Here is a 72,089-nt window from a genome sequence, read left to right on the forward strand (position 1 = left end):
TATTGAGTAAAGATTCAGCCCCCCCCGAATTTTTTTCTTAGCCCCCCCGAAATTTGGCTCTAGTTGCGCTTCTGCTAAGCCTGTTCTTTTTGTGTTACTTGAGCATGCTTGGTACCATCTTGGCAGCCACCCTCCTTTTTCCTCCCCTTCTAAGATTTTTTTAACACTGCGTAACATTTGCCCACTTCGACAGGTGGTGTACACAAGCCTCCAGGGTAACGACATACTGCAAAGGTAAGCAATATGGAAAGCATGTACTAGGCCCAAAACGTCAGGAAGCAGAGGCGGGAAGGCGACGCAAAGCCACAGGATGACTTGGCTGACATTTTTATGTTTCATCTAGATTGTTCTTGTCCCTCTTTTGACCTCAAACAAACGCAGTTACCTCTTCATTTTTTAAATATTTGGGCAATGAATATAGGCGTTGAACTACCTCTCTCCTCTGATATTTCCACTCTTAACCCCCTAGGCCCCGACAGAGCTGAAGGTTGCTTGCACGTGTTTCTGTTCCAGTCTGTGCAGAAGCCAGCAGGGGGCGCTTCTCTGGAGTGTCATTGGCAAGATCTCGCTCAGACTGAGAGACCCACAGGAGACATGGATCAGGGTGTACAGCAGAAAATGACTCTCTCCCCGTGTACCCAGTGAGTGTAGAAAGTGTATTTTACACTGACTATGAGAAATACCATTTAATAAAAAATGCACACTGGCTACACTATAAGCTGTGCTTGTCCTAGAGTATATTTCTACCCTTGCTTGGTTTCATTATATTCATTAGGCCTAGTCAATGAGAAATAGAAGCTCTTAGCCACGGACAGGTATGACACATATGCAGCCCTGCCAAGTGCCACGCATCAGGCGTTAGACTAACGTATTTTAGTGTGGTGGTCCGCATCACCCTACTAAAATGCAAAATCACGCATTATAGTGCCACCCGAGCACTGGGCTATACTAAGTTGATTAGCAGTCATATTTGAGCAAGCAACGAGAGTGTGACCTTACACACTGGTTGCTGCTGCTCTGGCCAAGACAAGGTGACTGACAGTGCAGTACTTTGCAAACTCGCTGTGCCATGCTGACTTGCTGCTGAGAATGAAAACAAGCATTGGCATAGCCAATAGGTCTCGCCTTTGGGACCTTATAAGTGTTTAGTTATGCAGCACAATATCCTTGGTGCAACAACATCAATTGTTGCATGGCTAAGCACGTATAAGGTCCCAAAGGCGAGACCTATTGGCTATCCCAATGCTTGTTCTAATTTGAGTTTTTTTTTTTGCATTTCAACTTTATTCCTGTTTTGGGACTGTGTATATACTTTGGCGGTTGCATCAAAGTGAAGCCTGTCTGCTGTGTGCCGGGGCTAACTTGGGATTGAGTTTCACCTTGACATGAGTCATGATTGCCCCTTGGAGGGGGTAGTCTCCCAACCCAAATAATAATCCAATTTCCTATAATCAGAGGCTCCACTTTCCAAATACCTGTCCTGGCTGCCACCAATTTGATCGGTGACAATACACAACTTAACCATTCATCATACTTCGGGAAGACAAAAGTAAAGAGGAAGTGACTACACATACCCTACAATTGACACCATTTTGTGTAATGGCATTTACGAATTTCAACAAAGGCAATTTCATGAAGGCCGAAAAGCATGTCCTCCATACCCTATCTATGGCTCATTACTTTTGATCTACATTCAGCCTTTGCCAGTATGATTTATGTGGGGAAAACTGAAACCAATTATTCACGTTTAGCCCCTGAACTCATACAAACAGGAGGCAGGGAAGCTAGCAAATAAAACAGGCCCCTGAGATACTTTCATCTACATGCAAGCGGCGCCACATTGTAGTCACTATTATAATCTACTTCTAGCAGCTTCACATAGCTGTCTGTCGATTACAACCACCCAGTAAAACTGCACTGCTCTCTGAGACCATTTACCAGATAAACATATTTCAGAAACCTGATATAGAAAATAAACCCAACACGGACTTCAGAAATATGGAAAGCCGCGCGATATGGTTTCAATTGTGGACGAGACCTTCTATATTTTAAAGCGGCGAACAGATAGCAGATTTATGTGGGCGCTTTGAACCGAGGTCATTTCACAAGTGAAGGAATCAACATTATGGTACATTGGCTTTAAAGCAATGTTCCTTATTACCCAACCGTACCGTGTTTTTTCGAAGCACCGAGCACTATTTTGATTTAATGGACGAGCAGCCCTGCATTTCTGCATCAGCCACTGTGAGATTAATGCTTTATGATGTGAGACTCCACCACACTGCAGAGGTGTGAGTGACAAACGCATTAACGCATGTTTATAACATGGCGCTGAGGCAATCATCCGCAGGCTTCATATGCTCCAAAGCAAGGATCGTTGACGAATGAACAATGACATATATCATTTTCGCTTAGTGTCTTCCAAGCTGACTGTATTATCAGTTCGCTGTTTTTATTTCTGTATGCGCGAGTGTGAAGGTGTCCATCACAAAATAAAACGTGTGATCTATTCCCGATTTCAAACTGAAGCTCCGTGCTGTGAAAATCAGTAAGCGCAGAAGTTATACTTCAATGAAACATTCTCCTTTTCAAAGTTGGGTTGGTTTTCAAGGTTCTGAGTCGTCATTTTAATTGCAGAACAACTGGTGGCTTTCGGGACCCTTGTTAGGTCTAACAAGCGTGCGCGCCTCGCGCTAAAAGTTAAAAAAAAAAGATCGACAAAAGTGAAAGTGTTTCCCGTGCGGAAGCGAGCAGCGCCAGGATGGATAATTGCTAACACCTGGCGCCAAAATTCGCTCCCGCAAGGGAATCGCCAAACGTGCACGAGTGGGCATTGAAAGCAATGCAACGCGTGCACGTTTTTAGAACGAAAAGTGAATCGATTCCAAAAGGTCTTTTTCCTATGTAGCGCATGCATGCTGCGTAGGCGAGACCTAAAAATTACATGCAGGCATGTGCCAGCCAGGTCACCTGGGGGCTCAACTGCCACACATTAGTAGCTTTTCCGTTACATTCACGATGACGGCTGCATTCACTTGAGCGTCACGTGACTGAAAAAGCAGTGTGTCTATTGCGGATGGGTGCCGGGCGGTAGATACAGATTTTGTTTCAGTTTGGGTGGCAGCCAGAGCTTGCACTTCTGCCTACCTCATCATGCCGCTGCTGGTGCAAACGGACCAGGGTCAGTGACGAGAGGTGGCACAGACTGCCTTTGCAGAGAGGCTACTGCTTGGCTCACTTAGGTACTAACAGTTCATGACAGACACTGAGCCTGTCGCTGTGCTCCCTGCTCTCTTAGTTCTTAGGCTGGTCCTACGGCAGGCTGGGCTGCGCTCAGCTGATTATTGATTTAAAGCACTGCCTGATAGACGGAAAATATTATTTCATTTACAGCTGAGCCTTGTAGCTCGCTGCTGTGCTCTCCTCAGGCTCTGCTGCGACAGCGGGTGGCTGGCTGGAGCTCGTACCACTCAGTTGCTGATCAGTATTTATCTGATTATTAGCTGAGGTAGCGCTTGGGCTGCATATCTCAGCCTGGTTGGTCAGGCAGAGCCTGGACAGACTCTGTGTATCAAGTATTCATGCATTTGAGATTGATTGCCAGGGACTAGTTCCGGACATTACTTTAAAAGTGACCATGAATGGTTCAGAGGTGCTGCAAACCCCTCATCTATATACAACGCACAATAAGCAATTACAGAGAAACATGATTTTTTTAATATATTCAATCTCTGGCTTGTGTCTTTTGAGTACAAAAAGTTTTTTTTAATGTTCTTTTTTTATAAACAGTTGATATACAAATACAGATGTACACAAAATCATTGTCTGTACATGTTTATCCTTTGAATAGACATGTACACAATCCCCACAATGATCCTTCAACAAGTCATTCTACCCAGTCATACCTACTCACTCAAACTACATAAAAGAAAAGAGATTCAGCCAAATGAGGGATCCAATGTAGGTCTGTCGAGGACAGATCCTACACTTTTATAGCTTATGTTGATCACAACCATCAGCAGCTTCTGGTGGAGCTATCTCTCAGGGACCACTCCTCATAGGTAATGGGACCAACATTACCTGGGTAGAATGACTTGTTGAAGGATCATTGTGGGCATTGTGGGGATTGTGTACATGTCTAAGGATTATTGTATGTAATACAATGTTCAAGTATAAACATGTATAGACAATTATGTTTTGTACATTTGTATTTGTATATCAACTGTTTATAAAGAAAGAAGAAAATAAAAAAAAGTTTTGTACTCAAAAGACACAAGCCAGAGATTGAATATAATAAAAAATAATATTTCTCTGTAATTGCTTATTGTGTGTTGTATTTAGATGTGGGGTTTGCGGCATCTCTGAACCTTTCATGGTCACATTTAAAGTAATACAGGTCAGTTTGGAGGATTGTAGCTAGCTATTTTGATTTTCCCCCTCCTCTAGGACCTAAGAGCAATTAGGGGGTGCCTTTTTCTTACAGGCTATTTTTAGGTTAGCTTGCTCCATACACAAAGAGGGAATGAATCACATGCAATAATTTCAGATGAACTGTGTGTGTGTCAATTTCCAGCTCCTTTCAGCTGTAAAATCCAAGCTGTCAGGATCCCATGACCTGTGGCACTGCTCTGATGCCCCTCACTAAAGTCAGTCTTCCAATAGATATCTGGTATAATTTGTGGAGGTCATAAGGCAATAAATGGGCTTTAGCTCTGACAGCTCAAGAAGCCAATGCAGCCTAGTTCTCACAGCAGAACAGAAACAAGGAAAGAATAGGGGAAATGCGCTCTTTTACATTAAAAAAATCTCAATTCAGTAATGCAATCACTGCAGATGTAATGTGTGTAATCAGGGAGAACACAATTTCAGTCCTGGCACAGGGGGAATAGTGACTACTGTATTACAGTGCCATGACGTCCCAGCCTGTCACTGAAACACCTGTGAATATGCAGGTTATTGTTTTAAAATTGTAATGCACACAGTATACCTGTGGAGTTGCACTGTACTGTCATACATCTCAGGGGGTTTGTAGCATGAAACATATATTTAGAGCTTCTCATGGCTCAAAAGTGTGTAATTTCTGGTATTTATCTCTTTCCATCCACTCTTTGCTTGATTTTACTCGGAAAAAAATCAGAGTCTTTGAATGTCACTCATAATTACACTGAAATTATGAAAATGTCCCACATAAGCAATCTGAAACCTTAGTAGCTATGCGTATGTATGTATGTAAAGGTACTTGTAAAAAGCAAGCATAGTTGAGGCGCAAAAGAATACTGAACCAAAGGGAAGAGTCCAAAAAAAGGCTGAGAAGAAACCTTGTATCCCATCCTTCAGCTTTAGCAGCACTGTTATACTTGACACCTTCACCTGGGTCTGTCCTCCATCTCTTATTTTGTTCTGTCAAATACTAATTTATATAACAATTTCTCCATCTTGCTCGTTTGTAGGATTCCGTGCAACTGACCCCATTATTTTTTTTTTTTAATCTTTAATTTTGGTATTTTGTAAGATCAAGAATAAGCAAAAAGAAAACATTACAGGCAATACGAGGGCCATCCCATGTATAAGAAAACATCAGTAATTGAGTCATTTGCGTTATAACAGCACATAGCGTAAATATACACCATCATTTTCCTGAAACACTTCAAAGCAACAGCAGAAAGGTTTCTGCACACAAGACATAAACATGGCATTTAGAAGCATGAGGGGAAAATACAATATAGCGTTGTAGGCAAGAGAGGCACACATTCACTCTTGATTAGACAGTTTACTAGAACAAAGTAGTGGTCCGGCAGATATTCAGCAATGGTAAACACCTACATCCTCCCTTCCTCAGTCCAGGCAATAGATTGAGACCCCTCCTTGTTATTGTCGTCATCTGTGCGCAATAGATAATCATTTAAAGGCCCCCAAACATCTTTGGGCCTGGACGCTAGTGGCAGTGTCTCTGCATATATACCAGTCTGTTCCTGACAATATACAATGTCCTGCATCCATTCCTTAAATTTCGGGGCTCTCCCTCTCCCCCATCGACACGCTAGTCTTCGCTTGGCCAATAGCATAGCAATGTCTAACAATTTTCGACACCCTCTGGGTATGTGTGCAGTGTAGCCCAGTAACATGACTAGGGGGTCCTTATCAAATGCTATTCCGAGCATACTCTCAAGGGCCTCGTGTACCTGTGTCCAGTACTGGCTTATAGCCTGGCATTCCCATGCCAGATGTAGAAAGCCAGTGTCAGGGCGTTTACATCGCTCACAACAATCATTATCTGCAAGTTGAAACCTATATTTCCGTGCAGGGGTATAGTACATTCGTTGCAGAAATTTATAGTGAATAACTTTAAATCTACAACTAGCCGATATGTTTCCTGTAAGTCTACAGCAATATCCCCACTGCTCAACATCTATTTCTTTCCCCAAATCCGTGCTCCAGAGTACTCGAGCTGAGCCTTCTATCCCTTGTCGTTGTGCCCTAAAACTACTATATATACCGGACACTAGGTGTGTCTCATCAGTGGAGTGCAATATAATGTTCAATGGAGCAAAACTGTTCGGTTCCTTAGGGAAGTCCGGTAAGACATTTCTCATGCCTTGCCTTAAACGCACGTAATAAAAAACCTCCAGTGGTGTGGGCGTGAGATCCTTAAAAAACAGCGCCATAGAGCGAAACATTCCCCCCAGAAACAGATCACCCCACGTGGCAATATTAACACGCCTGCACATGACCTGGAACCCAGTTTCTTGTAGGAGTACTAGCTGTGGGTGATAAGTGAGGGGCATACGCGGTGCATACAGCAGTGGAACTTGTAAGATCTGTGCCATGCGCCACCAAGCATCAATCGTGCACGACACCGTCGTGGGTGGTGTCTCCAAAATGCTAACAGGGCCATGTATAATACCACTTAGGGGGTACGGCCAAGCTATCCATTCTTCCGCCGCAAGTTGGGGCATGAACGAAGTGGATGCCATCCAATGAAAGGCGTAATGTGCCTGCGCACTGATATAATAGGACTCGAAATCAGGAATATCAAATCCCCCTTTGTCATAAGGTTGTGCCATGACAGCCCATTTGAGCCGCGGCTGTCGTCCACCCCATACCAAACGAATCAGCTCGGTTCGTAGCGTTTTAAAGAAATATGCACCTGGGTAGTACAGAATATTAAGAAAAAGATACAAAAAACGAGGCAATACCACCATTTTAATGAGCTAGACTCTACCAGCCATCGACAGGGGTAAGGATATCCAGCGTGTAATACTCGTAGCCAGTTTCGTGATGGCAGTACCATAGTTAACCTGTAGTGTTTCTTCCCTATCTCTGATACCTGAACACCCAAATATCGCAAATGGGAATCACACCACTCCAATGGGAAATCTAACATAAACCTTGTGACTGCCGGCATAAGCGGAAAGAATTGGGATTTTCCCCAGTTTATAGTAACCCCTGATAGCCTACCGAAGACCAAAAACTCCAGCAACAGAGCATTTAAGTTTTGTTGAGGGTCTGTAACAAACAGCGTTACATCATCATTGTATAGAGATATAGAGAGTTGACGCTGGAAGCATTTAAACACGCTGTCTTGATGAATCTGTCGTATTCTGCACGCTAACGGCTCTATCGCAATAGCGAAAAGGAGTGGGGATAGAGGACACCCCTGACGAGTGCCACGTGTTATTGACAATGATGAAGAGAGATAGCCATTTATAAGCACTTTAGCTGTAGGTTTGTTATATAGTAGTTGCACCCAAGAAAGAAAAACCGGAGGGAACCCCATTCTCTGTAGCACAGCAAATAAATATCCCCATTCTACGGAGTCGAACGCCTTTGAGGTATCGAGAAACACAGCAGCGACCGGGAACTCCGGCGCCACGGTTTGAATTAAGGAGAAAAGGGTTCTCAAGTTGTGGGTAGTGGCCCTACCCGGAACGAATCCTGATTGGTCCGGGAGTATTATTTTCATCATCAGCAGAGACAGTCTATTTGCCAATATTTTAGCTAACATTTTCGTGTCACAGTTAATCAATGATAATGGGCGGTATGAGTCACAAACCCCAGGGTCTTTACCTGGCTTCAGCAGAGATGTGACCACTACTTCGCGCATGGACTGAGTAAGTATCCCTACCTCTAAAGATTCTTCAAATACCTCCCTTAGCACCGGGGCCATAACGTCTATATAGCATTTATAAAACTCTGCAGGTATTCCGTCACTTCCCGGCGCTTTACCATTTTTAAGGGACATTATCGCTACCCTTATCTCATCGAGCTCCAACGGAGCACTCAAAAAAGATCTATGAACATCATTCAGCCAGCAGAGAGCAATCTCCCCCATGAACCCTTCTAGGTCTAGCCCACCGGTGTGTTGCGTGGTATATAGGTGTGTGTAATATGAGGTGAAAATGAATACTATGAAGTAGATAAGGTGTGCAACCCATCCACAAATGTTGTTTACAAGTTACTGGCCCTACCGGGTTAGCACCCACACCAAATGGAATATAAGGGATTAACGTTGAGGAGGCCACTACCGCATGCAAGGTGGAACATCTGATTTCGTGCAGCAAGTTTATTTTTAAGGGGAGCCAGAAGTAATTTGGAACTGTATCATTTAACATGGGACAATGCTTTAAATTGTGAATCCCACTTCGGTGAACTGAAACTGGATTGTTGTTTTTTTTAAAAACATGTATTCCGACATTTTCAATGTGGTGACCTTTTTTCAGTATTAGGAAGCATTTTGGGTATCGTAGTGCGACAGTGATCCTGGAATCATTAAAGCACCACAGGTGGTGATTACGTAGTGTGAATGGGAGGGCTAATTTGGGAGGAGGGGCAGTTGTTGTGTTTAAAAACAGGTGTGGGAGAAATGCCGAGGGAAACTTTTCTGTGGAGACGGAGAGAGACGTTTGCATATTTGTTAGCAGGTACGTGATGAGGAATCGGGAGGATATTCAGTAAGATAGGTTGAGAGTACACGTGCGTTTTAATTTTGTTAAATCATGTATTACAGCTATGTGAAACGCTTTTAGTAGGTGGATGTCAAGTTAATGAAACACTGCATAGCATGTAAACAACGTTATGCGCACGATATAATATGGAAGGATGTAGGGCGGGTAGCTAGTTTCGAATTGTTTTGAAGTACCGAATGTTTAGAGATGAGTGTCTCACAAAGAGGGTTGCACAGAATTTAGCACAAGGGCCCAAAACTCAAAAAAGCGGGGTGAAAACACAGTACACGTACAGTCAAGGGTTAAGAGGTGAATTGGGGAATGCATATGTAAATTGATAAGACCCGACCAGAATCACATTCATTAATGCAAGCTAATTATGATATGAACAGTTTATATGTCCAGTTACAGCACCGCGCGTCATTGAATTGCCTGATCATTGCATTTAATAAGTAAATAACTGATGAACATGTAAAATTTATATGCACATTGGCGCAGTGTATTTGAATACCTGCTTAATTGTTTTTCCAGTTTCCCCTGACGAAGGGCCCATTGAGGCCCGAAATGCATTGGGTTGTCAATAAACTGCTACTTGATGAAATCTGCTTCAGCACGTATATTTGACAGAAGAGGCTCGGATGGCCCATCAGGAATATGAGAAACAATGGAAATTGGCATTTCCTTGCATGTGGACTTAAAAAGGTTTAACAAGAAAAGGGATGAAACAGTGAAAACATGGAATGAAAATGTTCAAAATGACGATCTATGAATGATAATAACTGCACAAGCAGTAGCTATTGTGCCATGGTTTTGGGCACTATGCAGTGTCCCGGAGTTGTGACGTATTGTATTACGTGCCACTGGGGCTGGGCACGTTACCATTGAGCACGCATTGTGATATTTTGATGACAAAAATGAATACTATGAAGTAGATAAGGTGTGCAACCCATCCACAAATGCTGTTTACAAGTTACTGGCCCTACCGGGTTAGCACCCACACCGCATGGAATATAAGGGATTAACGTTGAGGAGGCCACTACCGCATGCAAGGTGGAACATCTGATTTCGTGCAGCAAGTTTATTTTTAAGGAGAGCCAGAAGTAATTTGGAACTGTATCATTTAACATGGGACAATGCTTTAAATTGTGAATCCCACTTCGGTGAACTGAAACTGGGTTGTTGTTTTTAAAAAAAACATGTACTCCGACATTTTGAATGTGGTGAAGTTTTTTCAGTATTAGGAAGCATTTTGGGTATCATAGTGCGACAGTGATCCTGGAATCATTAAAGCACCACAGGTGGTGATTACGTAGTGTGAATGGGAGGGCTAATTTGGGAGGAGGGGCAGTTGTTGTGTTTAAAAACAGGTGTGGGAGAAATGCCGAGGGAAACTTTTCTGTGGAGACGGAGAGAGACGTTTGCATATTTGTTAGCAGGTACGTGATGAGGAATCGGGAGGATATTCAGTAAGATAGGTTGAGAGTACACGTGCGTTTTAATTTTGTTAAATCATGTATTACAGCTATGTGAAACGCTTTTAGTAGGTGGATGTCAAGTTAATGAAACACTGCATAGCATGTAAACAACGTTATGCGCACGATATAATATGGAAGGATGTAGGGCGGGTAGCTAGTTTCGAATTGTTTTGAAGTACCGAATGTTTAGAGATGAGTGTCTCACAAAGAGGGTTGCACAGAATTTAGCACAAGGGCCCAAAACTCAAAAAAGCGGGGTGAAAACACAGTACACGTACAGTCAAGGGTTAAGAGGTGAATTGGGGAATGCATATGTAAATTGATAAGACCCGACCAGAATCACATTCATTAATGCAAGCTAATTATGATATGAACAGTTTATATGTCCAGTTACAGCACCGCGCGTCATTGAATTGCCTGATCATTGCATTTAATACGTAAATAACTGATGAACATGTAAAATGTATATGCACATTGGCGCAGTGTATTTGAATACCTGTTTAATTGTTTTTCCAGTTACACCTGACGAAGGGTCCATTGAGGCCCGAAATGCATTGGGATGTCAATAAACTGCTTCTTGATGAAATCTGCTTCAGCACGTATTTTTGACAGAAGAGGCTCGGATGGCCCATCAGGAATATGAGAAACAATGGAAATTGGCATTTCCTTGCATGTGGACTTAAAAAGGTTTAACAAGAAAAGGGATGAAACAGTGAAAACATGGAATGAAAATGTTCAAAATGACGTTCTATGAATGATAATAACTGCACAAGCAGTAGCTGTTGTGCCACGGTTTGGGGCACTATGCAGTGTCCCGGAGTTGTGACGTATTGTATTACGTGCCACTGGGGCTGGGCACGTTACCATTGAGCACGCATTGTGATATTTTGACGATGAAAATGAATACTATGAAGTAGATATGGTGTGCAACCCATCCACAAATAATGTGAGATGAAGACATCTAGGATGCCAGTGCTATCCTGACAAAACCCTCCCTCCGGACTGGTAATTTCCAATATGTTAGTGCTACCTCGGGTATTTCGTATAATCTCAGAAAAAGCCTTCCCGGGTCTCTCACCTTCGCCATATTTCCGCGCCACCCAGTCCCGGTCCCTGGAATTTGGTTTCTCGAGCAGCTTCCTCCTCATACTCAGATAGTTTAATCCTGAAGTCTTTCTGTGGTGCCCCATGTTCCAGCTTTGCATTTTTCGCTCCAGCCCCTTCAAATCCCTTTCCAGTGTGCGTAGCGTATGAGGTATATCCCTTAACACCCCGGAACTCTTGGCTATACAACACCCTCGAATCGTGACCTTAAAGGCCTCCCACACAACTTCAACACTGTCCACTGTCCCTTTATTGCGCTGGAAAAATTCCTTGATTTTCTCCCCGAGTTCTTCCCTAAAAACTGTGTCTAGTAGGGCCCTGGGCTGAAGGCGCCAAATCGGTCTAGGCCTATCATACCCAGGGATTTGCAATTTGACACGGACAGGACAATGATCAGAATACGTCCTGGCCAAATGTGTTGCCTCAGTCAGCCCAGTAGTCAGCCCAGTAGTCAACAAGCAGTAATCCAATCGCGCCCAAGTACCCGTGTAGGAAGTGAAATGAGTGCCTTCCTTACGCTTAGGATACATGTGCCTCCAGCTATCCACAAGTCCCCCCTCCTCCACAATACCCTGTAACACCTCCCTCGCCTTGCTATTGTAATGTGCCACGCCGTCCGCTCTATCCTGAGCCAGTATCATTGCCACGTTGAAATCCCTTCCCCATATGTTGTGCGAGGAACCAATATTTACTATTTTGACCCATATCGTTGTAAAGAATTCTGGCGTGTCTACATTCGGGGCATAGTAATTGGCAATGGTAACAGTTACATTACACAGACTCCCCCACAAAATGACATATCTCACGGAAGGATCTAGTATCTGACCAAGGAGAGTAAAGGGAATATTCTTTTTAATCAATATAGCAGTCCCCCTAGCATATGACGAATAGGAGGAAAACAATCTGACATTCGCCCACCTACTACCAAATGTATTGCAGGAGTGAGGATGTATATGCGTCTCCTGTAGAAGTGCCACCTGTACCTGGTGTCCATCCAAATATGCTAATATTTGCCCATGTTTCCTCGCATCATTAAGCCCTCTGATATTCCAAGATAGTATTGTTAGAACCGAATCATTCCCTTCCACAGCCATGTAAAGTTAGAAGACCTATATAACAAGTCTACATCATAGGAAATTGTCACACCTTGCTTCGCAATTTGTCTCTCAGTGCCATCACACCTTCTGCACCCCCGCATTGCCTGCCATAACCGTCCCTTACTCCCCCCACCCCCACCCACTGAAGCATCCCACCATGCCAGTAAGTCCCCATCCCCATCCCCCCCTCCCCCTCACAAAACCCAAACATTGCATAATGCAGTAGGGGTATGCCCATTGGGGTTGTCTACCAGGTGGTACCCTCAAACCTTGTCCCTATGCAGGAAACCGACTGCAATCGTCAGTGCCCAGCACACGACAAGGGTGTCTGGTGAAAATAGATAGTGTGTTATATCAGTCCATAATATAGCTGGGGAGCTATCAGCCAATGTCCTGCACCTCAATCTGGAACACCATAAGCAAAACCGTTCATGCAGGTATCCAGCATAGCAACAGACACAACATGACCCTGTCAATCAGGCGAGCTCTCACACTTGAATGGATCCTGCTTCTCCACACACCATAAACTCACTCCACATCAGAGAGTAGCATCTCTTCTATGTCCTCCAGTGCCGCATCCTGCGTCTTCCGTCGCCGCAATGTCTTCAGGAATTTTTCCACAGATTGAGGCGTTGTGTGTATGGTCTGCTTCCCTTGGTGTGTCACTCTAAGCCGCGCGGGATATAGCAATGCGTAATCCCCCTGTTCCTGTCGTAACTTCTGTTTCACACTGTTGAATTTCTTCCTCTCCTCTTGTACCCGCACAGTGTGTGTAGAGTATTTATATGTAGAGTATTTATATAGCGCACTTCTACCCGGAGGCCTCGTAGCGCTGTATTCATACCGCTGTGGAACCCAACCTGCCTTTCCAGTGAAATGTCCACTCCTGGGCACCCCCAAGGTGAAGCCAGGCATCCAAGCGCTGCTGGGGCCTTTGTGGAGATTAAGCAAGCTATTGCCCAGAGTCACAGAGTGGGACCCATGATTAGACTAGGCACCGAGGCGAGAATTATCAGGTCCGGGGAAATTGAGTCCAAGAGCCGCCGAGGCGGGAATTGAACCCTGGTCCCGGGCCAGACCTCTGCATCAGGGTCTGCCGTTCTAACTATTGAGCCACGCTTCTCCACGAAGTCACGGAAAATGGTGAATGTGACTCCTTCGTACGTAAGTTGTTTCTTCTCTCTTGCCACTTTCAAGACCACATCCGTATCCCGGTAGTTAAGTAACCGAACTATAATGGGCCTAGGAGTGGCCCCAGGGGCGGCCTCGGGCCAAGCAATCTGTGCGCCCTTTCAACAATGAACTGGGAAGAGAGCAGTCCCTCACCAGTAACCGCAGTCAGCATCCGCTCGGCATATTGCTCCAGCCTGCCCGTGTTGGTACTTTCTGGTACCCCTAAAATTCGCACATTGTTCTGTCTGCTACGAGCTTCAATGTCCTCATTCTTGGCATCTATAATGTGCATGAGTTTATCCATTTGCATCTTAGCGGTTTTAAGTTGTTCTGTGATGTCCTCTGCATCAGATATCCTTTGTTCCGCTTCCTTAAGCCGAGAATCATGAGCATCTAACTTACGGGCAATAGTATCCATATGTGTGGTAAGTGTGTCCACCTTATCAACTATAGTGCCAAATCCCTGGCGCATTTCTGTCAATAGAGTTTGCATGTCAGTATCCGATCTGGGAGTATGTTCAGCCCCCGCCTCCAGCTCTCCTTTCTCCCCCTCCGCTGACGATTGTTTCGCGCCTCTCTTTGCCTCAAAAGTAAGGCGCGGCTGCCGCGCGTCCACCCTGCTTATATTGTATTGCCCTGGTCCACAGAGGAAGTACCTGAGCCACGCATTGATTCAAGTCCACCAGCGCACTGTAGTCAGTAGTACGCAAGGAAACCCAATGAGGCAATGCCCTGCAGCCCAGGATATCACATCAAGCTACTAATTTGGTAGGATTTTAGCCACAGAATGTCATAGCCAGCGATATATCACCACCAATGATATGGGTTTTGATGATGTCCCTCACTCCAGTAGGCTGGCAGCAAATCCGCGATGGTAGCAATCAAATGGTGCAGTAGCGGCAACCCACGCAATTCTCAAGGCTTGCGCCGTATTGCCATGCCCTGCTCAGCCCACCCCGCCGCTTCAACGTATGTTAGTACCGTCGATGAGGAAACTCAATTGTCCAGGAAACCTCCTGTCAGGGCCCTCTGTATTTGCCGTTCCTCTAACTGCCAAAACCTCGTCGTAGCACTGCTCCAATCCACCAAAGCGCCGACAGTCCAAACACGCACTTTCCTCACGGCATATCACTCCTCAGCAACGCAGGCGTGTATAGCCACACGGCCCGTCCACCACGTGGGATACACAGTGCTTGCGCTGCGCTTGCAGCCGTCCCCGGTCTCCACACCACAAGGCAGCTCTCCCCGCAGAAACTCGCCGACAGCCAGCAAGCTCGCGCTTCGATCGGGAAGGGATAAATCACCACTCCGCTCCTGTCACCAGCGTCCCACCAGTCAGCGGCGGTACTTTAAAGCTTAACGGTGAGCCTTCAACACAGGATAAATGCAGGATTTATCTCCGGACTGTGGGAGCCTCACGAATCAGCGGCCATTCCACAGTGCACCACCTAGCGCCCCCCAACTGACCCCATTATTTCTGCCTTAATTCTATTGGAACTTGTTGCAGGAACATTTACATTAGCTGATTGTCAACCTCCAAAAGTCCCTCAAAACGCTTTTCAAATAGCCTTACTTAATTTGTTTTGCCCTCACCTACTTGGTGGTTTACCCTACTTTCTCTGAACCTGCTGCCATTGCATGCTCTGCTGCACTGTCAGTCTTCTGATTGTCCTTTTCCACGTTCTCAGTACTACTTCCCATAAACCCCCCTCACAACTACCCCACACCTTGCACTAATAGGGGCATATTTACAAGCACACAGGAACGTCACTTTAAACGGGAAACAGTGTTTTCAACTCTGTCTGCACAACGCAATGCCATTACAACACGGTCGTTACAACGACTTGCTGTAGGGGGCGCACTGGTAGATTTAAAATCCAACACCTTCCCTGGTGTTGCGCAAAATGGAGTAGGAATAGTAAATAATACTATCCTAAGTCCAACGCGCCCCTACTGCAAGTCGTTGTAATGACTTGCGATGTAATGGTATTGCGTACTAACAATGTAGTCGTAACGACCGCGTTGTAATGGCATGTGATCAAATTGCATGCGTTGTGCTATATTCCACTCAACTACGATCCTGTAGTGATAGGGCTTTGCCTTATTACAAGCTGGCGTTAAGCCACTTAACGTGACTTAATGCCGCCTTGTAAGTAAGGCACCCTTTGATGCTATACCTAGCGTGAAATGGATGGGCAATGGGTGTTGCGGTGGCTGTTCTGCTGCAACACCTATTGATTTTGATGATGCCCCCTATTTACAATGGTGGTGTAAATAGGAGACAGCTCCAAAATAAAGACTAGGAAAATCATGGTCTCAACATGATGAAACGAGGAGAAATGCTTTATTTCTCCTCGTTTTTGCTGCTTCTATGTGTGCTGCATTGTGCATCACACAGAGAAACAGCAAACACCATGAATGATTGTTTATGTACAGGAAGGTGTCCCTTCCTGCCCATAAACAATCATCAAAAATTACGATTTGCACAATGCAGCACACATAGAAATTGTAAATCACCATTTATGATTGTTTATGAGCAGGAAGGGACACCTTTCTGCACTTAAACAATAATTCCCTCAACACAGGCACCCTTGCACTATGGTGCAAGGGTGCCTGCGTTAGCACTAGGCAGCTTAATAAATAATCAGCGCTAGAGAAAACGCAGGAATGTGCCGCATCTTTGTAAATATGGCGCATCCCTGCTTTTTCGAAATGGCGGAGTGTGGCATTTTGTGCTTACCGCCACGCTCCGCCATACCCTTGTAAAAATGCCCCATAATGTTTGTCTCTGCAGAGGCAGAACACTAAGCTTGCATGGATTCTGAGCACACCCTCTCACTAGCACAGGTGATGCACACTGCTGGACCCTATGACACCTCTGGCCAAAGAACAAAAGCAAGAGGAAATCATTGTCACCCATAACAGATCATGAACTATCCATGGGGGTAGAGGAGGGGTTTGTTTGCCCTGTGCTGCAGGAACCACAATCATATGTAGAACACACTTCAGTTTTTATTTGGGGCCAGGTCCATCCACAGTAGAACATTTGGTTTCACTGTGGGGATGGGACAGTTCTCTTGTGTCACATAATGATGGGGCCTCCCTACAGGATGTTGTGAGGGGCCCTGACGCTTTAATACTAATGCCGTATAAGCCGCAGGGACCTGCATTATGCAGCTGGTCAGAAGGTCTCAGCTGAAGGTACTGATCAATTTATATTTATAGTTGAATTTTGCAACATACTCAGACATGCCCAATGAATGACTGAACTCAGGATCAACCCTTTGCTTGCTGGGGGTCAAGGATTCTGTCGTGCACCCCTGTAGGAGGAACCTCTTCTACAAAAGACCCCTAATCTTGCTCAGTCCAGGTTCAGCTTAGTTCTTCTTTGTGTCCTTACCTCAAGACCTTCTTCGAGATGTAAAATGGAATTCAGTTCTGTAATAAAGCACAAAGACAGCAATGAGGAGAGAGTGGCGTGCTCTGCCAGCATAAGCGCTTGTCTAGGATGCACTTCAGATTACCTCCACCTCTGCCAACACCTCTTTTTGGATAACAAGTGGAGCCCTGTTTTGTCCCACAGTATACTCGGTTCCAGAGTAGAGATAGAAATGAACAATGTAAAAGTTTGACTCGGCCAATGAGGCGCTCATCATTGGTCTCAGCAGAGAGCATGGAGGAGTGTGAAGAGATAACTCAGTGATGCTCAATAAACATACATTATGCAGAGGAGTCCAAGATACTCCCAGTAGGATGGACTTTATTGTTGATTACTAACTCCTAGCATTCGTGAACAATTCTAGTTACTATTCAAGTGCCATGAAGACATTCATTTATGATATTAGAACACATCCACAAACAGATTTTACATTCAATTGAACTGACACATGAAACATGTTCTGCTGGTTGGTAGTCATTCACTGAAATACAGTCTTACTTCAACACAAGGTTCAGTCTAAAACTTATATCCTTTTTTTTTGATAAACAGATTTTTATTGATTTTACAAAGGAAATACACCAGCATTGCATCACAAACCCATGGAAGTCTTGGATTACAAATAAGTCTCTGCACAACCCCTCGGACCGATACAATTAAAATACAATTATTTGACAAATGGAAAGTCCCCCCAATGATCACCCCACCACCCCCAACCATTTCCCCCATACTCTGCGGTATTTCTTGGGGCACCCACGCACTTCATACATAACTTTCTCCTGCGTGGTGCACCAGTCCACCCCAGCTCGCCATCGTCCGACACTTGGGGGCTCAGGGCTTTTCCATGAGGCCGCGATGTCTCTCTTAGCAACCACCAGTGCTGTAGTTAGAAATGCCTTCTCATTCCTAGACCCATCTAACTCATCAGTAATGCCCAGGAGTGTGTGCTTCTGGTCATGGGGGACCTCCCACCCCAAAATTTCAGTGAGCTCTTCCTCTATTTCCCTCCAGAACCGCGCCAGGTCGGGACAGGCCCACACTATGTGAAGTAAGTCAGCCGGGTCCTGATCGCATCTAGTACAGGCTGGGGTCGGACTAAACCCCGCCCGATGGAGGTGCGCTGGGGTGAGATACGCTGTGTGTAAATAGTAGAACTGGACCAGGTGCAGCCTAGCGGATGCAGTGACTGTTCTAGGAGCCATAAGGGTATAACGCCAGTCTTCTTCCTTTAGGGGGCCAACCCAGTCCTCCCACTGAGCCCGCAGTAGATCTAAGGAGGTGGGAGTATTGTTAATCAGTATACGATAGATACGTGAGAAGCCCCCCTTCCCCAGGTCCCCAAACATTCTCTGAGCTTCAGGTGGGCTGTGGTTGGGAAGTCGTGTACCCGTTGTAAGGTGTGAGCGGAGGGCATGTCGCAGTTGCAGGTACCTATAGAACTGTGATTGGTGCAGTGAGAATCTGTTTTGGAGGTCTCCAAATGAACGCATATGATCCCCCACCCACAGGTCTCCCAGCTGTGAGATACCTATGAGGTCCCAAGCCCTGAAGCCCTGCAGCTCGTTCACTTCTTTGAGCCAGGTCCCATTCCACAACGGAGTACACTGAGTTAGCGTGTGTGTCCACTTGGTGTGCCGCAGTGTAGCCTGCCAGGCCAGCAACACTGAGCGCGACACCTCGGGAAGGTGAGTGGAAATAGGGGCCACGTACAGCATAGACTGAATCTTAGCAAGGCCTAACTCTCCCAGCTCGAGCCTGTAGACCGGGTCTGACCAATCCCCGTTGAACCAGTCATGTATGGAGAGAAGTTGCGTAGCGAGATAATAGAAGTAGAGGTGAGTCATTCCTAGGCCCCCGTCGAGCGAAGGTATCCTACAAGTATTAAGCGACAGTCGGGACCTACCTTTCCCCCACAAAAACTTGGTGGCTATACAATCTAATTCGCGAAACCAAGTTTTAGGAAAACACAAGGGACTGTTTTGAAGGACCTAAAGGAAGCGGGGGAGGACCATCATTTTTTAAAAGCTAAAACATATATCCTGAGTTGAGAAACTCATATTTTGAATGTTTGCAGCTGCAGTTATCGGTTGTTAGAAATTGTGAAAATTATCCCTTGAGGGCTGGTGCCAGGAACAGTAAAGGAACTGAGATTACTTGAAGCCATCTCCATGGTAGATATGCATTTAGTAAATTTCACAGTCAGCCATCGGTCATCCCTGGAAGGCTGGGAGGACTTGTCGACATTTCATCTTGTCAAGGAGTTTGAGATTTTACCCCAGAGGATGCTGATCTTTCTCTCCTAAGGAACCATTGAATACACAAATAATGCCTTGAAACTCTAAGCTTTCTATCATTACAGGTATTGTGATGCCTTACCGTAGCAATTGCTCCTATCACTGGCATGCGATAAAGATTGTCTGCAAAAAAAGAATAAAAAAGAGCCGTATTGGTAATCAGAATGAAATGTTATGAAACTTATCTTCAATTGCAGATCACACTAAACCCACAAACGCTCCATTGTATTGTTTAATATATATAATCTCCCGGTGTCCATACCTCTTAAATATTTTAAGAAGATTGATTCTATCCTCATTCCTTTGGAATCATAAAAAATCTTGCATGATGTCTTTACTCAAATTAACTCGACCAAAATCTGAATGAGGGGTTAAATGCCCAGACTTTCCCAATTACCATAAGGCTTTTCTATTGCATCAGTCTTCTAGATGGCTTTCTGACTCCACGATGCCGGGCCCATTATGGATGGATGTTGAGAAATCTTTTTTCCTCCCCTTCTCTTTCAAAGAATATTTATCTTTCACTCGCAAACCATTATCTCTCTCTATGCCTATTCTTAAGCACTCCTGTAAATTATTGGATTCCACTCTTCATAGCAAGCCCACATATATTCATTCTTTTCTTAGTTCTACCATTTGGCACAACAAAGTTATACCTGTTAATAATAAATCCATTTACTGCAAATCCTGGAGACACAAGGGTTTAATCTGGGTGCACCAACTTTTTGAGCATGATACTTATCATTTTCCCAAGCCTCTCATCAATTTAATTTGCCCTTAATATTTGAGAACAAATACAAAGTATTGCATGGTGCCCTTTGTACTACTTATGAACAAAGTCGACTTTCCTTATCTTCAGCATTATCTACTGATAAACCTCTGGTTCACTCTGTTGCACTCTTCCCCAGGAGCGTCTACTATTTATTCCCATTTTTCCCTTCAACTCTAACAGAGCCACAACAAAGGTGGAGCTGGCCTGGGAGTCTAACTTTAAAGTTGATTGATCAATCCCTTTCTGGGCAAAAATTTGAAATAAAATCATCTAGGGCAGCAAATACCACGCAGTCCCTTTTCTTTATATATAACAGACATTTATTGACTCCTACTCTTTGGCATGCAATACACCCAGCTACAGCGGACACTTGTTGGACATGCTCTTTGCAACAAGCGGATTTAAAACATTTACTTTTTACATGCCCTTCTCTGATGTGCTTTTGGTCACAGATCTGGGCTCAGGTTAATTACATTTTTCATACTGCCGTCGCTTTTTCTATTCCTACTATCTTTTTAGGTAGTATATCTGAAGCTTGGGCCCCAATCTCCTTTATTGTTACCTGCAGCCTTTCAACAGATCACCAAGAATTGGAAGGATTCTACTAAGTTATCATTTCAAGCTTGGTTGAATGTAGTTTGCTATAATCATGGACTGGACACAAGTTATGTCTCTCCAATGTGGTTCAGGCGGAAAAACTGTTGTCAATCTTGCCTTGAAATTTTGGAACACCCTACCTGTGGACCTGCGTAAATGCTCCAATCTTTTACGCTTTAGGAAACTCCTGAAAACGGCATTATTCAGAGTTTAATTTCTATCTGCACATGTTCCTCTGGCTTTCCTGTTATGATAGGGCGGAGATACCGCTCCGGGGGGTAATTCCTGTGCTTTATAAATCCTATACATACATACATACATGTCTTTAGCTCTGAAACGTCAGATCTTGTGGTGCCCGTTACACAGTTCTTAGACGATAGTGCACATCACTCCTCTGCATGCACACCTGCTCAACAGCCGCGGCCGGTAGTAGGTGTAACTGCAGGGCGGTGACGTGGGTAGGGGGCAGGGCAGGGTGGGGGTAGTAATCTATGGTTTACGGACTTTAACAGGTAAGTAAACATATAAATAAATAAAACGAATTTCCTTGTGTGCACTGCATCACCAAATGTGATGCAGTGCACGCAACGAAATTCGTTTTATTTATTTATATGTTTACTTACCTGTTAAAGTCCATAATCCATATATTACTACCCCCCACCCTGCCCCGCCCCCTACCCACGTCACCGCCCTGCAGTTACACCTACTACCGGCCGTGGCTGCTGCTCAACGGGAAATCCTTCAACCTCCTGACTTTCCTTCTATCTCCATTTAACAAAATTAAATATATTGCTTGATAATTCAATTTGTATGTAACTTATATATTTTGCATTTGTTTGCTTATGATTGTACTACCAACCATTTTTGGTTTTATTTGACCTTACTTAATTTTTCTCCGTTATAGATGACTTGTATTACTAAGTTATGTATAATTTATGGATTATTTATTGTAAAGTACTATTCCCTATCCCTATGCCTTATTATGTTCTAAATAAACTTATTTTAAAACTGAAACACATGAACACACAGTGTTCCAGCAACCTCAATCACCTAGAGCAAGCACCCAGGAACAACAAACACACTTCAACCAGATGCTACCTCCTTGCTGAACTATTTGCTACTGAGTCAAAGATACAACAGGGCCGGAAATAAAGAACTTTGAACTACACAGATAGAGAAAAGACACAGAGTGGGAACTACTGTTGTGTTTAAGTCAATAGAAGTTCTCATTTACTGTCCGTTATTGTGTCACAGGTTATATCTCTGTGATAACTTGCTGTTAGTTGGAACCTAAAGTCTTTTCGGTTGGGAGAGTGGAAGACAAGTAGTCAGCTGTTTTGTTCCATATAGAAGTTCTAATTTGAATAGTTTGCTCATAATTGACTGACAGAGTTAGTGGATGGATGGATGGATGGACGGACAGACCGAAAGACGGACGGAATACCTGTTCCAGTAGGCTATTGCATGGCTGGTAAGATAGATGGGTGACAGACCATGAGTGAGTGGTGAGATGGCTAGTTGATTAGAGAAGTTATAGTTAGGGTAGTTAAATGTCATGGGTGGGCTTTAGATGGTTGAATGGGTGAGTGGATAGAGAGGTGGTGGTTGTCTGAGTGGGTGACTCAACTCGTGAATCATGGATGGATGGCACATTTCTTCTGTTTACGTTAGTAAAAGGAACCGTACCATGGTGACACCAATTGCTGACTAAAGTGCTATATTATAATAACAAGATAAACTAATAAAAGAATAAAAGGGTTGAGAAAGCAAAATCTGTAGTGGATGGGTACATTAGAACTGCATTTGAGGGCAAAGGATAATATAGAGAACATCAAAGAATGCGTATTTGATGATATATTAAATGTAGGATTAGGAAATCAGCAGAAACAGGGCATCTTGACACTTGAACCGGGGGTGTCAGTAGGGCAATACAGACAGATGGTCTGCACTCGGTAACATGTCCTTGCCAAGTGATGTGGCTCATTCAGGACTTTACAAAATGGGGGTCTTTTTGATCACCCTTCCCACAGCTGAGAGAGAACCCACAGAATTTGCCTAGCAGTCTGGGATCAGGTGAACATTCACTCTCATGAAGAAACCTGTCAGTGTCTCGGCAGCCCACAAGCAGGTGGACCATTCGGTAAGAAAAGACACAGCACTGTAGGTTCACCAAGCACTCCAGGCTCAGTAACCACCCACTTGCAAGCAGCTGCCCCCTCCTTCTGACATCTTGCGCTTCTCATGACAGTGTGGGTCATAACACCCAGATCCCACGAAGTCAGTGTCCAGCAAGTAATCCACCAGTGCTTTTTGCTTCGTTATGGTTGCGCAATTGTATAAAATGAGCACAGGTGTCCAGTTGACAGCGTTAACCTGTTGACGAAGAATGTAAAGTAGGTAGCCCACCCTGCCAGAGATGACCTGAACCTTCCTGGCCACCTAAGCACACCCCAAACCACATGGCCGGCCGGTGCAGTCCGTGTTTCAAAAGTGACCTATTGTAACATACCCCCGCAGAGATTAAGGTAATTGAATTCGGGGTAAACAGACCCACTCTTCCTTCTTTGCGCAGCCACTGGGCTGTATCCCTCGCATCTGTAATATACCATTTTCTGCACAAATCCTAAAGTGCTTACCAAGATTCGAGCTGTGTTAATAGAGAGATATTTCCTGTTTGGTTTGTGTGCCAGAATGTCGGCGTGCTTCTAATGTCTTTAAGTAAACTTTGTGTGCATTCTTCAGCTTGAGTAAACAGCAAGTATTTTGCGTGGGATAGTCACAATATCTTAAATCCGAATTTATATACAGCTTGCTTCTAAGCTGTGCAGAGGGTGGGGGGAGGCTGTCTTGGAGATACAGAAGGCCTGATTCATTTGATTTGTCTGGTAGACCAAAGCTTATTGTGGGCTATACCAAAAATGTACACTTCATGAGACTGCATGTGTTTTCCGGCTCTCTCCCTTGTGCGCTGTCTCTCCCCAAATACCTGTGCTCTATGTTTCCCTCTCTCCCCCCTCCTTATCTGCTTGTTTTCCCGTTCGATTCCTTATGCCTCTCCATCCCCACTTGCTCTGTGCTTCTGCCTTCTCGGCCACCCTGTTTTATTTGAAATGTTATCCCCTCGTTTGGCTCGTTACCTAACGTTCGCTCTTTGGCCCCCACCCCTCTGCTATTGCATTCCCCCACCTGCTCCGTTGATGCTCTCCCACCCCTTGCTGTCCTAACAATACTGTTTTTAGTGGTTTTTGGAGAGCTCCCACCTGCTGCCAGGTCGCTTTACTTTCGTAGATGCATTTTCGTGCAAGTGATTTTTTTACCTACTTCTCCAAATGACTTCCACAATCTTGCATCGGTAAATAAAAAAAGAAAATACAATGGAGCCCGCATCATTCGGTAGGCACATGCATGTTCATACCTTATCAAGTGAAAGATGCAGCCGCATGACGACACGTAAGCTTCATGCGCCTGTTGCATAATCACGTCTTTTTTCTTTACTTTTTTTTGCAGATGCTCTACAGCAGCATCGACAAAAAAACACGACCACAAAAAAACATTGACCACTTGTTTCAGGATTGCTGACTTTATTCAGTAGAGAACAACACATCGTTTTTGGGGGTGCTGGAAATGCAGCCCAAAGAACAGAGTGCTGGGGGGCCACGTGCGCCAACCCTCATTTTGTTTGAAAAGGCTGCCTTGAGCTAATGAGCTGCCGAGCTCTGGATGATGCACCTGTGTGCAGTGAGTGGCACAGAGGCCCGAGAAGACGTTGGGCAGCATTTCCAGCACCCCAAGAATGGCTTGTTGCTCCCTACTGAAGAAGGACAATTATCCTGAAACACGTGTCTAGAAATACACAGCATGTACTGCACCGACAAGGGAGAAAAATTGAAGACTGTCACTGAAGTAAGTGTTATCTTGCACTGCATTTACCATGATGCATTGGGGTAAACTGAGTGCTGGGAGAGGAGGTAGAATGCCCCCAACCACTTTTTGTTCACACTGGTATGGGCTCTTCTGACTTCAATGTTATATATCTTTTATATAAAATGTGGGAACGTAGATCAAAGAAAGGTCGACTAAAATAGCTTGAGGTAACCTGAAAACGTATTTGCTCAGAATGGGTCAAAAAGTCTCAAAAAGATTGAAATAATCCCACTCTGCGAATTATCAGTCAGGATCAAAGACAACAACGGGTCAGGCATAAGCAGTGAGTTAAGCAGGGATGTAGGATATCCATCCATTCATCATTAAACTGAAGTTATGCTTGCCTAAGGTATGCTTCTCCTGTGCTACACACCGAAACAAGCAGTTAAAAAAAAAAAAAAATTTATTTGTCAAGTGGCACATGTATAACAGGGCCCTGTAACCCACAGACGTCTGCACAATCAAAGCATGAAATATTGACTTTGACATTTGTAAATCAATACCCAAACAAAACCATGATGTAGGTGTACTTATATAGCGCAAACCTGTCACCCAAAGGGCATCCTGGCGCTTGCTTAGGGAACCCGTCCTGGTATTCCCCTGTGAGAAACCCCGGCAGGGTGTCCACAAGGTGAAAGTCAGGCATCCCGCCGTGAGGGGCCGTTGTGGAGATTAAGCAAGCTATTGCCCAGAGTCGCAGAGTGTGAACCCGTGAGTCGAGGAGGCACCGGGGCGAGAATTATCGAGTCCGTGGAATTTTTAGCCCAAGACCCGCCGAGGCGGGGAATTGAACCCTGGTCCAGGACCGATCTCAGCTTCCGGGTCTGCCGCCTCTAACCCCTGAGCCACACTTCTCCACATAGGTAATACAATAAAAATCGAACCCCCTCCCCCCCCGATTGTACCGCACCGATCCATTTGAATTTTACACATAAACTACCCTCTCGGATTCCACCACCCACCCCGCTCCCGGGAGCCCCATCAACAAGCCCAGAGTCTATGGTCAAGGGTCCCGAACTACATGCGCCGGTTCTAGGAGCGGTGTGGTGCCGCAGCCAGGGCGACTGACTCCGGAATCTGGGGATCACGTTTCAATCCCCGGTGGCAGCGGCGGATTAGCAAAAGCACCATGTGACTCTGGGCAATAGCTGGCTTAATGTTCCCGACGGCCCCCAGCACCTAGAGACCCTCACGGGTGATTGTTCGCGCTTTACAAATGTGGATTATAATTATTATTATTATTAGGAGCAGTCCCCGATAGTCTGCCCACCTTTTCCATATTTTGTAATATTTCAGAGGGCACCCACTGGCAATGAAAATAGGTTTCTCCAAGCCCATACAAAAGTCCATGCCATTTTTCCACGCAGCCACCGCAGGCGGCCTTGGAGCCTTCCACGCCCTTGCTATGTCCCTTTTTGCTAATGTGAGACCCAACAATAATAAATAACGTTTGTACACGTTGCCACCTATCCCCTCTAGGACATGCAATAGAGCGAATTTCGGCAAACAGGGATGGTCCCATCCCAAAACTTCCGACAAGCAAGTGTAGACCCCCTCCAAAAATTTTCTAGGGAGAGACACTACCAGACCATGTGCATCAACGTACCATCCTTCCTGTTGCATCTGAGGTACACAGGGGAGGCAACCAAGCCCACCCTCCACAGCCACATTCGTGTGTAGTAAACCCTATGCAGGTATTTAAACTGGACCAGGTGCAGGCGCACTGCAATGGCCACCCCACGTGGAGCAGCTAGGGCCTCCACCTAGTCCTACTCCTCCAGGGGTCCCAAATCCCCCTCCCAATCCTCCCGGAGTTTCTGTAGCGTGGAGGAGCAGTGGATAACCAGTGTTTGATATATCCTGGATATCTTACGATCCTGAAGTTCTCCCATAAAAACCTTTGCCTCCAAGGAGCTGAACTCAGCTTCCGACTCCAATCCTACCAAGCTGGGTAAAAGAGCGTGCCGGAATTGGAGATACCTGAAGAACTGGGACTGTGGCATATGGAATTCCGTCGGAAGGTCCCGAAATGATTTCAGCACTGGGCCCCTCATGACATCCCCCAGGACCGATATCCATATATTATCCCACTTTCTAAATCCCTGCAAGGCAGCCTGTTGCGGCAAGCGTCCATTCTCCCAAAGGGTAGTCTCCTGTGTAAGCTTATTCCACCACCCCATTCTACGCAATGCCTGCCTCCAGATCTGGAACACGACTTTTGTTGCCAAAGATAATGATTCCCGAAGCGGAGCAGAGTATACTATTGTATGTAGTGAATGATGTCTCATAAGCCGCCATTCCACCGCATATGCCTGGTCCTCCAGATTGCCATACAACCATTCATTTAGTACAAGTGGATGAGATGCTTGATAATATGACAGGATATCCGACGTCGCCAATCCCCCACAATAAGTAGATAAAAAGCACGTCCGCAAGGCTACACCCACCTTGCCCCCCCTCCCACAGGAACTGCCCAAGGGCTGCGTTTACCTGTCGGAACCAACGGGGGGAATCGGATATGGGTGGTTCTGCAACTGATAAAGAAAACGAGGAAGCTCGATCATCCTATAATATGGCTGATCTGCCATAGATAGTCAGTGGTATACGGGACCAGGTCTTAATATCTTTGCGCATTCGCTCCCAGACCAGTACTAGATTACGGTCCCAGGCGACCGCGGGCAGATGTGTTATAAACACCCCCAGATATTTCAGTCCTCCTGTCGCCAGCTGAACCGACGATGCCCAGGCGCCCAGCACTCCCGGACCTCCAAGCACCCACAGCGCAGATTTGCAGAGGTTCATATACAATCTAGAGGTTTCCCCAAAGATCTGCATCATGTGCAGAAGCCGTGGCCCCGTTCTACCCACGTTTGTAAGGAAGAAGAGGACATCATCCGTGTACAGTGCAATCGTATTCGACAACCCCTGAGCCCATTCAAAGCCCTGAACCTGCGTGTCCATCCGCACCCACGCGGCCAGTGGCTCCATAGCGAGTGCAAAAAGATACGGGGATAGGGGGCAACCCTGTCTCGTTCCCTGACCTATAGAAAACATGAAAGAGACTGCTCCCGCCACCCGCACCGACGTAGTGATTTATGTATATAGGAGGGTCAGATAGGATATGAACCGTGGGCCAAAATTCAACCGGCGTATTAGTGCAAAGAGGTATACCCAGCTAAGGGATTTAAATGCCCTATCCATGTCTGCAAGCAGCAATGCCGCTGGTGCACCCAGTCTTTGAAAGTCTGCCACTGCAATATTTGCTCATCTGATATTGTGTCTGATCGCCCTCTGAGGCATAAAGCCCGCATGATCCGGGTGAACCAGTGTTGCAATATGAGGAACCGGATGATTTGCCAGGGCTTTTGACAAGATTTTGGCCTCTACTTCAAAAGGGAAATGGGTCTATACAATGCATGTTGATCCAGTGGCCAACCGGGCTTGTGGAACACGACCACCTCCGCATGCCTCCAATCCGGAGGAAGAGAGCCACGATCCCGTGCCTCCTCCACCCCCGCTCGATAAAGTGGACCCAACTGCAGAAAATATCGCTTGAAAAATTTGCTAGGAAACCCATTGGGCCCTGGGGCCTTCCCAGGATTGAGTTCCCCTAATGCAGCTCCCAGCTCCTCATCTGTCAGCGGGAGCTCCAGCTCTTCTCTCACTGCATCTGTTAGGGCCCTGGGCGGGAGGTTGGCCAAGAATCGATCGACCATGTCTGCTGACAGACATTCCTTAGGGGCGTATAAGTGTGCATAATATGAAGCAAAACTCTCTGCCAGGGCCAATGGATCCGTGAGAGGCTCACCCGCTGTGCCCAGGATGCCCGGGAGGGTCTGTGAATGATACACCCCCTGGCAGAGTCAGTGGAGCATCTTACCGGCTTTGTCCCCCCATTGGTACACTCTACTGCATGTCGCCAGCCATACCTGCCGGGCCTCGTCCAGCAGGAGCGCGGCGTAGTTTTGTTGGGCAAACAGCAATTGTCGCCTGGCCTGACCGCCTCCGGCAGCTAGGCCATGACGCTCAAGATCGTCGACGTCCACCTCCGCCTGACGCAGCGCCTCCCCACGTGCCCTGCTCGCCACCACGCACCAAGATATATCCGTTCCCCTCAAGGCAGGCTTCATCGCCTCCCACACCAAATCAGCCCCAGTAACTGACCCGACACTTACTCGCAGATATTCATAAAAAGCGTTGCACATATGTTCCCTAAATTCACCATTTTGCAGGTGCCACACCGACAGATTCCAACAAAACGGCTGCCTCCCCGGCCCCATCTGTATGTTCCGGGCTACTGAAGAATGGTCCGACAAGCCTCTCGGCAAACTCTCCACCGCCTCCACCCTGCCCACATGCATGCGAGGGACAAAAATGTAATAAAGTCTGGAGTATGAGTCATGAACTGCAGAGGGGTATGTAAACTCCCTATCTTCCCGATGCAGATGGCGCCAAGCATCTCTCCAGTCGAGTCCCGTCACGAAGGAACATAATTTTGTGGTACCACTACTTTCATAAACACCCTTCTCCCTCGGCGCTCCACTAGGGTTCATTGTAGGGGAGGAGGGGCGTATACACTGCCCAGTACTAGGGACTCCCCATCAACCGTGCCCTGCAGGAATATGTATCACCCCTGGGAGTCTGTCCATTGCTTAACGTGTACATAGGGAACCCTACGATGGATCAATTCAGCCACCCCACGTGACTGCCTCACAAAGCCAGAGTGAAACACCTGATGGTACCCGTATCGCTGGAAGCAAAGCGTCTTTGTCCCCATGAGGTGTGCATCTTGTAGCATGAGGACATCCGCCCCGCCCGCTTAGTGTACTGAAGAATGGCCCCACGTTTAATCTTATTGAGGGCACCCTGCACATTCTAGCTGAGAAGACGGAGGGAATCCAGGGATCCACACTCCCTACGGGGAGAGCCTGCCATGTAGCTCTGTGTCCGCCAACGCCAGAATGGGGAAGCGGGCAAGTGGGAAAATATACATCTACTGTCTGTGTGATGAAGTGCAGTCCTCAAACCTAACTACCCCCCCAACAAACCCCCCCACCCCATACTTAAAAAACGAAGAAGCATCTGTCGCGGTGGGAACAACCCGAGCCCCCTAACGGGAGGACCCGTCAAACCCCAACCAATGGATCCCCAACTCACAACCCATCTTTCGTCAGCACTCTCTCTGTTAGCCCAGGTCCACTACTTGAACCTGGCCCATAGTTAAGCTTCTCCGAACTGAACAATATGGACTGCTTCACTACCACCCCTACGCTGGCGTGTCGATCAAGGCGCAGGAGTCTGCTGGCCCGAGGGCGAACCAGTTGGAGATGGTGCGTCACAGGATCTAGAGCGGCGCCTGGAGCGTGATTGTTGGAAACTTTTCTGGTTCAGCGGAGGCGTCCACTGAGGCGCCCCCAACGATGAGGAATCAGACTGCCTTCCAAGTGGTGTATGTGCCCGCACCCTTACCTTCTCATCAATCCATTTAAATACCTCTTCCGGCGAGTCAAAAAAGTGGGTGCGGGAATGGTAGACCACTCGCAAGCGTGCAGGGTAAAATAAAGCATAAGGGAGTTTAGGATCTCGCAATCGGGCCTTGGCCGCCAAGAACAACTGCCGCTGCTGCTGAACTAGCCTTGTGTAATCAGGGAAAATGAGGATGTGAGCATTGTCATACTGTAGGGGTTCCTTGGTCCGTGCCTGCTTCAGGATAGCATCGCGGTCGTGATAGTTCAAAAGCTTCGCAATTACTGGTCTTGGGCGGGCCCCAGGCGGAGGTTTCTGCATGAGCGCTTGATGGGTGCACTCGATCATGAAGCAACGGGACAGGGAGTCCGGCGGAAGCCAACTCTCCAGCCATTGTGTGAGGAACTGTTTCATGTTGCCCCCTTCGCAGCCTTCCGGAAATCCAACAGAGCGGAGGTTATTGCGTCATGCCCTCCCCTCCGCACCCTCCACTCTCATCGCTAGGCACCGCTGAGTGGTCTCTAAGGTCGCCACCCGTTTCTTCAGTGTGGTGAGATCGTCCTCCACTCCCGAGATGCGAGTCTCGGCCTCAGTAATACGGGAGATTGAGATCCACAGATCCTGCCTCAACAGCATAACGTCAGAGCCGACCTCCCCTATCTTTGCTTTCAGCATGTCTCTGGACTGTGTGATGGCAGCCATAAGTGCTGCATTATCCGGCATACAACATGAAAATTGCCTCAACCACTCTTACTTGAATGAAAAAACGTTTTCAGGTTAGAAAAATATTTATTACATCCCAACCAGGCATGCTTATTCAATGCCAATTATTTTTAAATTTTAGAAATATGTTTTAACATCAATAGACAGAAATAAGGACTGTCCATTCAATTTATATACAAATGGTTTGATACACATAGAAACAAAACAGTGTCAAAATGATATTTAAACATCCAACATCCTACAAAAATATTAATACATAACGGAAAACAAATATCACATACATATAGAATCAATGAATGAAAAAATCAAAAGAATGGGGAATAGAGAACAACTGAATGACTCAAAATTGATAATATCTGAACTGGCCAAGCCTAATATTGTTTATTGATAATGCTCTATTCCACCAAAGCTGCCGACGCGTTTCGAGACCATGACAAGTGTCCCTGGGCTCTCATCAGGGCTTTTATTCTTTGTGTCAGGCTGACGCGTTTCGAGACCAGGACAAGTGTCCCTGGGCTCTCTTCAGGGCTTTTATTCTTTGTGTCTGAAAGATGCAAAGAAAAAAGCGTTTCACCATTTTGTTGAAATGAAAGCCTCAACTTTAAAAATGCATTCACTAGTAGTATGTACATAAGGGGAGTCTACATACCAGGCTCTTTTTCTAGGAAGGAGAAGGCTTGTGGGACTTGTATTAAAAAACACAATCTATTGCAGGGCTAGAGGGATGTTTACCGACCGAGCCTAAGTATTATCCCCTGATTTCAATAAGAAAGGGAGAGCGTATGGATCCAACTACTCAGGATCAAGTTCAGAGACAGGAAGTGATTCAGAGGGCAGCAATCAACCTGCCAATACCAGTTATAACCGGGGCAGAGGAGGAAGATCACAGAACTTCAGGGGCCAGTACAATATGCCCGGCCAATCGTGGTGGCCTCCAGGACCCTGGGGCTATCCAGGTAATTTTGCGCCACCGATGGGCCCTTTTCCAGGTTTCCAAAACTTTAATAGCCAGCCTTTTTTAGCGCGTGGCCCCAGACGGTCACGGGGCAAAAGAAGACCGGCACAGGGACAACCTCAGGTCCAATGGGAGGACACAACAGGCCCCCACGCAGGAACTCGGAGCCATACGAGAAGGACAGCTCAAGAATAATAATTGAACCCAAACAGAGCTTGGTGGTCAATCTCAGTTCTAAATCTTTAACCGACACAGAGGAAGCTGTGCTGAATAAGGGCTTAGGCTTTGTGACTACTGATGAGGGCGATCCATTTGTCTTACAAATTGAATTAGCACAGTTCTTCCGCAAACTGAGGCTCCACTATTTCTTCAAGAACAAAAACTCTGAGGAATCAGAGGAAGAGAAGGATACTAACACAGGCTTGAGGAATAAATCTACTTTTTCACCTCCCTCACATGCCATACCGTCTCAAGTCCTCACTTTCGAACTAGCCGTGAAAAATGATCTAGATCTCATACAGTACAGTTCGAGATCACGGTACAATAATCTCACCACTGGCGAGAGACAGGGTCTGAAAACATTGACTCAAGACGGCACCATAATTGTGAAGCCCGCCGATAAAGGGGGCTCCATTGTGGTCCAAGATGTAGACACCTATAGGGCAGAGTGTCTCCGTCAGTTGAGCAACACCGATGCCTATCGTCTATTGACTACTGACCCGACTCCTAGACTGACAAGTGAGATTAAAATCCTGGTTGAAGAAGCCTTAGCAGAAGGCTGGATCACCCCCGCGGAGGCATCATTCCTGCAGGCTAAGCATCCCATCATGCCTTATTTCTACACCTTGCCTAAGGTGCACAAGCCACAGAGACCACCTCCAGGGAGGCCCATAATTTCAGGCCAGGGCTCGTTATTGGAACCGCTCTCAGCGTTTGCTGACTACTTTCTTAAACCTTTGGTCAGCAAGATGCCTACTTTTCTTAAGGACACTGCGGATGTCCTACGAGTGATCCCCGAGATTGCATTTGACCGAGAGACAGACTATCTTGTCTCTCTGGACGTTGAGTCCCTGTATACCTCCATTCCCCAGGATGCGACCCTGGATACCATCAGGTCCATCCTGGGGGAATCGGAATTGGACTCGATTACTCCAGTACCGTTCATTATGGCTTTGGCTACCATAGCCATGAAAGAAAACTTCTTTATGTTTGAGGACCAGATTTACCATCAAGTCTCTGGGACCAGCATGGGCAGTATTTTTGCCCCCTCGCTGGCGAATCTATATGTCCATCAATTTGAGCAGTCCACTGTACTACATCCCACCAACCCATTTTTTCCATCCATTATTTGGTGGAAAAGATATATTGATGACATTCTGATGGTGTGGAGAGGGACGAGTGAATCAGTCGTACAGTTCCATCAATGGCTTAACAGCAAGAACAACTACCTCCGGTTCACGATAGAAATGAGCAAAGACAGACTCCCCTTCTTGGATCTCTCGATCTACAGCACCTCGAGGGGTTTGGAGAGTGAATTGTACAAAAAGCCAATGGCAAGGAATTCATTGCTCCTATATGAAAGCCAACATCCCAAATCTCTGAGGGATAATCTGCCCTTTGGACAGTTTCTTCGAGTCCATCGTAACTGTTCTACCCCAGAAACTTTTAAACGCCATGCAGAGGAGCTTTCTAAACAGTTGCGAGAGAGACACTACCCTAAGAAATTGGTCCAACGTTCATTTAAACGAGCAGCTAACAATCATCGTGATGCGCTGTTGGAACCACGTACAGACAAACCACCACTGGATCGTCTGACTTTAGTGAGCACGTTTAACACTAAATCGAACTATGTTCAAAAAGTGATTAGAAAGCACTGGAGAATTTTGAACAGTGGCAAAGAAAAGATTCCCTTTCCGCTTTTTTCCTTTAAACGCTCAACCAACCTGAGGGACCGTTTGGTACACACACGACCTAAAGCCATACCCAGGAGAGAGCTAGGCACACTATGGGATCTCCCGCCGGTGGTAGGGCACCATCCCTGCGGGGGCTGTTCCATTTGCCCTTTAACAACTAAAATCACGAGCGTGGACATTGGGACGGATAAGCCTTGGGAGCTGCGGCAGTTTACAAACTGCAACAGCACCCACTTGATCTACCTGATTACTTGCACGTGCAATGAAAGATACGTGGGCATGACCACGAGAAAGGTGCGTGTGAGGATGCAGGAACACAAAAGTACTTTCCGCTGTAAGAAAGACATCTCTAAACTTACCAAGCACTTTATCACATGTAATCATGCCGAGACAGACTTTAAATGGCATGTTCTTGAGAAACCACACATTCCACCACATGTGAGTGATGTGTCCAGATATCTTTTCATTCGGGAACAAAAATGGGTGTTCAAGTTGGGGACAGACAGACAAGGGCTGAACGATGACATTCCGTGGTTCGCCTTGTCCTGAGCACCTGTTTTTTCCACCCATGCATTTATCCAGGGTTATGGGTTGGACATACCGCTGACCAGGAACATTAGGATCTGTCTTTGTACATAACATGATTCTTCTTTTGAGCATAATCCACTATTTATCGATTCTTTCATACATATTCTGTTTGGGGGTTTGATGCTCTTCACCGGTCTTATCCTTCGCCAGCGCATGGTAGGGTAGTTTGTTGACTTACTCAGGATTTTTGGGTAGCAGTATTCTCAGGGTAGCTGTTTGTAGCGACTGTACCCCTAAAGAACCCTTAATAGGATAGGGGGCCGCTATTTTACTAATACTCTCTGTCAACCCCTTTGCAGACTGGCTTTATGCCCATATACGCGCTAATACCAATGCTTGACCCAGCGGTGCACCGTCTGACAGCGAGTGCGTTTTGCCACGCTCACATGGCACTTGTTATACTGTTATATCCAAAAACACATGTGACGATGGTTGATAGCAATTGCGTCTTGCTGTGGACTTATTATTTGTGCGTAAGTCTGTTCGGTCAGAAAATACTTATAGAACTTAAAAAACTACATTGACCAATGACATGACGTCATCCTGTAGTTCTTGACCGCCAATACCGAAGGACGGGCTTTGCAGGCGGCCATGGATGAGTGTGAAAGCTGGCACTTGCGAAAACGGCCGAGTTTGCAAGTCCCTACTCCTCGTGAGAGTGGGATTGTGATCAGGCATGTCTGTTTTGAATGTGGTTTGTGGCATGAGACCGCGCCCTGCCTCGCTCCAGCAGCAATGCGGAAGTACTTTCCGTAGATAGAACTACAATTATGAATGACGTGACGTCATTCGGTAGTTCGAGACCGGCATTACACGCGAGAATACGCGCGCGCGGCTGGGGCTGCTTGGGAGACAGGGCATTGCCAAGAGTGGGGAATTACCAGCTCCTAACACCACCAGCGAGTATTACCAAGTAGGTAAGCGGCTGGTGGAGATAAATGTGCAGATATGGTAGCGATCTGTGGGGTGATGTCGACCGGGCCAGCCACGCCCCCGCAGATAGCGATTGGCTGTGTGATGCTAAGCTTAACAGTCAAGTAGCCAGAACTCACAGGTGACTGTGCCTCCCCCTGACTCAGTCACAGCCGGAGATACCGACGGACAGGTATGATTACCTGTGTTGCTAGCCTAATATTAGAGGTGTGCATAGTGCCAGACATAGGTGGTATATAAGAAGCTGTGCATAGAGCAGGTTCTGTTTAGCCTATAGTTGACAGGGAGGTGGATAGAGGTTGTGTGTGAACCTTTTGATGGGTGTTAATTAGCTCCATGTACAGAACACCGTGGACTACGTAGATTTATACATCGCCAGAGCAGTATCTTGTCTGGGTTTCTGGTCTTTGTATTTTACGCAGTTGGTTTTGTTATTGTAGAGCGGGGTCTCATATATCCTGAGCCAGGTCCAGGAAGAGGTGAGGTCCACTCCCCGGACACTCTGGGTGAGTAAGCAAGCATTTACATTTCTTGTGAAACTATTTAATATGTTTCCTACAGACCAGTGTAGCGGATTGTGATTTTCCTGTATGTTTGTCCTCCCTAAACAGTAAATATTCAACCAGGTTCCGAAGAGGGGATGTGACACAGTCGAAGGAACATTATATCCTTTACTGGTTTTCACTTGTGTGTTTTTGTCTTATTTTTTCACACTTTATTCACAATCAATGCAGTAGTATTACTTTAGAACAGAGACCCTGACGAAAGCCGAAGGAGTTATCCCTTAGTGGCTGAAACATGTTGGTCTCCTCGCAGCTATTTGTTTGGACTGCGATGACGATATTATACTGTTCTGTTTTTTATTAAGGAAGGGGCCAACAATTATTAAAGTTTTCTGGGTTGAGTTCCCTATCCTTTTTTAAGATCACCACTTACTTTTTTTGCTTACACTGCACTTCCCATCACATCAACACTATGTGGTAGTACCAAGTGATTGTGGGTCGCTACCCCGCATCTGGTTATCGGGGTATGCCGGTCTCAATGATCTAGAGACACAATACCCGATAAGGACTTCCAAATGATAATATTGATCATTACAAGACTGTTGATGGGAATCCTACACCAGGGGTGATTCACGTTACTGGTTCTTCACATCTTGTGATCTGGTTTGGTAGTATTATTATTGTGTTCGTACCCTTGTACTATTGATAGGGCGTTAACGAACAGAGGATTACGATTGAATCCTTATCTAGACCCCTAAGTTTGTAGTTGTTTGTTGTGGGACTTGTAGTCAGGGGAAAGGGGGGACCAAGGGAATCAATCGTTTCCAATGGGCAGACAATTCAATCTGAAAAATCAGGGCATGATTTATTAATTGTTATTGTTATTGTTATTGTTAACTACAGCTTATATAACGCCAAATCACCTACAGGTCTCAAGGCGCTTTTGACAGAAGAAGCTAAGCTAACAAAGGAACAGATACATGAAGCTATACCACTAAGTAATGCTTAAAGCTTCTCTAAACAGAAGTGTTTTTAAAGATTTCCTAAACTGCAGCAAGTTGGATTCTTTGCGAAGGGATTCAGGAAGTTTGTTCCAAACTTGTGGGGCAACCGCCGAGAAAGATCTGCCACCTTTTATAGCGAGGACAGGACAGCAATTGAGTGTTAGAAGACCTTAATGATCCTGTCGGTCTATAGACTCCAATGCGTTCTTTAATGTAAGCCGGTGCTTGGCCATAAATAGCCTTATGGGCAATGCACAAACTCTTGAACTCCACCCGTTGTTTTATGGGGAGCCAATGTAGCTTACATAACAGCGGCGATGCATGAGTGCGTCTAGGTAGCCGAAAGATCAGCCTAGCTGCATCGTTCAGGACTACTTGCAGTCTATTTATCAGAGTTTTGGGGAGACCCAAATACAGGGCATTCCCGTAGTCTAGTCTCGAAATGATTGTAGCTGAGACAATTGTCCGGAGCGTAGAGGGGGCAAGCAAGGGGATTAACTTGCGTAACTGTCTGATTAAGTTAGTACAAGTCCCAACCGCTGAGGAGATCTGGCTGACCATTGACAGCTCATGGTCGATCTTAATGCCAAGACTTTTTAAGGTTGGAGCAGGGTTTGGGGGTCGGGCCAAGGTCTTGCGGCCAAAACAAATCACCCCAAGGGGATGCTTCAGATGAAACCACCAGGACCTCCGTTTTTTCAGGATTAATCTTCAGCGAATTTGCTGTCATCAAATTTACTGTACGACTAAGTATTTTTTGAGCATGGGTCTGTGCGGATGCAGTGTTCTCGATGCTAAATAACAACTGAGTATCATCCGCATAGTTAAAGGTTTTACAGCCCATGCTAACTAAAGAGTCAATTAGAGGCTGCAAGTAAAGATTAAAAAGGAGTGGGGACAGGGCAACTCCCTGGGGGACTCCACACTTCAGGGTACCCAGATTTGATATGCGGTCCTCCAATTGAATCATTTGAGATCTTCCAGAGAGAAAGGATTTAAGCCATTTGTAGGCTACATCTTGTATCCCAACCGCAGCCAATCTGTCCAAGAGCAGGGTATGGCTGACAGTATCGAATGCCGCTGACAGATCTAATAATATCAGGGCACTCGTTTTTTTACTGTCAGCCATACCTCTTAGCTCATCAAGCACCGAAAGCATCACCAATTCGGTGCTGTGATGCGCCCGAAAACCTGCTTGGCGTTCGTGGAGAAGATGGTGTGACTCCAAAAAAGATGACAGGGACATCAGAACATGTTGTTCCAAAATCCTGGACAAGAAAGGAAGCTGAGATATAGGCCTATAATTTTTTAGGTTGATGGGATCAGCCCCCGGCTTCTTTATTAAGGGCCTGACTCGAGCTTCTTTAAAACTAGATGGAAGCTGGCCGGAGTCTAATGATTTATTTAGTAGGGAGACAAAGTGACTACCAAAGGCAGGAAGCGCCATACGAAAAATACTGGGAGGACAAGGATCTGCAGGAGAACCGGATTTTGTTCTATTCATGAGCTGTCCTAAGACCGTGGAGTCGGGGGAAACTTAGAGATGGTATGTATTGGCGGAGGAGGTCGGGGATGTGGAAGAGAGGGGTGATTACTGGAGGTGTTCTTAATATCAGTCAAAATAGTTTGTACTTTGTCGAGGAAGTAGTTGTGAAAGGTGTTACAATCAATAGGAGATTCTGATCTTTCTACTATCTTACTCAACTCTGATAAGATCTTAAAGATTTCTTTTTGAACATTGTCCGCGTCTGTAATTCGGGCTTCATAGTACTCCGCTTTAGTTGACTGAATCTAGCTTTTATATAGCTTAAGAAACGCTTTATAATGATCTTTATCAACGGAATCGTTTGATTTCCTCCAACGTCTCTCTAACAGACGTAATTTAATTTTGTGTTCCCTCAGGGAGGAATTGAACCATGGAGCTCCCTTTACCGTTCTATTTATCTTTTGATTTCTTTCAGGTACTATTTGATCGATGGCCTGACTAAGATTTTGCATAAGATAGGTATATCATGGAACTGTAAGTTATTAAGAAGAGTGTCCGACAAAGTTTCAGAATCAATTTTCTTCCATTGTCTAACTTTTTTGGATTTAAGTGGTGGAGGTTGAGGCGGAAGGCCATCTACAGGAATGTCACAATTTATCATGTAGTGATCTGACCATATGCAGGGTGTAATATCTGTTAGCACTACAGCCGGGTCAGAGGTCCAAATAAGATCCAGAGTGTGACCTTTGATATGGGTAGGTGCCTCCACTAATTGTTTAAGTCCAAGTGGGGTCATAGTATTTTCCAACAGTCGCGTTGCTCCCTCTTTACATAATTTGTCCCAATGGACATTAAAGTCTCCAGTTATTAGGACCTTTTGATAACATGTACAAATGTCTGAAATAATTGGGGTCAATAGGTCATTAAACATTACAGCGGATTTTGGTGGACGGTAAACTGTAAGGATGACCAAGCAGATGTTTCTCAGTGTAATCTTCACCCCGAGTTTGTCCGCTAAATCCAGTTTTGGCCATTAGTTTAGTAGCTGTCAGATGTTTTTTGAAAATAATGGCTACCCCACCCCCACGGGCATTGTCGGCGCGATTATGCCAAATTGCATCATAGTCATTAGGTAGAGAGGCAGTAATATCAGGTAGAGAGTTATCGCCCAGCCATGTTTCTGTGAGGGTTAAAATGTCGATTTCATTATCCTGAAGGAGAGTAAAAATTTCAAGGTGGTGTTTTTGTAGTGATCTAGTGTTCAGGCAAGTTAACCTCAAGCTGGGGTGACGCCCCGTGGTACTCCTATCAGAGGACAATATACTAGACTCTTTTAACTTAGCTAAGGTAGTTGAGGGTAATGTGAGAGTACTAGTATGTAACAGGTGTAACTCGCCCGAGGAGTATGTCAATCGACAAACAGAGGGATAGGCCCTAGTGCCCGGTTGTGCGCGGAAGGGCGCAGACGGGCAGGCCTCTGGCACGACTCCGGCGCAGGTCCGGCGCGTCCGCTGTACGCGTCCGCTGCGCGGAGGCATGACCGTTCGCTTTTAAGCGCCACTAGAGCGCGTCCCCGCCCAGCCCACACCCAATATGGCCGCCAAAGTCAGAAACCAACCCTCGGCGTCAATGCTCGGCCGAGAGCGGTCTGGTGGCGAAGGGAGGGGGGGAGAGGTCACAGAGCGCAAAGGAAGTCTCAGGACAGAGTAACAAAAGCTTATTAAATCAAGCCACAAAATGCAACGTTTAAAATGCACGAAAAGTAAAAATGCACAGAGTGGAGAGGAGAGACCTCCCGGCTTCCGCCTCAGGAGGGGAAGAAAGAATCCTTCAGTCAATTAGATCGCCGGGCTCTCTAAGCCCCTTTTATGCGCCACTAGAGCGCGTCCCCGCCCAGCCCACACCCAATATGGCCACCAAAGTCAGAAACCAATCCTCGGCGTCAATGCTCGGCCGAGAGCGGTCTGGTGGCGAAGGGAGGGGGGGAGAGGTCACAGAGCGCAAAGGAAGTCTCAGGACAGAGTAACAAAAGCTTATTAAATCAAGCCACAAAATGCAACGTTTAAAATGCACGAAAAGTAAAAATGCACAGAGTGGAGAGGAGAGACCTCCCGGCTTCCACCTCAGGAGGGGGAAAAAGAATCCTTCAGGTCAATTGAGGGCCACCACAAGTGTGGCAACCGTGTAGCCTGCCCCAAGACCATCGAAGGCAAGGAATTCACACACCAAGGAGTCAGATGGTCACACACAGATTTTTCTAATTGTAGGACCAAAAATGTGGTCTACATGATACTGTGTCCTTGTTCGAAAATGTACATTGGCAAGACTAGCCAACAGATCAACCACAGGATCAGTCAGCACCGGTCCAGAATCAAGAAAAAAGTGATGTCAGCTCTAATGGTAGAGCACTTTGTGGATAAGGGTCACGATGAGCATGACTTCAAGTGGTCCGTCTTACACATAGTAAAATCTACAAATCAATGCCTTGATGTCGAACGAATTCTGCTTCAAAAGGAAGTATACCTGATTTTGAAATTTAACAGTGCACAAACCGGGCTTAACAATCTCTTGGACATAGCGCGGCTGTGAGAATTAAAAGTTTTTTCGTGAGTGACTTTTATGTCAGGCTTGACTTGCCAGGCTTGGCCAGTGGGCCTGATTCTTCTATTTTCTGTACAAACATAACTTCCATGGAGTCTATGAGGACCATGATACTCCACCAGCATTGATTTATTCACACAGTTTGTCAACAGGTTGTTCTTAAAGGGAACTGCATTAGAATGCATATTCCTTGTAATCCATTAAGCATATGCTCTCACCTTGAAATTAACCTTTTAAATAATGTAGCGCCCACATCATACTTTAGCAAAACGTGGCCTTCCACACTCAGTCTATTTGTTAAATTTCGATTTTTTTGAATTTCGATTTGTTGAAACTACTAGACCCATAATGCACTTGGGCCCCATTCATATAAATCCAGCCCACAAACAAGCCGGCCATTTTGAATCATACCTCGAGGAACCCGGTTGCTGCAGAAGCACTTTTGGAGAAGGTAACTTTTTAATCCCAGGGTCATTCCTCTGAGCACAAGAACTTATTTGTATTTGAATCATTTACAAGTGTTCCTTTTACTTGACAGGAACACAAGTGTTTGGACCATTTTTAATGTAAGATTAGCGAAGCCTGCATAATGTAGGCTCTTGCTGTTACATCACAGCGCCCTTTAAATATGTAGAGAACGGCATAGCCCTGTCCTTTCTGTTTTTTTCCAAATCGATTTATACGCGCTCACTTTATTTCTGGCAGGAAAACATACGGATGGTCATATTTTACAAGCCATCTCGCCGTTTGGCGGCACATACAAGGTTAGTGCTTGGTGAGAGCTATGCAGTCGACGAAGTCGATTTATATATTGATATGGCACCAATACAAACGCTCAGTTTATCTTAATAAATCATGCCCTGATTTTTCAGATTGAATTGTCTGCCCATTGAAAACGATTGATTCCCTTGGTCCCCCCCTTTCTCCTGACTACAAGTCACACAAGCCTTCTCCTTCCTAGAAAAAGAGCCTGGTATGTAGACTCTCCTTATGTACATACTACTAGTGAATGCAAGTTGAGGCTTTAATTTCAACAAAATGGTGAAACGCTTTTTTCGTTGCATCTTTCAGACACAAAGAATAAAAGCCCTGATGAGAGCCTAGGGACCCTTGTCCTGGTCTCGAAATGCGTCAGCCTGACACAAAGAATAAAAGCCCTGATGAGAGCCCAGGGACACTTGTCCTGGTCTCGAAACGCGTCGGCAGCTTTGGTGGAATAGAGCATTATCAATAAACAATATTAGGCTTGGCCAGTTCAGATATTATCAATTTTGAGTCATTCAGTTGTTCTCTATTCCCCGTTCTTTTGATTTTTTCATTCATTGATTCTATATGTATGTGATATTTGTTTTCTGTTACGTATTAATTTTTTTGTAGGATGTTGGATGTTTAAATATCATTTTGACACTGTTTTGTTTCTATGTGTATCAAACCATTTGTATATAAATTGAATGTACAGTCCTTATTTCTGTCTATTGATGTTAAAATATATTTCTAAAATTTAAAAATAATTGGCATTGAATAAGCATGCCTGGTTGGGATGTAATAAATATTTTTCTAACCTGAAAACGTTTTTTCGTTCAAGTAAGAGTGGTTGAGGCAATTTTCATGTTGTATGCTTAATAAGGGTCTAGCCTTAACCACGTTTTCATAGACCTATCTCCTTTGGGTTCCAGCCAGCATTATCCGGCATGGCACCATGCGGTCCACCAGTGGACTCCACGGCGGCTCCCGGGCCCGTGAATTTATCTTTGGGACCCTGTTTAGATGATCCACTTTCACCCTTATCTGGCGTCACGGCAGGCCCCGGATTGTTCCCAGAGCTGTCTAACCAGGTGGCAATTAGTCCAAATACTGAGCCGAGAGAAGGGGGTGGGCAATGAAGAGGGGGACTCCCTCACCGGACTCCCATGGCCCGACTTGACCGCCAAACGGAAGCCGGTGGCCGTCGGCAAATAGATTAGAAGGAGGGCTGGCACACAGTTCGTTCAATATTGGCCACCACCAATAGGTCCCCGCGCACCCCCAAAATCAAACGGGAGCTTTATGACCCTGGACCACAGCAAGAGGCCCCAACAATGGACCACAAGCACTGAATGGCCCCCAGTGTACGTAACTCACAGGAGAACAGGCCACATCAGAAGTCCCATGCAATGGCCCTCGAGTTAGTCCACACACCGTGCAGCTATGCCAATGGACACCCCTCCCTATGGCCCGACAAGACCACTGAACTCCTCACCCAAGGGGAGGACAAAGATGTGGAGGGAGCCCCAGAGCAGCTGCAGAGCTCATCACAATAGGTGGGCTGCACCCCAGAGTCTGTCTCACTGGAGGGCTCCCGAGCGGTCCGACCCCACCGCCGATGCGGGAGTTGCCCCGGGGGGACAGCGCACTGAATATCCCCCTGCACCTCCTCCTCATCAAGGGTGGGGGCAGCGAAGACACTCTGGGCCCAGTTGTGACCCCCAACTCGGCCCGACCGGCCATCGAGTCGCATCCACTGAGAGGCAAGGATGGGAGGGGGGTGGAGATCTGCACCACTGCCAGCTCTTCAGGCCCAACCAAACCTCCGGTGGAGTGTGCTCCCCTCCCCGGTCAGTCGGCCTCCGCCGTGCCACTGCCTCGCACTCCCTTGTGGCCCCGAAACACCCCAGATGAGTGTAGAGGGGGAGGGAGAAGGAGGAAGAAGGCCCCAAAATCCGCAGGCCTCGATCCCCTCGCTCAGCACCAGCTGGCCCCCACTCCTGCAGAGCCGTGTTCAGGCGCCCTGGCCCATCACCAGGCCAAGGGGGCCAATAGCGTATGGCACGCCCCGCCCTTACCGCCCTCACAGGAAATCAGCCTCAGTCGCAGAAATGGCCGCCGAGTTGCAGCGCAGCTCCAACGGGAATCCGCCGCAGAGGCCGTCAGTCCAGGGGCATTCGCCGTTTCTGGTGAAATCTCGGCCCGCTGGCTGATGTCTCCGCTGCTGCGGCAGTGCCACCACCAGTCGGCCAGGGATCCAGGCAACTTGTAATAACGAAGTAAATCCGTGGGTAATTATAAAGTTTATTACAACAGCCCCACACCGGTGCGGTTCGTGGGTAAGGCAACGATAAAGACATCTGACAGTTGGGAGAGGGAGAGGGAAGGATGTTCATGGAATGTTGGGGGACCAATGGGAAGGGAGAGGGAACAATGGACACTCTCGCACAGGAGAGCAGGGATGTCAACGTCTCGCGCTGGAGGCACGAGAGGGTGAGGTAATGCGTTACAACACAACTCCCCCTGCGTCACTCGAGGCCACCTCTTCTATAGGCCCGAGCCGCGAGCCCCCATCAGCACACTCTTGTTGTCAGCGCCACCCCCAAGGCCCAAAACTCCCTCTAATGGGGAGGCCGCTAGCGTCTGCCAATAATGGGGTATCTGTGCGCTACTGGACGACAGCGGAGAGACAGGATTATGAAGGATAATTAGCTGGGCTGGCCGGAGCGCTCTCAGCCCATGTCCGCCATGTCGGTTTGCCAAGCTACGTCCTCGAAACAAGCTGTTTTGAACATACCCCTTAACTACAACTAACTGGTCCATGTTCCAGAAAAAGCTGGTCACTGCTCATTAAGGAGCTGTTTGCTAATCATATCTCTGAAAATGAAGCCTACTGACCCATCCCTCTGAAAGACTTGCTTACTAACCCATACCCCTGAAGATACCACTTGCTGGTCGTGCCCCTGAAGGAGGTGCTTGCTGGTCCGTGCCTCGAAACAAGCAGCTCTGTTGTCCTTGCTTCTGAAATATCTGCTTACAGGCCCATGCATCTGAAAGAATTGCTATATGGTACATACTCCTGAAAGAGCTGCTTGCTGTACCCCGTCCCGGAAAGAGTTGCGCACTGGTCAATAACCTCGAACGACTCGCTGGCTGCTCCGTGACCCTAAACGAGCTGATCTGTCATCCCTGCATCTGAAATATCTGCTCACAGGTCTATGCAGCTGAAAGAGCTGCTTGCTCGCTCATGGCCCTGAAAGAGCTGCCTGCTGCGTCATGCTTCTGAGAGAGCTGCCTGCTGCCTCATGCCTCTGAGAGAGCTGCCTGCTGCCTCATGCCTCTGAGAGACCTGCTCACTGGTCCATGCCCACGCAACCATCTATATCCTTGGCCTTCCATCCTCCTCCCAGCAGTTGACTGCCACCTGCAGAACCCTCACCTCGCCCCTGCATCCTTCCAAGAAACCGACCTGACAAATGCAATCGTGCACATCCCCACTTTGGTGCTCGGCTCAGGAACATGTGTAAACGGCAGTGAGTACATGTATGATTGTACATCTCTGCCTGCGTTTTGTACAACCTTCCATTGACTTAATCGTAAGAAACGTAAATTGCGACAGTGAAATGAAGGAACAAGAGAGGGGCACAACATGTTAAAACATGATTACCAACATATTTTAACATTTTGTTGTTGCTAAAACTGGAGAGTGTAAAGAGGCTCAGCTGTAACAGCAGACAGTATTACTTCAGTTTATTAATCTGAGGTACCTGTCGTCTTCTTTAAGGAACTTCCATAGAAGGTGTTAACAATTAGCAAAGATTAACCCTTAATTAAAAAAACGATGAATTGGGTAACATCAAAAACATTATCTGACTAACAGTCACCAAACCTCCAAGCTACATGTAACTATAGAACTTGGTGACTGCGAACTATCCTGCACACATTTTTAGCTTCCCCTCTGCTCTTTCTCCTCTTTTCCAGGTCTCCCTGTTCCTTCTAGGCCTCTGGAGAGAGTTGAAGAGGTGGTGCCATGGCCTTTTTGGAGTGGGGGGGGGGGGCACACATTCCCACTGCCATGTATTCAGTTACTTCCTCACACAGCCACATATAATGTAATGATGCATACGGTGATGTCACTTCCTCTGATGCCACTTTCTGCAACATTACTTGGGCCAACTACTTTATCATATTGCTTCCCCTCCACTCCTAGCAGAATTTAGAAATTGGCACTTTCGAATGAATCCACCTACCTCTTATTTTCTGGAAGGCAACATTGCAATTTACCTGAAAGACAAGTGAAGGAGAATTATTAGTATGTACACTGTCCGGCTGGCTTCACCACCACCAAGGCCATTCTGCTATTGACCATACTGTATAGCAACACAAATATATGTACAGGGTGTAGGGTAATGTTCATCAGTACTGCCTTAGTAAAGATACTCCCACAAATACTCAGAGTGACACATACAAACAACAAATACATACTAAGTAGGCAATGTACTTCCTTGCCTGAAGGCATCTTTCTTTCCATACCAGCCACATGCTTAAGACCGCTTCTCACATCCCCACCCATCTTGCTTCTACTTTTGGCAGACATCCAGAGTTTAATTTGCAAAAAATAGGTGCAGAAGCCCAAATATTCTCTATTAGGAGTCAATTGCTGGTGCTGCCAAATGCCAGACTTGTTGAACAGTAAGTCTTAGTCTTAAAAGGCCACTTCATGCTTCTTTCTTCCACCAGCCTACAATTCTTACCAACTTATCCCACTTTTACTGGCTCTTTTGTCATGTCTGTGGTTCTCTCTTTGTCACTGTTTTCGTATCTTTATCGTCCTCTTACCTTATCCCTCTCTTTCTCCACATCAAAGTTTGACGATGAAATGTAAGTCCCGGTCGCCAAAAGTGAGTGCTGGAGCCCACCACCTGCAACAACTGCCACAAATTAAGCACTACAGCCAGACAGTTACCTCCTCAAAAGGTCTTTGTGAAACGTTGTTTATTATCCTAATAACAGCGCCTGATCCACAGATCACGGCTGTTACAAGAGATACATATTTTCAACTAATACCCCTGCGCAGAATCTTCCACAGCCATCTTACCTTGATCTGACCAATGATGGCTGAATAATAAACTTCAACTAGGACTGCCTGGTTGTCACTAAAACAGCTTCAGAAGATCCTTAATAAATATCAACATCTTACTGCTTTGTAAGACGCTTCCGGTCTATGCTAGCACAACGCTTAAAGTCCTGCATATGGACTTTCCATGTTGGAATGGGTGGACCTCTTCATATTTATATTAAAAAATTTGCTTATTGAGCAGAAAGCGATTTCTACTCCCAGGGGCCACTTTGCCCTCCAAATCCGAATACATGGGTTGAGGAGGTTAGACCTTCTCCACACAAGTCCTCAAGGTTTGACACTCTGGAATCCTCTTTCTGTTCACCCCGCCCCCTCATTTAGAAAAGGCCAAAATGCGACCTTTGCAAGTTGCAGCACACAACAACCCACGTTCCTAGGAGTGTCCCACCTGGACAGCCATTAATGTTCGGGGTGGTTTAGTTACAAATGGATAGCATATCCCAACATAGATGTGCTAGTACTTACTTCTGCAGATGAATAAAATTAGAATCACAAAAGAAACAAGAACAGCTCCAGACACACCAAATATTATCAAATGCAGGGTCTGGTCAGGTGCCTTATCTGGAAGAAAACAAAGACACATTTTCAGATTCCTGCCAAACATGCTTCCAATGACATTTTACTAACGCTTTCCTAAGATCCCTTAATTTCTGAGAGACTAGGCTTTCATCTTCTTTACATAATATATACAACAGGGAGTGCTTTTGCGTTCTAAAAATGTGGATCGGGAAACCCAGATTTGTGATTGACTGGCCCTTATTCATCACATCGCGAGTAGGAGCCAAAGCCAGGCCTGTCAAACATGTTCAAACAAGCTCCACATCCCGCCTTGCAAGTGAAGCAAGCAAAGGCTCGTGACCCTCTTCAATGGGTTTGCGGAAGTTCTTCCAAACAAATAAAACATGGGTCTAAAGAGCTGGGTTATTAGTTGAGAGGAGTGAGAGGCCCACTCAAATAATAAACACAGTCCTTGTAATGGTGAACCACAAAAGTCACTTAGTAAACCTTTGCTTAACCCTCTGGTAGCTTGGCACAAAAGCAGTCAGTCTAAACTTTGAGGCATGTGTAAAGTATCTATGCAGTACTCAAACAGTAATAACTAAAAACACAATGGAGGAAAAATCCCAACCCAATTTGGAAAAACATAATACATTTTAATGAACAAAATGACACCAAAATGGCACCAAGAAGCAGAAAGCACCAATCGTGGTTATCTTCTCACGTTGGACCAGGTCGAAATCAAAAGTTCAAGCTGACTGCGAAAGAGCATGGGTCCATCAGTATTTATAAAGCGTGGCTAATCACCCATAAGGATATCCATGTGCTGAGGGATTTGATGCTTTGGTTGGGTTCAGTTGAACAGCCAGGTCTTGAGTCCTTTCCAGAATTCTAGGAGAGAGGTAAAGATCTGGAGGTGAAGGGGGAGGTCCTTCCAGAATTCAGAAGCGAGGTAGGGAAAGGAGCGTTCTCCACTGTTGCTTGAGGTGTGTGCGAAGGAGAGGGAGGCAGAATGCAGGTGCCTGGAGGGTTGGTGGAAGTTCAGGCGGTGGTTGATGTATGTTGGTTGTTGGTTGTGTAGGGCTTTGTAGGAGTGGATCAGTAAATTGAATTGGCATCTGTTCTGCATGGGGAGCCAGTGGAGTTCTTGAGGTGAAGGGTGATGTGGTTCCATTTGGGGAGGTCCAGTATGAGTCTAGCCTCTGAGTTGTGTATGGTGTGCAGTCTCTTCTGAAGGTGAGTGGTCGGTGGCAGCTGGTGACATTTCAAAATGATGGGGCATAACGGTTGGAGATGAGTGCTATGTTGCTAGCAAAGCAAGTAAGCCTGATGTCATAAGGGGAGGTTCGGGGGGAGGGAGGACTCTCCAGAACATTTCGAAAAAAAGAGAAGGCAAATGGTGCATTTTAAAGCAAGTTTGAGAAGGCATGAAAGTTTATTAAGCAATTGTTATCTTAACTAAATCAGTATACCTCACTTGCAGTTCACTCTATGCTCAAACTAACACAGTATTAATGACCTCACAGATTCTCAGCTATTCAATGCGAAAAACAAATCTAAGGACCTGATTCACAAAAGTAATCGGAGACAAAATTAAAAATTTAAGACTTTTGGTATCCAAAGAAGGCACTTACAACTCCTGGGCCTGATTCACAAAAGTCATTTTGAGACAAAATCCTAACTTTACGACTTTCGGTATTCACAAAGGGAATTTAGGAGAAGTAAAGTTAGGATTCCTCATTAGGAAATCGTAAGTGCCTTCTGCGAATACCAAAAGTTGTAAATTGAAAATTTTGTCTCAGATTACATTTGTGAATCAGGCCTTAGGACTTTAGATATTGCTGTAACATATACACATGACACAATTACTGCCATTCATTTCTGTGCAACTACGATAATTAACGTTCTATTTTTAGTAGTCGTTCTATAGTCGAGTTGAAAAAAATTAAAATACAAAATTTACTTTCCTACAGTTTACAGCCTGTCCTGAGCTCATATATCATGATTGCCACCCCTTTCAACCTCATCAAACACAGTTAGCCATTCATCACCAGCTCCCGTGTCTACGTCCTGCCAAATTATTTGTATTTGTTGTTCGCATTTTAAAGGGGTGGAGGTGCCAGCTTTGAGCAAACCACAATTTTAGGCTGCAAGCCATTTGCCACGGCATACACAATCTGATCTCCCCCGAGCTGGCAGAACACATTTTTTAGGTCTCGCGTAGGCAGCGCATGCGCTGCTCTCCAAGGCATCTAGAAATCAGTATTACTAGTGAAAACTCCACCCATTGAGTTTCAATTTGGTTTGTCGCTTGCCATTGGTGAAATCTTGCATTGCTCTTCTTATCTCGCTCATTGTTGGCTAGTGGTCCGATACGTCAATTCCATTTTCTTCAGTTTCTGGAGGAAGCAGCATCGACCAATTACAGTTAACTTACACTGCAGGGCGGTATTAATGTAGGGACTACTTCGTTGTTTTTTTGCCATGGTGCCTGGTTCGCGCATGCGTTTAATATGCACAGCCACTTTCCTTGGTGTTTCACACTCCACCACCCGCCCCTCGCGCCTTGTTTTCTTTGATGTAGGCTTTTCTTCCTGTACAAATTCACCCATTGCCAGTCCGGAGCAGTTTTCTATCTAAGATGGGCACTGTGCTCTTGTAAGAAAAATATAGCTCCAGTGTTCATGTAAAAGCCCACCTCGCGTAGCTTTCCGCGAGTTTCACATCCTTGTCATAGACTTTCCAACCATTACTTTAAGGTTGCAAAAAATCTTTGTAATTTTGCAAACCCCTTCCTACTCTTAGGCACAACCCCCCCGCCCCCTCCAGTGCCGAGCGTGCTGGGAGCCCACCATGGATTTAACAGCTCTGACGGAATCCATGTGATGCAGCTGCTAGACAGCTGACAGGCCCCCGCCTGCCTCTTGCCATGGAATCGCAGATCTCTAGTTGTGCCCACGATTCCGGGTGCAGCAGGCATGTGTGCATACCACATTGAGAGGAGGGCATGGCAGGAAATGCCCTGCTCCGCAAAGAATGTATGGAACTGTTCCATAGAAATCTAGAATATGAATATATTGTTATGGCTACAGACTTGCAGCTTCTGAGGCCGACATGCCATACGTTGTAATTTGAGAGGACACCAGTGCATACGGGCAACTGAGCATAGACCTAAATTGAACTAGGTGACGTCACTTTAAATTTAGCAGCCCAGAAGAGGCGTAATACATCTGTCCTGGCCGTCTGGTTTGTCTTGTGTCTGTGAGATAGTTCAGTGGACTAATACGGTAAATGGTCAAAATATCGAATCCAAAATATAGACAAACCAAAATATCGAGTCCAAAATATAGAATGGACAAAATATCGAATGGACAGAATATAGACATCAAAAATATCGTTTTGAAGGTAAGTAAAGTAATATCGATTTAAAAAACTATAGACAGTCAAAATATCGAAGTAAATAATATAGTTTATTAAAAATATCGATGTTTTACTATATTTTAAGTAATTCATTTTATGTTATTTAATTATTGTGTAATTTAATTCTGTAGCGGGTTGTGGGTTTATAGGGGAATAGGGTGGGAAGTAATTTAATTATAATTAATTAAATATGTTAACTAATTAATTGGTATTTATTTTGAATAAATTGTTAATTAATTTTTAATTGGTAATTAATTAATTCTTGATAAATATTTTTTATTAATTGATTAATTGATAATTATGTGAATTAAATTAATGTATTTTCTGTAGCGGGTTGTGGGATTATAGGGGAATAGGGTGGGAAGTAATTTAATTATAATTAATTAAATATGTTGAATTGGTTACCTCTGAGGCGGAAGCCGGAGGCTTTGTTTGCACTCGTTTTTAAAATTGTATTTTTTTGTGTTTGGAACCTTTTAAAAAAAAACTCACACCTTTCCCAGAGCACTCCTCTGGTTCTAGCATCCTCCCAGGCTTCCCACTACCAGCGGATCAAGCGCTGCTCCGTGGGCAAGTTTTCAGGGCCGCCATCGCAGCGAACGCGAGGCCACGCCCACCGTTAGGCCACGCCCACCTCGGCAACCTATGAATAGCGCTGATTGAAAGCGCATTCAGTTGAATTGATTACCTCTGAGGCGGAAGCCGGAGGCTTTGTTTGCACTCGTTTTTAAAATTGTATTTTTTTGTGTTTGGAACCTTTTAAAAAAACTCACACCTTTCCCAGAGCACTCCTCTGGTTCTAGCATCCTCCCAGGCTTCCCACTACCAGCGGATCAAGCGCTGCTCCGTGGGCAAGTTTTCAGGGCCGCCATCGCAGCGAACGCGAGGCCACGCCCACCGTCTCTTTCCTTAAATGTGCCTTCTACGCAAGCGCAGCGGACGAGCGCAGCGGGCGCGCCGTTTGCGCGCCGAAGGCGCGCCTAAGGCAAGGCCGTCTGCGCCCATCCACGCTCGACCGGGCTTAGGGCCAGAACCTATGCCGGATCCAGCTCCCACAAGGGTAAGCTATTCCCGTCGAGACCTTCTTAGTCTCAGACCCGCTAATGACAGCACTTGCAACTATGTACACGATCTAGACGGACCCTTTACTAGCTGCATCATCTGCAACCCAGTCCAGTTACAACTCCCCAAACTTCCAGTACCCCCCCCCCGGGCCTTAAACTAGCCACATTAAACTGCAGGTCTCTACCTATGCATTCCATGCTCATTAATCATCTCATAGTAGACCACGACCTGGATATACTGTTCCTTACAGAAACGTGGATCACCGACCACTCGGATTCGGATGTAGTCATGGCCCTACCCCCGGGCTTCCTTATCCAGTCTCAACCACGCCCCACCGGCAGAGGAGGTGGACTAGCCATCATCTTCCGGGATCACTTATCTTGTAGATCTAGCGATGCCCAAATCCTGGACTCCGAAAGCTGCCTTTTTACCATCCAGCTAGCCCCGACAAGTACCTTGTCCGGCCTATTGGTATATCGTCCCCCTGGCCATTTTGGCCCTTTTGCGGTCGCTCTCCTTGAATCCATATCATCCTTGGCCCATCTCACCTCCAATTTCTCTATTCTGGGAGACTTAAACATTCACTTCGACGACCCTCTAGACACAGGGGCATCCGACTTGATTAATGACCTGGCGGCCTACGGCCTCCTTCTTATCAACTCCGGAGCCACACACAATAAGGGACATTTGCTAGACCCAGTGTTTACTAACTTCCTTTCCCAACAAACCAAAGAGTCCCTCCCCCTCCCGTGGACGGACCACTTCTTGGTCACTATCCACTTACCAGGATCATTCAGGAAACCCCAAAAACCAGCCACTTATACCAGGGACAGGGCATGGGCCAGACTCTCGGCGGAGGACTGGACCAGAGCCCTAAACTCAACAACCCCTAGTCTTCCAGATGACCCGGCCACTACCGACAAACAGTTCAGGGAGTGGATTTCCACCTCCCTCGACTCCATCCTCCCTATAAAAACTCGTGAGGAGAAAAACAGGAAAATTGGCTCTGCCCCTTGGTACAGCCCTGAACTCAGATCTCTCCGCAAAGAGTGCAAAAAAGCAGAGAGATTGTTACATCCCCAGCTGTCCACATTTAGAGCAATATCTCTGGACGAAGTAGTTTCAACACTGGCCAAGATGAAAAGCGGCTCTCCTCTTGACCCGGCCCCTGTGAGATTCTTAAAAACTGTGTCCCCTAGCATAGCTCCCACTATCATGGAACTAATCAACATCTCTCTTTCGCAAGGCTCTGTTCCTTCGAACTGGAAGAGAGCTGTTGTCAAGGCTCTTCTCAAAAAACCTCAACTGGTCCCCGCGGACATGGCCAACTACAGACCGATCTCGCTTCTCCCATGCATTAGCAAGATGGCTGAGAAATTGGTTAATGTGCAACTTTCTCAGTACCTCGAAGTCAACAATCTCCTGCGTCGGTCCCAAACTGGATTCCGCCCCGGCCATGGCACGGACACCGCACTCCTCACTGTCATCGAGGAGGCAAGGTGCATTCTGGATTCAGGAGGGTCAGTGGCGGTGATCCTCCTGGACCTCAGTGCAGCCTTTGACACGGTAGACCACCGTGTCCTTCTCCATCGGCTGGCCAGGGCAGGAATCGCGGGTACTGCGCTCGCTTGGATAGACTCATTTCTATCAGGCCGCTCATTTCAGGTTTGGGACGGCAACTCACACTCTGCCCCTCTTCCACTCTTAAGCAGAGTCCCCCAGGGGTCTTCGCTTAGTCCCACCCTGTTTAATGTTTACATGGCCCCCCTTGAGGATGTCGTTGCCCCTTATGGGATAAAAATAGTGAGCTATGCGGACGACACGCAATTGGTCGTCTCACTATCTCACCTTGACAAACACCCAGATAACCTATTGAACTGCCTCCAGGACATTTACAACTGGATGAGCGAGTCCTCTCTGAAGCTCAACGGAGCGAAAACTGAAATCATGCTCATGGGCAAGAAATGGACAACCATCCCCCTTTCGGTCTGGCCAGACGTTTTCGGTGAGGTGCCAACCCCGAAAAGGGAAATCAAGACACTGGGAGTCTGGCTGGAACCTGAGTTGACCATGAAGACCCAGGCAGCCAAAACAGCAGGAATCTGTTTTGGGCTCATGCGATCCATCCGCAAGATCCTTCCACTTCTTCCTCCCTTATCAAGGAAACTACTGGTTCAAGGTCTCATTCTTGCCCGGCTTGACTACAGCAACGCCGTTTACCTCGGGGCCCCTGAATCCACCTTGGCTAAACTCCAACGCACCCAAAATGCGGCGGCGCGGCTCATTATGTGCCTCCCCCCCAGAGCCTCGGCCAGACCTGCCCTCAAGGCCCTACACTGGCTTCCTGTGCGTCAGAGGGTAGAATTCAAGGCTCTGTGCACTGCCCATAAAGTCATCAACGGTGTTGGCCCCGCTGTCCTGAAAGATATGGTCACCCCTTACAAAGCCCCCAGACTCCTGCGCTCGGACAACGAACGCTTGGCCACTGTCCCTAGATTCAGGAAGGTACGCACCGGTGGTCGACGCTTTTCGGCAAAAGCGTCCTCAGGATGGAACTCACTCCCCCGCAGCCTGCGTCTGGAATCCTGTTACCCCCTCTTCCGTAAAAGACTGAAAACTTTCCTTTTCCCCAAATAGTACCCCTCCCCATTCCCTCCGGTCTCCAATAATTTCACAGCGCGGGGATGCCTCCGGGTCACCAGGCGCTCTATAAATCGCTAAATAAATGTTAATTAATTAATTGGTATTTATTTTGAATAAATTGTTAATTAATTTTTAATTGGTAATTAATTAATTCTTAATTGATAATTAATTTGTATTAATTGATTAATTGATGATTATGTGAGTTATATTAATTTATTTTCACTAGAGTGGGAAGAGTAAAATTTACCCCTATGCTATCCAACGCTTTCCCTACTGTTGCACTCTCTGGAGTAGGAATAGTAATTTTTACCCCTACGCTATCCAACGCTTTCCCTACTGTTGCACTCTCTGGAGTGGGAATAGTAATTTTTACCCCTACGCTATCCAACGCTTTCCCTACTGTTGCACTCTCTGGATTGGGAATAGTAATTTTTACCCCTACGCTATCCAACGCTTTCCCTACTGTTGCACTCTCTGGAGAGGGAATAGTAATTTTTACTCCTACGCTATCCAACGCTTTCCCTACTATTGCACTCTCTGGAGTGGGAATAGTAATTTTTACCCCTAAGCTATCCAACGCTTTCCCTACTGTTGCACTTCCAGGAGTGGGAATAGTAATTTTTACACCTCCGCTATCCTACGGTAATAATATTGTGTATTTTTTATTAATATTATGTTAATATATATATATGTTTTATGATTGTATTTTTTTTATATAAGTTAAATTAGTTATTTAATACTTTTAAGGTCATTTAAGTATTTTTAAGTATATTTTAGCTATTTATTTTTAATTTAGTTTACATTTTACATTAATTTTAAGAAATACGATATTTTTATAATGTATATATATATAAACGATATTTTGGGGTCGATATTTTGGTACTTACCTGTTTGGAGATAGGAATTCGATATTTTGTTTGTCGATATTTTGGAATCTATATTTTGGGTAGTCTATATTTTGTCCCTCGATATTTAGTCAGTGATCCGACTAATACATGTATTGCAGAAATGTGAGAGTAATGTAAATTACACAGGTTCTAATTCACTCAAACCCTTCTGAGGTGTATATAAACCGGATACCTATGAGTTGGGTTACAATCATGTGCTCTTATTTGTTATACGTATTTGTCTATAAAAATATGTGTTTTCCACGGACACGCAGCGGACGGGCGCAGCGGGTGCGCCATTTGCGCACCGAAGGCGCGCCTAAGGCAACCCCGTCTGGGCCCGTCCGGGCCCGGCCGGCCCCAGGACCAGTCACTATTCCCAATTCTCCTAAGAGCTGACTCACTTACACCCAAGCCAGGCTCCTCGCACTCAACCCTCTAAAAAACATTAATTGTAACTACACCTATACAGGAGGAAAACCCTTTATTAACTGCGACCTCTGTAACCCGGCCCTTACTGACGCAGAATGCCACGCCCTTCAACTCGGTCTTCTTAACTGTAGGTCCCTCCCTAAACACTCCCATGAGATAAACCTCCTTATCCAAGACCTCGCCATCGATATTCTGTTTCTTATGGAAATTTGGCTCACCCCCAACACCGACTCGGATATCGTTAATGCCCTTCCACCCGGCTACCAAATCCACTCTCTGAACAGACCCCTCGGCAGAGGAGGTGGCCTGGCAATAATATACAGAGAGCACTTCGTCTGTGGAACAGATAATGGCAATATCGATGACTGCGAAAGCTGCCATTTCGCTTTGCAGATCTCACCTGCAATCTCCCTCTCTGGTCTTCTGATATATCGCCCACCAGGAGCCCCAGCCAAGTTTTCGAGCGCTCTCGTTGACACTGTTACCCTTATGGCAACGACATCTCCTAACTTTTTAATCCTAGGAGACCTCAATCTCCATTTTCTAGACCCCAAGGACATAACTGCCTGTGAACTTCTCCTTGATCTCACCTCTTTCGATTTTCGATTAGTGAACTCAGAGGCCACCCACGACAAAGGGCACCTTCTGGACCCCATCTTTTCTAACATCCACCATGTTAAAACCGGCACTCCCCTCCCACTGCCTTGGACAGACCACTTTTTGATTCCTATCGACTGGCACCTTGATGTCCCGTTACCCCAACTGCCCAAATCCCGGGTCACCGATAGACGTTGGCACAAACTCTCGACTGAAGAATGGGCCTCCAGGCTCATGGAATCTCTTCCCCCCCGGCTTTAGACCCAGCCACTGCTGATATGGGGTTTAACTCCTGGCTCACTCAATCACTGGACAGTCTCCTTCCCAAAACAAGTTCCGTGAAACGAACCAAAAGAGTGAACACGGCCCTTTGGTACACCCCGGAGCTTAACGCACTACGGAAGGAATGTAAAAGGTCAGAGCGCGCCTGGAGGAAGGACAAATCTACAACCAAAAAAGACGCCTTTCGCGCCTCCATAAGAACCTACAAACTCGCCCTACGTAACACCAAAAGCCAATTCTATGAGGAAAGAATAAAAAACTCCTCCTGCTCTGCCAGAGAAACCTTTATTATCCGTAAAGAACTTCTTAAAGTCCCGGATCCTCCAGAGAAACCCCCAGCTTCCAACTCCTCTGGGGATAAATGCCACAAATTGGCAAAGTACTTTGACGAGAAAATCCAGAAAATTCTCGCCACCCTACCCCCAGTCGATCACAGTATCTACGATGAGGATGGCCCCAAACCTGACCGAACTGCTAGTCCTCCCCTGGATATCTCCGCCATCCACCTAGACACCCTCGGCCCGGTTACTATTGAAGAGGTTTCGGCAATGCTCGCCACAATAAAAAGTGGTTCCCCCAGTGATCCGGTGCCTATACGCATCCTCAAAAAAGTGGCTCCCACTATTGTCCCCCCTCTAACGGACCTCATTAATTCTTCATTACTTCAGGGAAAGGTCCCCGACAGTTGGAAAGCGGCTGTTGTCAAGGCCCTTCTAAAAAAAACCCTACTAGACCCGCTGGACTTGGCCAACTACAGGCCAATTTCCCTCCTCCCTGGAATTAGTAAAATCACTGAGAAAATAGTGAACAAAAAGCTCTCCCAGTTTTTGGAGTCGAACAACTTACTCAGGAGCTCGCAGACTGGATTTCGCCCAGGTCAGGGCACGGACACCGCCCTCCTGGCTGCAGTGGAGGAGACCAGATGCATTTTGGACGCAGGAGGATCAGTGGCAGTGATCCTCCTGGACCTCAGTGCGGCCTTCGACACTGTTAACCACCGGGTGTTAATCCAACGGCTCAGAGACATCGGGGTGGAGGGCACTGCCCTGGCCTGGTTCGCGTCATTCATAAACCACCGTTCCTTCCAGGTCTGGGAGAACAACATCCACTCCCCTGCAGTTCCCCTCCAGTGCGGAGTGCCACAGGGCTCTTCGCTAAGCCCGACATTATTCAATGTCTACATGTCCCCACTGTAGGAGGTGGTCACCCCGTTTGGAGTGAAAATCATCAGCTACGCTGACGACACCCAGCTGGTGGTGACCCTATCCAACCAGGAACCATCTAATCTCCACAGCTGCCTTTCCAAAATCCAGGGGTGGATGAACAACTCAGCGTTGAAACTCAACGGGTCCAAGACAGAAATTTTGCTTCTTGGTCAAAAAGGGCTCTCCCTTCCCCCGAACATCTGGCCCTCCTGTCTGGGTGAACCCCCGGTCCCCAAAACCGAGATCAAGAGCCTGGGAATCTGGCTAGAGAAAGACCTGTCCTTCAAAACCCAAGCTAAAAAAACTGCTGGGATTTGTTTTGGGCTCCTTAGATCAGTCAGGAAAATCCTCCCCTTGCTCCCCCCCATCTCCAGGAAATTGCTCATCCAAGGCCTTATTCTATCTAGGCTGGATTACAGCAATGCCATCTATCTGGGAGCCCCCGAAGCCACATACAATAAATTACAGAGAATTCAGAACGCCGCGGCCCGGATTCTTACCTACACCCCGGCCAGATCATCGGCCAAACCAGCTTTGAAACACCTTCACTGGCTGCCAGTGAGAGACAGAGTTAAATTCAAGGCTCTCTGTCTGGCCCATAAACTCTTACAGGATAAAGGCCCTCCCATCCTCAAAAACTTTATCATGCCCTACAAGGCCACAAGATCCCTCCGCTCGGACCATGAGCACCTCATCACAGTTCACAGAGTGAAAAAGGCCCGTACAGGCGGACGACGATTCTCTGTGAACACGGCCAGCCTATGGAACACCCTCCCCCGTAAACTAAGGATGGAATCTGATCACCTCCGTTTCAGGAAACTTCTGAAAACACACCTCTTCCCCTGATCCCCCTCCTGCCTTTTCTTTCCGTTAACTCACCCTCTTGACTGTCTTGGTCTCAGCGCTGGGATGCTTACGGGTTACTATGCGCTCTACAAAACCCTAATAATAATAATAATAATCTAGCGCGCGGCTCACCAGGAGGGGTGTCCAGACGCGTAGCAATGAGCTACATGGGCCGGGATAGGTGAAGAGCTAAGTCTTCAGTTTCTTTTTGAATTCAAGAACCGAGGAGGTGGCGCTGTTGTGCAGTGGCTGTTTGTGCTCCAGGCTTGTGGAGCGAAGTAGGAGAAAACACAACTTTCAGTCAAAATACCACTTCGGAAGGAGCGATACTTCATAACTGCATAAAGCTATGTTATTGTAATGGGGTATTCACCATATTTGAAAGTCATGGAAAGCCAGCCTTGTCACCGCTAAGCTGTGCCAGGTTGAGAGTTTCCCCTTCTTCCACCGCGTTTGTGTTGTAACTGATAAACATGCACGCATAGCGGAAAGCGTTCTCTTTGAAGTCAGCAGAACAAATACAGGCCCACACAGACACTAGCGCACATACACTCAGGGCTACGGGGATTACTTTACCTGCTCTCTGTGCACCCCTGATGATCTCTCTCAGCCTGTGACCTTGCGTCACAGTACCGGCCTAGGACCAGGCGCCATCAGTGTGCAGGAGGTAATCACCAGATTTGCTCCGTGGGTGTGTGTGCCTGTTGCAGAGATCTGCGTGTAATTTGAAGGTTAGAAGTTTGACTCTCTCAGCAGGGTCATTGTAGACTTTCATCCGTCCAAGGTCGACTCAATAAGTACTGTTGAATCAGGTCTTTTGTAGCAACCGCTATCAGAGAGAGGTGCTTATGGAGCGAATTGAGATGTGAACCTCAAATTTCTTTTGAGAAGAATACCCTGAATTAGTGTATGTATGTTAAGTGCGTTTGTATAGCAGAATTTTGCCATGTGTATGGCTCATGTCACTTAACAGTGTAGCAAGTGAAGTATAGACTAATTTATTAGGTAATGATGGTTTAAATGCAGGGCCACTGGAATGATGCTGTTCTGTGGCTGTGGTCTTTTCTGTGTCATTATCGAATTTCCGCACATGCCATATAATCTTGTCATCTTCCTCGTAATTTGCAAATTTAAATAAAAAAATGGTTCACACTCAAACAGATCTACAGTCACTAAAACACTGCCACCCGAGTTGTCTATGTCGCATAATTCTAGGGAAATTAAGTGATTTGCACTCAGTCTGGTTCCTCAGTTCCCATGTCGACAGCTCTGGCCATTATGCAATATTCTCTCACCAAAGCGGCAGTAGTGTAAGCAGGACTAGCCCCAGGCATTTTTGTTTAAAATGGGAAAAATGCATGTGTCTTTATTAAGGGCAAGCAAACAGTTTTTGAGCCAGTACCTTCCTCTAGGAGGACTAAAGCACCACAGCAGCAGTATGTTGCTTTTGGTTTTGCTACGGACAACCTAGCCACGGTAAGCTGCTTGTAGGCAAAAGGCAGCCTTCCTCACCTTTAAGAAAGGCAGTTGTCTTTTAGAAAGGCTTTGCCCTAGTTAACCACTGAATTGTAAGGCATGTTGTAATGCAATAGGTCTCGCATTTGCGAGTGTTTAAGCTATTGGCATTGTAAATGACAATGTCTTTTATTTATTTGTTTTGAAATCCTGCAAACAGTGCGTAAATACGCGCTTTGTGCTTATAGTAGTTGCTTACTAGAAGCAAGGCTGGCACTAACTGCGACTCTTTTACTGTCAGCCTTGCTTCTCGTAAGCTTGCTGGATTACAAAACACATAACTAAAAGGCATTGTCATTTGCAATGCAATAGGTCTCGCATTTGCGAGAGTTTGAGCTAAACTGCTTGTTTAAACTCTTACTCCTACTGCCAGAGGAGATGCATGATGGACGAAAACTACGTTTCAAGGTTGTCTTTTTATGCAACACGTAGGAAACAAATTCTTCAGCAGTAGTGGGTGATGATGACTGGGAGGAGGGCTTTTGGGGTCTAGGAGAGTAAGGTAACCCCACCCTTTTCTCATCATAGGGTGGGGTGGAGTCGATGATGCTTACATACCCCACCCTAGGACGACTTGGAAAAGGGTGGGATAGGGAGCCATTAATAACTGCTATGCAGCCTGCCCCGAGCTGATGCTCATGCCGCCTGTGGCTTTGGCAAAAAGTGATGCTATTAGTGTCATTGAGGAGTGGAAACCAAAGTCCCCAGATAAGGGTAGAAAAACCAAAGGGGATGATGGACGGAGCGTTGACAATACAAACACTCACCCCAGTCAACTGATCTGGGTTTAATCCATCACCGTTCTTTAGCTCACTCCGCCACCCCAGTTCAGACATGGCCATATGCAAATCAGCCTGACCCTGTGCCTCATGGGAACAGTCCAGCCCGAACTGCCAAGCCATGCCTTCCCTGAACCGGAAACAAGCTTCCCAGGACCGGTTTCTGGCATTACAGCCGTCTTCAGCCGGGCTTGCTTGAATCCAGTGGCAAAGTGAGCAAGGGACTCACGTCTGAGCATACCCTGCCAACTTAGGGCGAAAAAAGAAAAACCAAAGGGGATGATGGACGGAGCGTTGACAATACAAACACTCACCCCAGTCAACTGATCTGGGTTTAATCCATCACTGTTATTTAGCTCACTCTGCCACCCCAGATAAGGGTAGGCCAGGGCTGCAGGGATTAAAGCCTTTAGGCCTACACAATGTCTGGTAAATACCCACTAGCGCATGTGTCAGTAAAAGTGTCAACCTGGCTGCCTGACGCTCACATAACGTGAGCGTCACAGTATGACTCCAAGTCTCCAACACAGGGAGTTGGCTGTATGACAGATATCGTTTTGTTCCTGCTTTGTGAACCATCCACACTGATAATTAAATAATCACAATAGACAGCATTTAACATGATTATTTAATTCCCAATGTGAATGACACATAAACAATGAAAATTGGGTGCAGGGGGCGCAGCCCCTCTGCCCAAAGAAAGCAGCCACCCCTGTGAGTGGTGATTCCTGCATAGAGTGCGTTGTCATAATCCAGGCTGCTGGTGACTGGGGTTTGAGTTTAGTTTCAGCGCTCCGTCCATCATCACCTTGTGTTTGCTGGGTTTGAGTAAGTTTGTCAAGTATTGACGGGGAGTCACATGAAGATTTTTCGGTGCATGCGAAGAGTGAGGGAGCAGGTGGATGAAACTGCATTGATCAGGCTTCTCATGGTGAGTTTGCTGTTGGAGTGGGTGAGGGTCCTAGTTGGGAGGGTCACTAGGGGTCAACCCATGGGGAGGTGTTGTTACCAAAGATCAGCAGTTCTGTTTTGTCTATTTGAGTTTCAGACAGTTGTTTTTCATCCCTTTGGCGACACTTGTCATACACCCGTAGAAGTTGGTCCTCATGGTAGTGGGGTCTTCTGAAAGCGAGAGTATGAGCTGGGTGTCATCAGCGTAGGATAGGATGTTTAGTCCATGGGCTCTGACGATGTTGGCCAAGAGGGTCATGTATGTGTTGAACAGTGTGGGTTTGAGGGACGCCGCTGATGATGTTCTTGGGTTCCGAGGTGAACAATGGTAGGCAGATTCTCTGTATTCCTCTGGTGTGGAAGGAGGTGATCCATTTGAGGGTGTTTCCTTGGATTCCGATGTGATGAAGTCTTTTGACTAGGGTGTGCTTGGAATGGTGTCAAACACTGCTGAGAGGTTGAGGCGGATCAGGGCTGCCATTTCTTCCTAGTCAAGGAGGGATCTGATGCCGTCAGGGGCAGTGATCAGGGCGGTTTTGGTGCTGTGGTTGATGTGGAATCCGGATTGGGTTGTGTCCAGAAGGTTGTTGTTCTCCAGGTGTTCTATGAATTGACAGTTGACAGCATTTTCAAGGACTTCTCAGGGAAATGGAAGCTGAAAGATGGGACAGTAGTTCTTGAGTTTGCTGGGGTTAACAGACAGTTTCTTAAGAGCGGGTTTGACTTCTGCGTGTTTCCCTTCTTCGGGGAAGGTGATCATGGCGATGGATGCATTGAAAATGTTAGTGAGCTCTCTGCTGGTCATCTTGATCCCAAGGTTGAAGATGTGGTGGGGACAGGGGTTCTTTGGGGTTCCTGAGAGGACAGAGTTTATGATAGCTGTGAAATTCAGTGTGGTGAGATGGTCCCAATAGGTGAGTAGGTGGTTGAGGATTGCATCTGTGGGAACGAGTTGGCTGAAGAGGTTGGAGGGGGTGGTTTGGGGTTCGTATGTTTTTATAGATGGTGGAGATCTTGTCATGGAAGTAGTCTGCCAGGGTGTTGCACAGCTCCTGGAAAGGGGTGATGATGTTTTCAGTAGCCGAGGGGTTGGAGAACTCTCTGACTATGTTGAAGAGTACTTTGCTGTGGTTTAAGCTGGCTTTGATATGGTCCTCCAGGGCATTCTTTTTTGTCTCCTTCAGAGCTGGTGGTAGTGGTTGATGGCTGTGTGCCATTTCCTCTCTCATTGCTTGCAGTTGCATTTTGGGGTTCTTAGTTCCATGGTGTACCAACTGGCATGTTCAGTGGAACTTTTGAGTTTGGTGGGCTTGTGGGGTGACTCTGTCAGTGCAGGTGGTGATCTAGGTGGAGAAGTTCTTGATAGAATGTTCTAGGTGGCAGCAATGTCAGGTTGGGAGCTGTTGAGGCCATCAGTCCACTTTCTCTCTGACACTTTGTTCCAGTTATCGTGGCAGGTACTAGAAGGATTTGTGGTGGTGCCGTGGGGTCTTGTGATGATGAAGTTGACGATGGCGTGGTCTTTCCAGGTGAGCTCAGTGACATCACTGTTTTGACACTGTCGCTGGCCTTGAAAATTGGGTCAAGCAGTGAGTCAGTGAGTGTGTTTGGTGACTAGTTGGGTGAAGCGAATACTGTTACGCGGACCCCCACAGACAACGCATCTCTGTACTGCGATTCAGGTAGTCGACTTAAAGGCAATTTAAGAAGCCTATAGCGACAACAGGAATCACCCATCATTAATCAGGTAACTGCTTTTTCTTACAAAGGCCAAGGAAGAGACAAACGCGATAAAGATCTAATCTCCTACAGTACTGCATATCACAGGGACTGCAAGCATGCCGCCTATGTCACCTTTGGTCTAGAAACTAATTATCAAAAAAAGTGGTATTAAACATTTACGAACCCAATTTGGAATAATCACATGAAGGATAACGACCAAGGTTGTACATAGTGAAACAGATCGCTGGTAATAGGGCACTATCAAGTCCCCAGCTGAGGTCCACTATTGGCGTAGGAAATCTTCGCAACCATAAGGAGCGTTTACCATTGGATATCTAGGGGCAATTTTATACATCCCCTACTTGTGACAGATATCATTTGTCTTGATAAAGGTGGTTACTATAAGGAAAACCCACCGAAACGCGTCGACGCAATAACTGGTATAATCCAAGTCTCCAACACCTAATCTTGAATTGCTGAAGTGATAGCGATATAATTCCGGTGCAATCGAAACGGAGCCAGGTTATACAATCTGTATTCAATAATTTTATGTTGTACTTGTTCTGTCAATTTCTCATTGTGCAGGCCGCAATTGGATGTATCGTTTTTATTGTATTTTAAGACTAGGGATTTAGATTAGATAACCCTATAATTGTTTTCTTTTTAAATTTATTCAAAATAATTGAATTTTTAACTTTATCTATGTTTTGTTGTATGTTATTATGACGTTGTAAGGTTTGGTATAGCAACCTCTGTTTAATCTTTTCTCAAGGGAATTTATATACTTTGAAGCGAATACTGTCCATGCTTTCAAGGAGGTTGGCAGTATTAGTGACGTTGAGGTGGAAATTGAGGACTCCAAGGAATATGTAGTTCTTCGAATCTATGGCAAGTGGGGTTATGAAGTCCGGAATAGCATTGCAGAAGCGGGGGCATAGTCCTGAAAATCTGTAGTTGAGGGTGCTCCTGGTGGTTTTGCCATCAGTTTGGAGTTTAAAAATGAGGTGTTCCATGATCGGGGGTATTGTCTACTGTGGTGGTGCAGTAGATGTTTTCTTTGTGGATAATGGTGATTCTGCCTCTGTGTTTGTTGATACGGTCCTGGCGTGCTCTCTTGTAGTCGTTGGGTGTCGATGAGACAATGTCAGGAGGGATGCGGGATTGAGCCAGTCTTGGTGAGGTCCTAGTTATGTCTGGATTCGAATACATGTTAAAAAAACATTTGCAAAATAATTTTATTGGAAGATAATTTTTCAATTAGAGTAACCTACCGTCTTCCTAGATAAAGTAAAGTGTTTTTCATTCTGTAATAGAACCAATCACAACTGGGAGATTGGGAGTCATGTTCCCCATTGTAAGATGGGCGCCACTTTTATCAGGTCATGGTGTGGTTAGATCAGCGTTCGAGTTAATGATGGGGGAGTATATGTCAATACGTCATTTAACTGAGCCTTATTTGAAGGGTGGTTTATCGACCAGCATTTGGTTTGGGCGTATCGGCATGGAAAAACATAGGCGGTCGTTTGAGACGGTAGGAGCTATAATCGCAAGACAGGTGGACGTGTCAATCAATCAATCAGGGGTTTCTAAAGTGCGCTACTCACCCGTGAGGGTCTCTTGGCGTGGGGGGCGTGGGGTGCATCTCCAGATTCAGTCGAAAAGCCAGGTCTTGAGGTTCTTCCTGAATGCGTGCAGGGTTGGGGAGCATCTGATGTTCACTGGGAGCTCGTTCCGGATCTTGGCTGTGATGTAGGAGAAGGCTCTTCCGCCCGCTCTGCTTCTGTGGATGTGGGGGTCTCCGTCAGGTCGAGGTCGGCGGAGCAGAGGTTCCTCTTGGGTATGTTGAAGGAGACTCTCTCGATGAGGTATTTGGGTCCGATGTTGTGGAGGGATCTGTAGGCATGGGTGAGCAGTTTGAAGGTGACTCTCTTCTCGACGGGGAGCCAGTGGAGGTCTTGCAGGTGTTGGGTCATGTGATTGTGTCGTGGTGTCCCGAGGACGAGTCTGGCTGCAGTGTTCTGGATGGTTTGGAGCTTGTGTAGAGGAGTTCTGTTGATTCTGGCGTAGTGGGCGTTGCTGTAGTCCATTCTGCTGGTAATGAGCACCTGGCTGACAGTCCTCCTGCATTTGTGGGGAATCCATTTGAAGGTCTTGCGGAGGGTGCAAAGGCAGTTGAAACTGGTGGAGGTGATGGAGTTGATCTGGCGGGTCATGGTGAGGGATGAGGGAAGAGTCAAGGATGATGCAGAGGTTCCGTGCGTGGTCTGTAGGGGTGGGTGGGCTCCCGAGGATGGAGGGCCACCAGGTGTTGTTCCAGGCGGAGGTGGAGGTTCCAAGGATGAGGACCTCCGTCTTCTCTGAGTTGAGCTTCAGGCAGCTATCCTTCATCCAGGCTGCAACGTCCTTCATTCCTTCCTGGAAGCAGAGTCTGGTGTCTTCGGGGTTCTTCGTGAGGGAAAGGATGAGCTGGGTGTCGTCGGCGTTGGCTACTATGCTGAGCCCTTGCTGTTTGACAATGGTGGCGAGGGGGGGTATGTAGATGTTGAAAAACGTGGGGCTGAAGGATGATCCTTGGGGTACTCCGCAGTTGATCTCTGTGGGTTCGGACAGGAAGGGGGCAGTCTGATCCTCTGGGTTCTGCCGGAGAGAAAGGATCTTCACTCAGCCCCACCCTCTTCAACATCTACATTAAACCTCTCGCAGCCATCGCATGCCAGCACAACCTCAACATCATCTCTTACGCCGATGACACCCAGCTGATCCTCTCCCTCACCAGAGACCCCGACACCGCCAGAACCTGCCTACACGAAGGGATGAAAGACGTCGCCGAGTGGATGAAGGACAGCTGCCTGAAACTGAACTCGGACAAGACGGAAGTCCTCATCCTGGGATCTTCGCCCTCCGCCTGGGACGACTCCTGGTGGCCCCCAGCCCTGGGCACCGCACCCAAGCCAACCGACCACGCACGCAACCTGGGCTTCATCCTGGACCCCTCCCTCTCGATGACCAGACAAGTCAACGCCGTCTCCTCATCGTGCTTCAACACCCTGCGTATGCTTCGCAAGATCTTCCGCTGGATCCCGACCGAGACCAGGAAGCCTGTCACCCAGGCACTCGTCACCAGCCGACTGGACTACGGAAACGCCCTCTACGCCGGAACCACAGCCAAGCTACAGAAAAGACTCCAGCGCATCCAGAACGCCTCCGCCCGACTCATCCTGGATGTCCCCCGACGCAGCCACATCTCCAGCCACCTGAGGAACCTGCACTGGCTCCCCGTCGACAAGAGGATCACGTTCTGGCTCCTCACCCACGCACACAAGTCTCTCCACGACCTGGGCCCCAAGTACCTCAACGACCGCCTGACCTTCTACACGCCCACCCGCCAGCTATGGTCCACCAGCCTCGCCCTCGCAGCCATACCACGCATCCGAAGAGCCACCGCCGGAGGAAGATCCTTCTCTTACCTGGCTGCCAAGACTTGGAACTCCCTCCCCATCCACCTTCGGCTGACCCAGGACCATCTCGCCTTCAGGAAACAACTCAAGACCTGGCTGTTCGAGCAGTAGCATACCCCTCCCCCCAAGCGCCTTGAGACCCTCCCGGGTGAGTAGTGCTCTATACAAATGGCATGATTGATTGATTGATTGATTGATTGATTGATCCAGTTGAGGGTGGTTCCTTGTATCCCAGCGTTGTGAAGTCTCACTGCTAGAGTGCGGTGTGAGACGGTGTCGAAGGCTGCAGAGAGGTCTAGTAGGATGAGGGCCGCAGTGTGTGCCTGGTTGAGTAGCATGCAAATGTCATCAGTGGAGGCAAGGAGGGCGATCTCGGTGCTGTGGTTGCTGCGGAATCCCGACTTTGGAGGCTTCTAGGATGGAGTTCTCTTTCATGAAGGCGGTCAGCTGTGCGTTCACAAGTCTTTCATGACTTTGGCAGCGAAGCGGAGGGGAGAGATGGGCCGGTAGTTTTTCAGGTTGGTAGGGTCGGCCGTCGGTTTCTTGAGGAGGGGTTTCACCTCTACCCGCTTCCAGTCATCTGGGAAGGTGCTGCAAAGAAGCGTTGTTGGTCCGCCCTAGTTTGGGTGCGATGGCAGCAGTGGCCCTGTGGTAGATATGCGGTGGGCAGGGGTCCCTGAGGGCTCCCGAGTAGGTTTTTTCGTGGTTGCTGTGATGTGTTCGAATGAGGCTGTGTTCCAGGTCATGACGGTTGGTTTGACAGCAGCCGTGGGGGGGGGTGTGGTCCGGCGGCTGTTTACTGAAGTTGTCGTAGGGGGCCTTGATCTTCAGATGGAAGTAGGAGCTGAGCTTATTGCAAAGTTCCTGGGAAGGTGTGACGTCCGTGGATTTCCTGGGGGATTTAGCTAAATGCTGTATGATGCTGAACAGTTCTTTGGCGTTGGTTGCATTGGTGTGGATTTGGTTCCTGATGAAGGTGCGTTTGACGTCTCTTATGCGCTGGTGGTATTCCTTCAGGATGCTCCTGTGGTTGTTCAAGGCTTCCGTGGTTTTCCGGTCTCGCCAGGCTTCCTCGAGGAGTCTGCAGGAGTGCCTGGCTTCTTGTAGTTCTGTGGGGAACCAGGCGGCCTTCAGGGGGCGTTGTTTGGCGGGGTGGCGGAGGGGTGAGAGCTTGTCGACACAGCAGGGGATCCTGCGGTTAAGTTCTTTGGCTGTGGAGTTAACGTTGGTCGTGGCGCGGGGGGTCAAGTAGGAGGGTGGTGTTGATGTGTGTTCCTGCAAAACGAGTAGTTGCATGTCTATGTCAAGCAGAGAGGTACCTAGAATATGGCAATTATTTCCATGTGAATTAGGTTAGAGAGGAAAGAGATATTTGTTTTGGCTTCATCATATGCAACTGAATCACACAAAAAGGAGTAGGGAAGGGGGAAGTAAAAAGAAAGTGTGTGCAAAGAAACAAAGGCATGTGTCAGTTGTGGAAAAACTGCCCCACTCACAAAATTGTGACATGCTTCATCATAGAGCATGCTACAGACACCCCTGTGCAGACCAATACCTAGGGTGGAGCAACAGGGAGAGGAAGATAATACAAACAAATATACCAAATTGAGATCACTGAAGACAAAGTGCAGCCAGAGAGTATGAAAACGAGCTCAGATGTGAACCCACTGCCAATTTATTCCAGGATCATCTGGCTAGATTAAAAACGTGAAGGATGGAGGTGAAAGGATAAAATTAAGATTCCTTCACCCCTAACAGGGACAATCTTAGACTTTATGGTCTCCCTAAAAATATTGAAGGTTCCAACCCAACTGTCTTTTTTTCAGTCATTTTTGCCTGAACATTTCTACTTACGTGCTACTTCTTCTCTTAACATTCAAAGGGCTCATAGAATTGGTCCTACAATTTCTGTGAAACCACATTTTCTCATCATGCTTTTTCTGAAATACACTTCTACGAGTCCTGTCTACTGTCAAGTCCCAAAAACTAATTTTTAGGAAGGTCACCGTCTATTTCTTTCTCATGATGTAGCTAAAATTACGGCAGACCGTCGAAAGAAGTTTCTTGATCTACGTCCTCAACGCCAGATATGGACTTCTTCATCCTTGTCTCGTCAAGGTTCCATATAAAGAGAACACTACAACATTTGAAGATCCAGCGGCGCTACAAGAATTCCTTCGTCATAATGGAGCTGATGTCATGGATACCTCAAAACCTGCATAATTAGTATATTTGCCTCATGTTGTGTAGTTGTTTTCTTGTCGTGGTTACACATTGAGTGTTGTTTCACTTATATTTTTGTAATGCTCTAGTACTGTTTTTTGTTCTATATATTTCTCTTATATCTCTCTCCCCAATGTTATTACTTTTTCATTACTCATTTTTCTTTCATATACAGGTGTTTTATTCCTACAATTACGTTACCTATCTGATTTCCCTGTTACGTTGAAGTTTTTGACTGTGGTCCCTCAGGAGTTCAGTGGAATTCGCTGCTGTCGTCGTCATCTTCTGGTGTAGTCACTCCCCATTTGTTTTGTATCTGTGGGTATGTTTTTCAGTTGTCTTTTATATGACTTGTACTGTCTCTTTGTTCTCTATCTTCTCCTTTCTCTTTTTGTTTTCCCTTACATGGTTCCTTTGTTAAGTTTTCTTTCTCTTTTTTACTTTATTTATTTATCTCTTTTCTTGCCATGTCCTCTTTTCTAAAACAATTGCCCTATCTCTTTTGCCTTCCTTCCCTATATATTTCTCAATCAATTTTATTTCCTGTTCTGGTAAGCATAATGCTTGTTCATACTTTTCTTATTAAGTTACATTCGCGTCGCAACATGGAATATTAAAGGATTGAACAATCCTATTAAAAGGCAACTGGTGCTATCTCACCTAGCTAAGTTAAAAACTGATATTGCTTTTCTCCAAGAATCTCATATTACTGAAGATGAAGCTTCAAAGCTGAAGAGATGTTGGGTGGGACATGTGTTTAACTCTCCAGCAATGAGTAAGAAAAACTGAGTTTTGATTTTATGTCACAAAAAAATACATGTTTCCATTGTTCAACAAGAAGCTGATACTGAAGGTCGTTGAGTTATTGTTAAACTTCTTATAGATAAGATTCCTTTAGTTATTTGTAATGTATATGCCCCTACTTTGTTCGATAACGTTTTTTGGACTAATGTATCTGGCAAATTACTTACATTTGATGATGACTATATTATATTTGGTGGTGATTGTAATCAAGTCGTTGATCGATTTTAGATAGACATCTAAAATTACGTTTCTTCCCAATAAAATGCATTCACAATTTACATCCACAATATGTCGCAAAGCATTGGTGGACATTTGGAGACTCTGCCACCCTGACTGTAGAGAATATAAGGCCATATGTATCAAAAACAAATTTAGCAAATCTCTAATTGCAATTTTTTGCGAATCCCAATTAGAGAATCGCAAAATGCAATGTATGTAGGATTTGCTAAAAATGTTGTGAATCCTACATATTCCTTATTTGCGAATCGCAAATTGAGATTCGCAAAAAAGGGATTCCCTCTCATTCATTCCTATGGGTTAGGAGGCCCATAAGAATGAATGGGAAGACATTCTCAATTTGCGATTAGCAATTAGAGAATCGCAAATTGAGAATGCAATTTCAAGGTTGCAAGGGTGCCAAGAGGACACCCTGTTGCATCCCTGAAATATGCATGTGTGCACATTTTTGGCACATAATGTGCGACATATGGCACTTTTAAATAATCAAAAAAGTTATTTTCTTAAGAAAACCGGCAATTACCTCCAACTTGAAGTTGGTGGTAATTTGCGATTACTGAAGGCCAAATCACACTTTTTTGTGCTTCTTACATTATATTTGAGGAATCGCAGTTTGCGATTCCTTAAATGCATTTGCAAAATAGGGAATCGCAAATTTTGCTATTCCTTATTTTTCTAGTGGGTTTTTGTGTGATTGCACACTGCTAAATTGCGATCACAAACGCTGAAATTCTGCGAATTTCAGCGTTTGTGATCGCAATTTAGCTTGATACATATGGCCCACAGTTTTTATTTGACCTCACACCATTTACAATTCTGTATTGATTATCTTTTCCTGAGTAAGTCCCTGACCCAACATGCCATTCAATCTGAAACTGGTTCTAACTTAATCTCAGATCATGCCCCTGTACTTGTAGATATTGATCTTATCCCCTTTCTCCTCACCTAGGAAGATGTCGTTTTAATAATTCCCTACGCCTTGATTCTATTTTTTGTCAAAAATTCAACTCCTTTGCCTCTGAGTTCTTTACTATCAACAATACCTCGTTTTCTCCTTTTGTTATGGCGTGGGATTCCTTTAAGGCTGCTGCCAGAGGTTTTATCATAAATTTTGTTCCACAAAAGAAAAAATCCATGGAAGCCCAATCCTCTCAACTACTTAATAAATCAAACAATTAGAATATACATATTTTCATTCAAATAATAAGTCCTCTTTGAAGAATTTTATTGACGCTAAACTTACCTTGAATAGACTATCTACTGATGCTGCCTCTAATTACTTATTAAAAAGTAGTTCTCGCTACTATGAAGGCCAAAACAAAATGGGAAAGTTACTGGCTAACTATTTAAAAGTGAGAAAAGAAAGAAAAAAAATAGAATCTCTGCACGGTCCTGCCGGTACTGCTAGCTTCAAAGATAAAGATATTTTGAACAAATTTGTCTCATTATATAAGGATTTATACACTCCTGAAGCACCACCAGAAAAGTCCGATCTTTGCTATTTTCAATCAATTCCTTTTCCTCCATTGAGTCACATTGATTTTGGACCTTTGGAAACTGATATTTCTTTAGCAGACATTCCCCACGCTGTTTCGGTGTTGCATTGTGCGAAAGCACCCGGCCCATATCGCTTTACCATTGAATTTTATAAT

The 72,089-nt window shown here is 46.1% G+C and overlaps 1 long non-coding RNA gene across 1 annotated transcript; it reads right to left on the bottom strand.

Annotated features, from left to right (window-relative positions):
- Positions 1–17,193: 17,193 nt before the first annotated feature.
- LOC144771739 (uncharacterized) lies at positions 17,194–47,436 on the bottom strand. The gene is made up of 4 exons (XR_013599456.1): positions 47,339–47,436; positions 45,984–46,017; positions 19,607–19,647; positions 17,194–17,232 (listed from the first exon to the last, which is right to left on the bottom strand). It is a non-coding gene; the product is annotated as an uncharacterized LOC144771739 (long non-coding RNA).
- Between the last annotated feature and the right edge of the window lie 24,653 nt (positions 47,437–72,089).

This window comes from Lissotriton helveticus, chromosome 1_1, assembly GCF_964261635.1.
Source record: "Lissotriton helveticus chromosome 1_1, aLisHel1.1, whole genome shotgun sequence".
Lineage (NCBI taxonomy): Eukaryota > Metazoa > Chordata > Amphibia > Caudata > Salamandridae > Lissotriton > Lissotriton helveticus.